Source organism: Dipodomys merriami, unplaced genomic scaffold (genome assembly GCF_024711535.1).
Source record: "Dipodomys merriami isolate MVZ:Mamm:240054 unplaced genomic scaffold, mDipMer1.0.p SCAF_5, whole genome shotgun sequence".
Lineage (NCBI taxonomy): Eukaryota > Metazoa > Chordata > Mammalia > Rodentia > Heteromyidae > Dipodomys > Dipodomys merriami.
The window spans coordinates 41656509-41728597 of NW_027206068.1; the positions used below are offsets into that span (position 1 = coordinate 41656509).

General features: G+C 36.3%; 1 protein-coding gene across 1 annotated transcript; it reads right to left on the reverse strand.

The window, feature by feature from the left end:
• Positions 1–17012: 17012 nt before the first annotated feature.
• Calcr (calcitonin receptor) lies at positions 17013–51056 on the reverse strand. Its single transcript, XM_069997275.1, has 12 exons — positions 50983–51056; positions 45908–46061; positions 42978–43088; positions 40571–40683; positions 38503–38594; positions 34242–34368; positions 28550–28703; positions 25343–25403; positions 25197–25263; positions 23411–23629; positions 21128–21169; positions 17013–17622 (listed from the first exon to the last, which is right to left on the reverse strand). Exons 1-12 carry the CDS (start codon positions 51031–51033, stop codon positions 17389–17391), a joined length of 1425 nt encoding a protein of 474 aa, XP_069853376.1. The 5' UTR covers positions 51034–51056; the 3' UTR covers positions 17013–17388.
• Between the last annotated feature and the right edge of the window lie 21033 nt (positions 51057–72089).

The window sequence follows — 72089 nt, forward strand, 5'->3', positions numbered from 1 at the left end:
GTGTTGTGAGAGGGGGGTCAGATGGAGCTGTGTTTTGAAGGCAGGGACTATGATTGGCTGAATGGCTTTGTAGAGGAGATGAAGACAACAATTTGGAAATGGGGAAATTTGATACACCTAGGGAAATAACATACCATAGAGGTGTGGAAGAAACAGCTTGTGGACACAATTTGAGAGATATCAGGACTGCTGAGGGAAATATGACATCAGAATATATCCTATAGCCAACCTGCCAGCCCAGAAAGCACCCTTCATCTATGAATATTAATGAATATTCATTATGCAGCCTGGCTACCAGTAGAGTTGCCATCTGCCTGAATAGAGATCAGGAAAAATTTCACCTCATTCAGGAATGGTTCAGGTAAAGGTTTTCTTGGAGAAAGTTAAAAGCCTAGGACAGAAAAAAAGAATAATAAAGTACTGTCTCCATCCCGGCCCCTTGGCTTTGTCACCATGACTGAACCAGAATGAAGGGTTTCCTAAAGGGAATGGGAGAGCAACTCCACCTAGAGGCCTACCTGGAACCTCCTTTCATTAAAAGAAGGAAGCCATCACTCCTTTGGGGCAGTGAGATCCAGAGGCCATGCTGTCCAGAGACCTTCCTGTGTCAGGCACTATTTGCATTACAATGCTCTAGTGGGTCAGGCAAATATTCCAGATGAAATGTCTGGCACAGAGGTCAGAAAGGGCTCCCCAAAGAAAGACACATTTAAGCCAAATGGCTGAGGGAAAAGCATCTTCGAGGATTAGGCAGGTCCATATTGAAGCACAAGCATCTAAAGCAGCAGGTGCCACTAGGTCTTTTAAGAAGTGATCAGTGTGGCCAAGCAGTATCTATAAGCACTTGAATTGTCACTAGACTCTATCAAATGAACTGACTCCTTGTACTAACCCATTAGTTAGGGGAGGTAAGAGTCCATATAGAGCAAAGAAGGGCCGGGAACTTCCATCAAAGTATTCTAGAGGGCATCTTGGATAGCATCTATCACAGAATCTTACTTAGACCTCAGAGATGGATGAAGTATAGTTATGCAGGTCCTGAGCAGCTGATCAGTTCCACTGGGGCTGAATTGTTACCTGTACACATTAACCTCCATGTGGATTACACAGCGATTGCGGTTTGTTTATTGACTTCTCAGTTTGAGGAAAGAGGATTAATTTTTCCCATGGTTGTTGAGGAGAGATGCACTCTGGCATTTGAATTGAAAATATGGTTAAAAAAGAAGAAATGCTTAAGTCATTCCCTTCAATGTATATCCCCTGCAGGCTGTCTGATCTGAGATGAAGCTTGACTTGTTTTAACAGATTGCCTTAGATCAGTGGTTTTGAAAATATTTTCCCTATACAATCTCCTAATTACCTGGCAACTTCTTAGACATGCAAACTTTTAGACTTACCATACCGATAAAACTAGAAACTGTGGTCAGAGCTTATCTGCTGGTGTTTTAACAAGCCCTGGGACAAAGTAAAATTTAAGAATCACTGCCTTGGACTTACCTTTTGCTCCAATTACCTTTCCGTCAATGTGAGGAAATACCCGAGACACATGTACTTTTTGGCTTGTGGTATCTGTACCTGCTGGCCCCATCACTTTTTGGCATCATGGTGGTGACAAAATGTGCTGAAGGAGGCTCACTTCTTAGCAGTCAGGAAGCAGACAGAACAAGGGTGAGTTTTAGAACAAAGTCCTTCCTCCCGAAATCATTACACTAGGAGTCTATCAATGGATTAATCCATTCATAAAGTGAAAGCCTTCAGGATGCAAACATTTCCTTAAAGGCTTGACCTCTCTGAACACTGCAGCCTTCAACACAGGAGTCTTTGGAAGACATTTACTATGTCTTACCTGTTACAGCTACTGGATGGATGACTGTGGCCCAGAGTAGTTCATCTAGAACTTTCTTCCCTCTGACAAAACAACAAAAAACCTACAGTATAATTCTCCCAGACAGACTCCTGAGAAGGCTTTTCTTTCCATTTTTAAACAACATTTCATTTTATTCTAAGAACTGTAACTCTTCCATGAGACAAATCTTAGAATATTGTCTTTCCCACCTGAGCCTCAGTGACCTGTGTTTGGATGGGCCACCATGCAACCTGTGTCTCCACTCTCACTGCAGTTGAATGAGAAAGATGTTTAATTGGTTCATAAGTTAAGTATAATGAGACAGATAGGAAGGCAGGATTAACTAATACATCCTCTCTCACAGGGAATTGGGTTTTGATTCACCCAGCAATTAATTGAATCAAAGACAGAAACCAGTTCACAATTTGGTAAAGGAAGCAAGCCAGCCAGGTGGCTGTTGTCTGTGAATAAACGCTAGCTGCATAAATTCACTTTCCTTATAGTCCAGCAAATATAGGAAGGACTCAAACAGTTGAGAGAACTGGTTTGTGTTCAATTGTCTGTACAAACAAGCTTTTGGGAAGGCAGCTGTTTCCATTACAAAGCCTTGGCCAGACTCTATGGGAGGTGTGTGAGTGCATCTCTTTTAGTGTGTAAAATGGAAAAATGAAGTTATTAGACTATACTTATTCTGATATTTTTATAAAGCTTGGCACAAAAATAAAAGGCTGCCTGAATTCTTTTCTAATAGAATACATCAGGATGACCAGCAGTCAGAGTACTTAGGGAGAGGATAATTGGACATATGACTCTTAAAAATGGACACAGTACATAGTTTCTTTTATTTCTTTTTTTTTGATCTGTTTCTTTTTTGTAACAAATTCTAAGAACTATCCTTTCTGAGAATTTTAAAATATATATCCTTTTCCAAAAATTATGCATGGCTTTTATTTTTTTTGTCCTATTACAGCCTATAAAACTAAAAAAACTGCTGTTCCTTCAGCCTGTACCTTCTGAAGGGACATCCTGTGTATTTCAACCTCAAAATCCCAGACTCTGGCCACCTTTTCAAGGGCCTCTATTTGCCTACACACGTTCATCCACAGGGATTTTTTTTTTCTCAGTGAAACCTTCCTGCCCTCATCATAAATTCAAGACTGTCAAACCTTCCTACAAACTCCCTTGCCAGCATCTAGACCATCTTTGTACATGGTCACCTTAGATGTTCTGTTTTGGTTTGGGATACTGGGGGACAGAGCTGCACATTGCATTTGTGTGTCTCCTACAAAACTCAGCCAAACATCAAACAACTAGTAGTAACCATCTTAGTAGGCGGCACTCACTAAGCATGCTTTACCTCTGTCCAGTTAAGCTCATCAAGTCTGTGGTAACCACCATTGTAGTCATGTCTACACTGCAAAGGAGGACACTGAACAGTCCATACATTTCTGTGTAAGTCAGTGTTACTTAGTAAGTGGACAGTGTGGATTTGACTTACAGCTCTATGAATCCATTGTGAGTCAATTTGCCAAACCTTTCTTTATTATCGCATACATTAGACAATTTGTGGTTTGATTAAATTAGAAAGATAAATCTTATTCAGTGTAAAGCTAATACAGATTCTCCTCTCCCATTTGTTTCTGTTAAACTTCCCCTAGACCTGGGTATATATTGATGGCTGTGGCTTAATTGATATTACATTTCTGGATCTTTGTATCATTTCTGGCCACTTTTCTATGACATAAGAAAAGACAAAAACAATTTTAGGTGTAGAGATAAGTAGATATTAGTTATTAACTTTATTTTATGAAGAAGGTGACTGAAGATGAATCTTTTTTTTTGGGGGGGGGGTTGGGTCCGGTCATGGGGCCTGAACTCTCTCCCTCAGCTCTTCAGTTCAAGGCTAGCACTCTACCACTTGAGCCACAGTGCCACTTCCAGCTTTTTTTTCTGCTTATGTGGTGCTGAGGAACCGAACTCAGGGCCTCATGCATGCAAGGCAAGCGCTCTACCACTGAGCCACCTTCCCAGCTCTGAAGATGAATCTTAAATCAATTTTCCCAGCATTCTTTTCTCTACCCAACTTTGTGGTATTTGGGGAAAGAGTATGAATAGTCTACAAGTGAGAATATTCAGTTTATATTTGGATCAGAAATGTCATAGAGTCATTATTTCAGCTTGTTTGAGGGTTAAAGGAGAAACATTGGGGTTTGAATGATAGTAAGAAGCAAAGAAGTTGGAAATGTCAAAAAAAAAACCCAACACTGATCAATGTCTTAACATTGTAGGAGAGTCCTCCCATGGCTTTTAGTAGCATCCTTCATAATTTATAACTTGAAAACTATGAAGACCCAATAATTTACTTTCCAGCCTCATATATGTACACACACACACACACACACACACACACACACACACACACACACACACACACACACACACACACACACACACACACACACACACACACACACACACACACACACACACACACACACACACACACACACACCTGTCTGCCACCACCTTCATTGGTGAAACAAGCAAATGCACTGCATGCTATCTGTTTGTTCAGATAATGGAATAATTCTTTCAAAATTTGTCTAGACTGAGGTCCATTGGATACCTCTTCTGAGTCATTAATCTTTGAGACAAGGCTTGTTGTGAGTAAACTAACTGTAGTTTTGTCCCTGAGAGTTAAGTATGTGCCAATAAAAAAAATTCTAAATGAGATTATAATTAGCATCTATCCAGGGACAGAGGTTTGGCAATACCTGATAGAATTAGTCAGTACTTTGTCTTTATCTTTAAAAGCTCATTTGGTAGAAGCTCATTTAAATACTTTCCAAGACACCTTAGAAAGCAAAGCTGAGATGATTTTTAGGATTGAAATTCCATTGATCATTTTGGACATATTAGAGGACTTTTCAACATACTGGCAATGTGAAGAATTTGGCTGGTATTTAATGATAATGATGGGAACTTGGCACTTGTGGTTTAAAATCATTAAACTATCTTGATAGTTTCATTTTGGAAATTGTAAGCCAAAATAGATTTTGTCATATCTTTTCCTCTTTGGCTTCTTTCCCCATGTATCCTTTAGATTTCATCTTCAGGAGACAATAAAGAGGAATTTTGGAGAGATAACACTTTTATCAAAATGACAGTGGCACAAAAAACTTTGTGTGGGAGGTGAGGTGGGAAGGTTTGGACCAGTTGATAATCCTGTTCTGCAGAACAATCTGTTATAAATGATATAATTTTGATATTTGAAATAGAAAGACCTAGTAGTAAAAAATATTTCAGTAAAAGCAATACCCTCAACATTTGAACAAAAAACCACATTTGAACAAAAGATGTCTTTTATATGATACTACATTGTATTCATTAATATTTTAAAGAATTTTTGTCTATATCCATGAGAAATATTAGTCTGTATTTTTCTGTTTTGAACTCTTTAGGTAGGGTTTTGGTATCAGAGGAATAATAATTTCATAAAATGAATTGGGATGTGTTCTCTGTTTATTTTTTCTAGAAGAGATGACTTAGAATTTGTGTTACTTGTTTTACCATTTTATAATCTTTTCAGTGAAATAATCTAGGCCTAGAGACTTCTTTTGGAGATTTTTAACTCCCTTAATAGACCTAGAACTATTCAAATGAATGATTTATACTATTCTTTGATTATATTTTTGTTGACTTCAAGATCTGTGGTGATACCTGTTTCATTACTAATATTGCTAATTTATAGTTTTTCTCTTTTTGATGTAAGTCTTGCTAGAGGTTTATCAGTCTTTTTTTTTTGGTCAGTCATGGGGCCTGAACTCTGGGCCTGGGCGCTGTCTCTCAGCACTTCAGCTCTAGGCTAGCGCTCTACCACTTGAGCCACACTGCCACTTCCGGCCTTTTCTGCTTATGTGGTGCTGAGGAATCGAACCCAGGGCCTCATGCATGCAAAACAAGCACTCTACCACTGAGCCACCTTCCCAGCCCCTTATCAGTCTATTTGACCCTTGAGAAGAACCAAATTTTCTTACGTTCATTGACTTTATTTTTTTTGTTGTTCTATAATTTTGGTGATTTCTGATCTTATTTTATTATTTCTTGCTGTTTATTTCTATTTCTTCCTACATAAGTCAGGTAATGAGTACATTTCTTTTTCAAATTTAATTTTATTGGAAAGGTCATGTGCAGATGGGTTACAATCAAGTAGGGCAATGAGTACATTTATTGTTGAAAAGTGTTACCCCCACCCTCCCTCTCCCACTTCTCATCCCTGCTTCCCTTCCTGTCCCCCAAGTTGTAAAGTTCATTTCTCTCATAGTCTGAGTATCACTGTTACATTGTTCACCCTTTGTCCTTTGTATTCCCATTGTATTCTCCTTCCCTTCCCCAAATCAGATGAATGTACATAGAAGACAGGGTACCAAAATCAAAACAGTGATAACAGGTAATAAACCAAAGGAAAAAAAATCAAAGAAAGTCTAGATGAATGGGATCACATTAAACTGCAGAGCTTCTGCATGGCAAAGGACATAGATAGCAAGATAAATAGAAAGTCCACAGATTGGGAAAAGATTTTCACTAGTCATACAACACATAAGGGCCTCATGTTGAAAATATCTAGAGTTCAAAGCAATTAATCCCCCCCAAACAAATCCTCAAAGAAACAACCACCCCATTAATTAGTGGGCTCAAGAATTGAAAAGGGACTTCTTAGGAGAGGAAATAAGAACACCTAGTAGACATATGAAGACATGTTCAACATCTCTGGTCATAAAATAAATGCAAATCAAAGCTACATTAAGATTCCACCTCACCCCAATTAGAATAGCCATTATATATAAAAAAAAAAAATAACAGATGCTGATGGAGATGTGGCCAAAGAGGAATGCTACTATACTGTTGGTGAGAATATAATCTTGTTCAACAATTCTGGAAAGCAGTAGGGAGTTTTGTCAAAAGACAACATAGATCTCCCTTATGACCCAGCAATCCCACTTTTGGGCATTTACCCAAACGATCACAAACAAGGACACACTAAATCTACCAGCACAACTATGTTCATCGCAGCGTTATTTACCATAGCTAAGATATGGAAGCAACTCAAATGCCCTTCAATGGATGAATGGATCAATAAAATGTGTCTTTCTGACTCCATCAGGAAGAATGACATTGCCCCATTCATAAGGAAATGGAAAGAGTTGGAAAACATCATATTAAGGGAAGTAATTGAGACCCAAAGAAACTAGGCTCCAAGGAACTCTTAAGAGGTTAGAGGACCTTTTTTTAAGTATTGCAATTTGTCTTACTATACTTTTCTTTCAAGGAATATTAGGATAAAAAAAAGCATGTGTAAATATTAATGGCTCAAGTAAAGTATGGTTTTGAGGGAATCAGTTCACTGAATAACCAGCAACCTCTCCATTTGGGAAATGGAATTTTCTGAGGTAAAATTGCTCCTACAGTTGATGCAAAGAATTGCAGTTCTGGCCAAGTTTATTGGCTAAATCTCTTAGTAATATTTTTTAATATGTAATAGATCCTCAATAAGGTGGCCTTTTAAACAGTATTTGGATCACTCTTAACTCTAAGGATAAAGAAATATGTGGTTTGTTGAGATTTTGTAAGGATGGTTGAAGAAAGAAGTAACTTATCTCTATGGATAAGCTTGCAGACATCAACTGGGAACTGAGCATATCAAAGGAAAGATACTGCACACTCACATGTAGAAGTGGTGCTTGAGTTTCTGAGATGAGTACTTGTTTCTATGGTTCTTGAATCTTAAAGGAGGAGCACATAGTTCTTTGTGTACAGTGTACTTCCTGCTGGCATTTCTGGAGCCCAAATTACCTAGGGTTTGGACCTTTGGTGGCTGATATTGCTGAGTGAGTCAAACTCAATGCAGCTGGTGCTAGCAGTGATGAGATATCTGGACAGTGAAGTTGTAGTTGATGTTGAATTCTTGTGAGCACTGAGAGTATTCAGAAACCCTCCAATCACCAGCCAGTGGCTCCTATTGACAGAAATTAACTGAAATTGAGTTGGCAAGGTGACTTATAATATGTAGTTCACAGAATACTAGGTAAGAATACAGAAAAGAGGATTAACACTAAAGGACAATTATTCAATAACCAGTAGATTAGCCCCACTCCATCTTGTGGAATGTTCTCCAAGTTGCCTCAAGTCACATGTAGGAAGTAGAAGGATTGGTTTTTTGGAGGTAGAAATATTAGATGAAAACACTCATTTTCTTACCATTATATCAAATGAAGTAAGTGTTCAACTTTTAACTTGTTCCATTCAAAAGGTGGCTCAAATGATTATTAATTGTAAATTTATTTTATTGCACGGATCAAATGGAAATAAAAATTTCATGGGTATTATATAATATATTCTACTGAAAAGAATTCTGTTTTCCCCTTTTCTCTTAAATTTGAAGTGAATGTAGGAGAAATATGTGCACAAAAATAGAAGCATTTAGAGAGGAAAATAAGAATTCCCAAATAGTTTAGTCCACAATCCTGACATAGCTTCTGTTAATTGTTGGTAACTGAAGTACAGAATGCCAGACTAACATACTCATATGATAAAAAGAATCACTGTGCTGGATACCAATGACTCAGGCCTGCAATTCCAATCCCCGTTACTCAGGAGGCTGAGATCTGAGGATTGAGGTTCAAAGCCAGCTCACACAAGAAAGTCTATGGGACCCATATAGAATTAACAATAAGTGGAACTATGGCTCAAGTAGTAGAGTGCTAGCCTGGAGCACAAAAGCTCAGGAATAACACCCAGGCCCTTAGTTTAAACCCCAGGACTGGCACACACAGAAAAGAACAACAACAATAACAACAACAACAACAACATTCATTGTATTTATAATTTTGGGAGTTTGATCACTGAGAAGGTAATACTTCAGATGATGGGTCTTAGAACTGCAAATCCATTGGATAAATGCTTAGAAGTTGGATTGCTGGGTCATAGGGGAAGTTCTATGTTTAGTCTTTTGAGGAAGCTCCATAGTGGTTGAACAAGTTGACATTCCCACCAACAGTGTAGTAGCCTTCCCTTTTGGCCACATTCTTGTCAACAATCTGTTATTGTTAGTTTTCTTGATAATAGCCATTCTAACTAGTGTGATATGGAATCTCAATCTGATCATGTACAATAATATTTATCAAAATGAACTCCAGGAAATGGAAACAAGAGGTTATTTTTTTCTTTGCTGCTGTTCTTGTTTTCTTTTCCTTTTGTTTGTTTGTTTGCCTTTCTTTGGGAGGATAAAGAAGAGCAGAGAAATGGAAGAACAAAGGATGAACAAATGCAGCAGTGATACTCATTACACACTACGTTGAAAATGAGCTATACAACTTGTGGGTGCGGACGGGAGGGAAAAACTGGGAGAGAAAGCAAGGGAAGGGGTGACAATGTTCAAAAAGAAACGTACTCATGACCTGACTTAAGTAAATGTAGCCCTTCTGCACATCACCTTTACAATAACAATAAGGTATTTAAAAAAAAAAGAACTACAAATCGAGAAAGAAACCAAGAAGTGACATGTGACATACTAAAATGACAATGTTGATATTTGTATTCAAACTCACAGCCTTACAGTAGGCTGTACATTATCCCTGGTTTAGGTGGTTATATTTTTCTCAAAAGAAATTCTTGGTTTTCAAGAAATTGAAGTGTATTTGTAAGTTATATATTTAAAGACAATAGACACTAAATTTCATTCTTCTTGATTGTCCAAGGTGATTCAGTTTCTTGAAGACAATAAGAAAGTTAAGTTGATTAGCTCAGACTCTATATTATGCATGCAAGACAGTAATTTTCTTTAACTGTAAATCAGATGGAACTTCATGGTGCAATACCATTTTTAAGCCAGTAGCAGGTACTCAAATATTAGCCAGTTTGAATAAGAGTTGTTATAATTACCTACCAGACTGAAATTACCATCTGAAAAATGTTTTTCTGTTAGAGCACATTACAAAGTTCAATGAAGTCCATAGAATTCTGTCAACTAGTAATTAATGCAAATGAAGTAGATTCTTTTTTGTTGTTGAATTGGAAATTGCTTTTAGTTGTCCTGTTGTTTGAGAAGAGCAATTTTAAAACATCTGGCATCTTTTTTTTGGTTCATAGTCCTAGTCTGTTATGCTGCTTCTTTTTCTCTTACAGGTGAATAATGATTTAAGTGGCATAAAATATAAATGCAATTCTCCTTTCCTTTTAGGTCCTTACTCATAGCAAAGGGAAACAGTACTAGAGTTGTTTTGTTTTTCCTTTCGTGCTGGTTCCAGCCCTTGAACTCAGGGCCTGAGCTTTTTTGCTCTCTATCACTTGAGCCACAGCTCTACTTACAGCTTTTTTTTTCATGATTAATTGGAGATGGGAGTCTCAGAAACTTTCGTACCTGGGATGGCTTCAAACTATAATCTTCAGATCTCAGCCTCCCAAGTATCTAGGATTTACAGGCATTACCCACTCATGCCTGGTTTAAGATTTTTAAAATAGCTTCTTTTACCAATTATTCCAGGGATAAGATGTTTGGATGGACTAGTCTAAGGAAGATCAAATAGACAAATGATGAGAGTCGAGCTCAACAGTGATCTTCCAGAGAGGCAAATAGAAACCATTTTTGTGGGAATGGAGCATTGGTGAAACAACAAAAATTGTAACTATATGTTGTTTTCATAAAGTACTGCATTCTGCCCAGAGAACTCTGAATATCATGCTAATGTCTTCAGATGTTCTTTTCTCTGTCCTTCATCAGGTCTGCCTCTACATTTATTTATTTATTTATTTATTTAATTTGGGGTCTGGTCGTGGGGCCTCAACTCTGGGCCTGGGTGCTGTCCCTCAGCTCTTCAGCTCAAGGCTAGCGCTCTACCACTTGAGCCACAGTGCCACTTCCAGCTTTTTTTTTCTTATGTGGTGCTGAAAAATTGAGCAAGGCAAGTGCTCTACCACTCAGCCACCTTCCCAGTCCCTACTTTTATTTTTTAATATATATATTTTATTTTATTTTTTTTAATATATATATTTTATTGTAAAGATACTGTACAGAGGGGTTACAGTTACACAAGCAAGGTAATGTTCCATTTCTTATGGAGCATTGTTACCCCCTCCTTTATTTTTCCCCTACCATCCCTTTCCTCTCCACCTCTAGACTCCTCCCTCCTTCCCCCCCCCAAAGTTGTAAAGTTCATTTTCAACATAGTGTCTTGTGCATCTATCTTGTTGTTATAATGGGTCATCCTGTATCCTTGTTTCAGCATTTTGTTATTTCCCTTCTCCTCTCCAAATTAGAAAAATGGATATATAATATGCAAGACACTGGAATCAAATATAGAGACAACAGGGATTATACTATGGAGAAGAACATACAAAGAAACAAAACAAAACAAAACACATAGTACATTATAAGTACATTAAAAAGTACAGCATGAAAGATAAAACCTGTCCCTATCTTGGGGTTCATTTCACTTAGCAGCAGCTTATGTGGTCATATGTACATAGTTTTGACCTTTTCTGCTTGTCCTAGATATATACTAGTTATTACAGATAAAGGAAACCATGTTTCTTTGGGTCTCTGCTTCTACTTTTAGTTGTATAGGCAAATCAGTTCTCAAGGTTCTATTATGCTGGTCATCCATCCCTTTAGTAGTTTAGGGTTTTATTTTATTTTTTAAAAACATTATGTTTTTCTATTGGTGAGGTCTCCCTAACTCTCTGTAATATCCACATTATAGTACTTTCCTATTTGCTTTTAAATTTTCAATTCATTCTGATCCTCTCACACTGTGCATCATCCTATAATGTCTATAGGATATAAGAATGATTTATGACTCTTTAGCAGATAATTTCCCGTGAAATCTATCCAATTGCTCTTTTATCTGTCATGCTGCGTTTCTTCAGAGAAAATTTTAGATTGACATCTGGGGACTCTCATCCTCCTCGCTCATGTTCAGTCAAAGATGTCTTGACTGCATCCTTAGATATCCTACCAAGCAGAAGAAGGGCCGTACTGTTAGACGTCTACTCAGAAAACAGAATTCTATTTCTCACTAATATCCAGACATGAAACTCTTCTCATTTCACTCTACCTTTCTGACAAAGCTACTATCTTCATTTTGAAGAAGATAAAAGGAACTATTTGTCAATAATCTTTCATTTTTACTGAAAATCTGCTGTGACAGGGACCATGTCTTTTGTGTTTTGTTTTTTCTTGGTTGCTTGATTGATTTCTCTTAAATGAGACTAAAATTTGAATTTCTAGGAATTGCTTTAGGCATGCCCCATGAATTTGGAATTGTAATACTTTAAGAATATTAATAATTAATGTTTCTGTGACACTAATAGATAAAAGTGCATTCTGTATTTTTTAATATCCATTTAAAAGTGAGAATTACGGGGCTGGGAAGGTGACTCAGTGGTAGAGCGCTTGCCTTGCATGCGTGAGGCCCTGGGTTCAATTCCTCAGCACCACATAAGCAGAAAAAGCCGGAAGTGGCACTGTGGCTCTAAATGGTAAGAGTGCTAGCCTTGAGCTGAAGAGCTAAGGGAGAGAGGCCAGGCCCAGAGTTCAAGCCTCCCCCCAAAAAGTGAGAATTACTTAGAAATATTTGTTTCTAGCATCAATTTTTCTATTGATTTTATTTATTTATTTTGCATTATGGGCAGAGATCTTCTGTGTAGTTTCAATTTTTCTGTTGTAAATATATACTTTGTTCTTAAATACACGTAAATACATCAACATTCTGGGCATACTTAAAGAGAATGCATGTTTTCTATAATTTTTTGCTCTACAATTTGAGCCACCATCTGTCTCTTGGTGGTGCTCATCTCAGTGTTGTTTGATGCATTTTGAAGGTGCATCTTAAGGTATGCATGAATTTAGGTGGCTAAGTGTTCTGTTGAATTATAACTTCTATTGAGATATCATTTTTGTTTTTGTCTGTTTTAATCGTAACGCCCAAGTCCTCTCAAATGTCTTATATTAAAACTGAATCTCCAAAGTAACAGACTTAGAAGAACAAGAAATGATAAACTTACAAGGAGTTTTTACTTCCTGAGTGTGACTATTCCCCTAATGGCAGAGGCCTGAAAGAGTTCCCTGGCTCCCTTTTTATCATTTATCACAGCATCATCTATGAGGTGTGGGCCTTCATCAGACATTGAATTGAGCAAACATCTTGATCTCAAACTCCGAGCCTCTAGAGCTGTGCACATCAATTTCTGCTTATAGATCACCCAGTCTGAAGATATTTTGTTATAACACCCCAAAGGACCAAGACATCTTTTATGTTTTGTTTAATATTAAGATAGCTCCCACTGGTTTCTTTTGGTTCATATTTCCCCAGCATAATGTTCCTCTCCCTGTTTACTTTTACTGGGGGTAGGGGTGGGTTTTAACAAAGCAGTTTAGAAATAAAATGCATCTTGATCAATGCCACTCCTTTCAGCATTCCCACCCATCTCTCCCAATCCAACTTACCTCAATTTTCTGACTTTTGTAGGATATACATTGAATTTGTGACTGTATTCTCTTTCTCATTTCCACTTCATTTATCTGTCCATCTCCTCTTAGGAACTCCCACCCCTTTCAAGTACCCATTTTCTGGTGTTTATTTTGTTGAACTTTTTAAGAGTTCATGTTGTGTGTGTCTCTTGTTGCCTGTGTGACTTTGTTGTTCTGATCCAAGATTGGTTGTCATAGTAAGATATATTTTACATATCTTATTAGTCTTTTATTTATTGATTTTTTTCTTCAATATTCAGGTTTCCCCTTCAATATTCATCTTTCTCCTGTGAGATACAAGTTTCAACCTTCTGTCATGCCATGTTGATCTTTCCCTAAAAATTTTAGTTTGGTGAATTATTTGGAACTCTTTGAAATATTTCTATTTTGAAGTCTTTTATTTTCAACTGTGGAAGAATATTAACCATATTTCTGCAAATATATCCCATTTCCCATTGCAGACTTTTTGTGTCTTTCTGTGACTATTGTCTAGTTATTGTCTTTCCATCTGTATCTCTCATTGTTTTTATGTTCTTCTTTTTACCTCTTCACCCATTCCTTTCGGAGAGACATACTTTGCCCTTAAGTTATAGAGAATATCTCTAAATAAAAGTAATTAAAGAAGCAGCAAATAAACACCAATTACTGGAATGTTGTACTCAAAATAAATAAGTCAATGATGATTAGCTCATCTACTCCATAAAACAAACCTTTCTTATCTTTATTTCAATATTAGTATCATCGATGATTAGCTTATCTATTCTATACAACAATCCTTTCTTATCTTTATTTCAATATTAGTATCAGATGAAGTTTCTGACTTCCCCTTGTGTTTTTTTCTCAGCTTGCTTTCTGATTTCCACTTATTCTAAGTAATCTCATTATAAACATTGAAGTGTTAACTCTCATGGCAGGCAGCAAGCTGCAGTATAACTGATGGATGGACCAGTGTTTCAGACTTTTTGTATGTGAAGAAGATAGTATCAAAACTTTGTATGAAGATCTTGCTTTCAGAGTGCATCTGATAACTGGAGTTCTTTGGTCTAGTGTTCATGAGGAGGGACACTGGCACCTCCAACCACATGTGTCATTCTGTGTTCCCACCCCAAAGTTATGAGTGGTTATACTTTTCACTTAGTAGATTTTGATTTTGACCACTAACTCAGAAAAGAGGTGGTCATCTCTGCAAGGAAACTTTGTCATGATAATTACTATTAATAAACATTACTATGGGAAGATGGAAGGTGTATGAAATATCTGCAGAACCAATGAGTGCTCAATGAATGTATGAAAACTCTTGTAGCCCCATTATTAACATTTTCATGTCTCTTCCACTAGCTTTTCTTCCTCTAAGAATCATATTATCCATTTGTACTTTGCCTATTTTGAATCACTTTGTAGTTAGGAATCAAAGCAGGTGGGCAGATGACTGTTTGAATGTAAGTCATTCTGTTGAAGGATTAGGTTTTAGGCTATAATGGAACATGGCTTTTGTTCTTCAAGATCACAGGGAAAATAGTATCTATTTGTATCACTCTGGAACATTTAGGAAACAATTCAGCCCTTATTTATCATTTCTGAAAAAGTTCCCCAGATTTCATGAGGCAACAATTTTGGATCCTATCACATAGTGTGAAGTACTTACAAATTGCTCCTGTTTACCTTTATTAGCTCATCTTAGTTCTCACTTAATCCTCAGTTTTCCATTTCTGGCTCTCCAAATCAACAGTAACCTTTGTGCATTCTAGTGATACTTAGTTACTTTTTACCCATCCTTAGTGTCTCTCCCCCCCACATTAAAAAGTGGCAATTGTAACAATTCTAATGATCTGATATAATGCTAGACAGATCAAGAATGGTCCCACAACAATCTCAAAACAATGCACAGTGAGAGGATTTGATACTTCCTCACTGGATTTCTTTGTTGTCTACTCTAAACATACACAATAACAGATTGACGGTTGGGAGTGGTTTTTGCATTATCAAAGATATGAGAGCTGTGGCACGAAGTTCATTGTCAAATTGAAGACTAAAGGTGGCTACATTAATAAAGGTAAAGTCCTTGATAGTTTTTTCACATATGTTTTCTAACCTAACCTTTGGGTTCTCTTTCTTCCTTCTATGGAACAAGCAAGGTGGGTGTCAGCAGCTCATGGTGGAAATGGAAGCAGGGAATGAATGAGTAGCAGACACAACGAATGGATGAATGAAAGATGAACCATGTATTTTTTTTAGAAAAATAAGCAAATATACATCATTTTGCTTTTAATATGCTCTGTATTGATTTAAACATGTACACAGCAGAAGCAGTTCACACAATGTTGGCACTATTTACAATCCTATGATGAACTAGGGGAGTCTGGTCAGTCACTACTACATTAGCACAACAACATTTAAAATACTTCAGCAATAGATTATCACATTTGTACGAGAGCTGCCTGGAATACTCTGTTTTCCAAGTTTGTAAACAAAAATAGGAACATCACTACGTAACACTGTGATTGGGAAAAAAAAAATGCCTTCTTTGCTCTTCCTCCCTTGCACTCAGTAAAGAAGACTTAAACTGCAGTAGTATCCAAAATACATCTTACTGGAGAAATCTAATTTTCTCTGGGTGCACTAAATACATAACCAGCAGGAATCAGCATAGTTTTCTTTAGTTGTCTTTCCACAACTAAATCTCTTCTGAAAGTCAGTAGCATAGAGATGATATGGATAAGACAATGAGATTTAGAGGGTTTCAACATAGCCAGATATGATACTGGTCTTTTTCTGTGTTTTTTTGCTTTTGGTTTTTAGATCTTACGCTGGGAAGTAAAGAGAGGTGTAGAAATGTAACACTGAGTTTTAATGAGAAACTCTATTTTTATTTTAACATGAAGTAATATGCAGGCAATCTTTTTTCTCTTGTTTTGATAATACAAGAGATCAACTATAAACCAATTTCTAATTATTCATACTGAATATTCCTACGATCTTGTTAAGCTTTGAAGCTGGGTGGAAAGCAGTTAATGGACTTCTATGGAATCTTTTAATTACCAGTCTTAAACAAATGTATCTTCTACTGCTAGATAGCACCCAAGGGCACAAGAGGTAATCTGCTTTATAAACCTCAGCTTGTTTTACTTTTAAAAACCCTAGCATTTAGGAAAGTGGAAAAGTCTTTAAAGAGCATTTGCTTCCACTAAAAATTACATTTTTGGCAGTTTTGTGAAAATTTGGTGATGGATTCTTTGTGACCTCCCAATTCATAAATGTAAACAACCAAAGCGCATTCAACTTTATGACCGACTCCTGACAACTATTAGAACCTGTCCAGTGGATAGGATTTTCCAAGACCAAGGTGGGCATGGAATAGTTCCAGCAACCCAACTTTACATTTCTTTTCATTCAAAGCATTACATCTCTCTGCCAAATGCAGTTCTTTTCTTCACATTCTTACCCATCTTATCTTTGAGAACTATGTCTTCCAGAGGCCGTATAATTTGTGCGGATGACATTGTATGGATGGTAAAACAAGTGAAAATCATCAGAACTGATTTAAAGTAAAAGATTAAAAATCAGATTCGTAGCCAAATACAGAAATAGTCTGATTCAAAATCCAGAGTTTAAAAAGAAAAACAAATATTGACAGTGGTTTGAATTTTTTCAAAGATAGAAATGGCTCAAGATTAACAAGGAGCACCCTGTATCTGAACTAGATCAACTTAATTGCGTTTTTATTTTTCTCGGATACTTTGCTAGCATTACTAAGACACGTGTTTCTCAGTCCAGGGTAGATGATGGGGTTCACAAGTTGCAGTGGGAGACTCCATTCCTAGACTGTCTCCCAAAGCAAATAGTACCAAGAATAACTTTCTTCAGATTTACTATGGACAAATTCACTTAATAATTCTTCACAAATGATATGCTCAGCTCCTGGGAGGATGGGAATCACTGTAAATGCACGGTCTATCTTCTGTTTCCCCCAGGATATGAAGGCTCAGTGCTCACAACGCTGCGTCCTGCTTCACATTCAAGCGGATGACTCTTGCTCGATGATGTTCAATGCAATGATCTCAGCACCCTCCTGGTCATGGTTGTTGGCCCCCAACTCCCTCAGCTCCTGATGGCAGATGTAAACAGGGAGGTCGCCAGCCTCAGCCGAGGCTGCAGCACGAGAAGCCGAGCGGTTGGCGGGGCGTCTTCCCCAACGCTGGCTCCATTGGATTTTGAACTGGTTCCATTGGCGCTTCACGGTGGTTTGGACCTGGAAGAGAAAAAGGTCAGGAACGTGACCCTTGGAGTTTATCAGAGATTAAAACTCGAGTTTTGATCTCAAAGGCAGAGTTGTATATGCTGTGGCCTTGAAGTGTACCATCCTGGGAGGGAAAAGAGTGGCCAAGTGGGAGAAGGGAGTTGCTTGTCTAAGTTAATACTGACAAGGCTGTTTGCTATTTTGGGCAAAACTTTTCCTCAGCTCTCAAATCCAGTGAGTGAAAGCTGATGTGGTTTCATAATATGGAGTACATGCCACAGCACTGGGGAAAGTTAGGAAATATTTATCTGATATTTATCTATGACAATGCAAATTTTTAAATACAATTCTTTTTAGAAAATATGTGCTCCAACCATGTAGCTCTACATTTTATGATAATATCACCATAAAGTGTGTTTCTTCTTATTCACATGGCTTGAGATGAGGTATGCCAGGTAAAACTTAAGGTGATGGAAACCATTTGTGCGCACGTGTGCGTGTGTGTGTGTGTGTGTGTGTGTGTAAATATTTAGAGCTAGCCAAGACAGAGAATTGTAAGTTTAATACGAGTTTTCAAAAGGGCCCAGTAGAAACAAAACATTTGTTTTGTCTCATCACTTAAAAAAATAATCCTTAATTAGAGTATCCATGTATACTGAAGTACTCAGCACAGAATGAGGGCAAAGCACTTGATGTCTATTTTAATTTTTAAAGTTATTATTACAGAAAGTTCACAACCTTCTCTAATTGCATTCTAAAATTATAACCCATCCTTTTGTGTGGAGAGGGCAATCTGCTTCAATTTATAAACCACACATATAAAAGAGACCCTGAGCAGCAAGCAAATGACATCTCAATAATTACAATTTAATAAGGGCAATTATCTCCACAGGTTGAACCTGATGCTGCTTTGGTGATAAGAATAAGAACATTGAATCAGTGCTCTTCAAAACAAAACAAAACAAAACAACAAAACCCACCAGGGAGACTCTCATTGCTTCTTAAAATCAACAGAAATATTAAGAGATACTAGTGTATAACATTAAAAAGTTTTGAATTTATAAATAAATTTATCTCTGACATAAAAAAGAGCAAAGAACACAAATTGCTTTGCAATTTGGATTTTATCAAGTGATTTATTGCTGTTTGAAAAATGAAGGGCTGGTTTGGTGGTGTAAGATGTAACTGTTACAACTGGCTTCAATCTGTAACTCATCAGCAACATCACCAAGCAGGAAAAAGGGCCCTTAGATACCTAATAATTTATTTATATGTATGGAAAGTCCATGTCAAAATGTTAGAAGAACTGTAGAAAATATCTGATACTTAAGTGTGTTCTCATGGACATTTTCTGATTCCTGTTTTGATATGTCTCCCAGTTCCTTCCCTGCTTCTAGTCTAACCCACAAACCCTCCATTTCCTAAAATAGTCACCACCAGTAAGAATGAAAATGAAAAATTCAATCTCACCATTGTAAAACTCACATATTTGCCTCTAGGTCTCTGCTAAAACAATATTCAGTGAGAGAATTCCCATCACAGCTTCATCTCATGCACCTGGAAATAACTTCCTTCAACTGTGAGACTTCTGCCTGTGCTGAGTGTTGTAAGGGTGATACATAGATTTGTACACAGAATGCCCAGCTGAGGCCCAGATGTTTGACATCCAGAGGCTGTGATATTATATTTGGCATAGTGTATACTATCTATATTATTAGAAATGTCACATTGACCCATTCTTCCAGTAGCAGAATCTTACTGAAAATGGAAATGGTTTCTTTATTTTTAAAAACCCTCAACAACACAGAGACAATACATCAAATGAACTCAAGCCATTTCAATTATTAGGAGTGCCTCGGGGTTTGCTTTCAGTTTGACATTCCCAATGACAGCATCATAGGTAAAGTACAATACATTTCTGTGGTATTTTTACAAATGCACTAAATCCTCTTGTGCTTTTCAAGGCATGCCCATCCAGATTTGATTTTTATATTAGCTTTGTTTTGTTATTATGGCAGATGAAAAAAATTCATTTTATGTGCTGCCTGAAAGAACTCAAAGAGCAAGAGCATTCACTGGTGATACTCTACTTAACATAATTTAAACCCTTTTCATTGATTAGATTTTACTCTCAAAAAAGGAGGGATTTCTGTAGCAGCTAGCAATATAATAATGTTTCTTATCTATCCTAAGCCTCTAATCTAGCCACTGGCCATAAAAAATGTACAATATATCTTTGTTGAGTGAAGGAATGAGCATTGGATGAGGGGAGGAAAGAATAAAATTTACCAAAGAGAGGAAAAAATTAAAACTTCCACAATAGGTTGAACAGGCCACAGAGCAGGAAACTATTTTAGGTGTTCACTGAGTATTATTTAACTAAAGAAATAAAGAATAGAAAATATATTAAGCATCAATTGATAATGGTTAGAAAATATATCTAATAGGAAAATAACATATTGGTATCTTAATGAAGTCTCATAGAATGATCAATAGGAATTAATTTTAAATACATTTTCACTAGAATTATGCAAACCTAGAGAAAGTACAGTTCATTCTCTCCAAGGTCTTAGAGTGGAAAACTAGACATTGTTAGTTTAGTTAATTTAATTGGGAATCAGAAAATCTCCAGTCTTGGCTATCACAACTAGGTTGGGGTGATAGCAGCTCTACTTTCATGTTTTAATAATTGAATTCCCAGGTAAGACTTTCTTAGAAGAAAGGGTACTGTCACCTCCAAGAATATTTGCCATGTAAATCTCTAGATTTTACCCATCTGAATATTCAGATAACATATATATATATATTTAAATTTGAGGATCATTTTTGACTTAACATCAGGATTATTTTCAAAATGTGAAGCAGTATTTTGACACTAGAATCAAGCAATTTTCAAATAGGATGGTAGCAGGGCGCTAGTGGCTCATGCCTATAATCCTAACTACTAAGGAGGCTGAGATCTGAGATCTGAGGATTTCGGTTCAGGCAGGAAAGTTCGTGAGACTCTTATCTCCAATAAACCACAAGAAAACAGGAAATGGCACTGTGGCTCAAGTGATAGAGCAGTTGCCTTGAGCAGAAGAGCTGTGGGACAGACCCCAGGCCCAGACCCAGAGTTCAAGCCCCATGACTGACCAAAAAAAAGGTGTGTGTGAGGGGGAGATGGTGAATAAGTGAAAACTAATAATATATTGGCTCTGTCCCAACTAGGGAATGGATCTTCTTTAAGAATAGGGAAATAGTGTCTTTTTCTATGGGAACTCTCAGAAGAGTTTTAACTATGCTTCAAGAAGGATACAACAAAATGGTAAGAATATAGTTGCCTATTTGGTTCCTACCTGCATTTCTACCACATATCCACAGGAAAGTTTCATCTGAAGTAGTGGAAAAACATAATCCTACTTAGTCATAAAACTCTATGAGATCAACTGTGGATATGAACTCCAAGAAAATATGTACAAAGCCCTGGGTTAACTATAAAATACCTTCCTTTATAAATGGTGATAGTATTGCCTACCTCGTTGTTGCAGAAGCAGTAGATAGTCGCGACAAAGAATCCCTAAAAAGAGAAGGAAAAATAGAATTGAAGTTGTTTTGGTGTATATGTGTTGTTTCACAATTGATTATCAAGTTTGCCTGGAGTCATTTCATGACTGCAATAGCACATATGGCATGAGAATTATACCTTCTATTCAGTGCTACACTTCAAAATTATTCAATTAGAAATGTATTTTCTTGTTGGAATGCCGATATTCAGAAACCAGGACAATTCTAGCAAATTTGGTTAATATATCTTATAGCATCCAGTGAATCTTTGAAAAGCACACATGTCATAGTGTATAACTGTGGGCCTGTGTTCTGTTTTGTCAGAGTGAATTAGACTGGTACCTTTGCTACCTCTATGTTCATCTTTTTTTTTTTTTTGTCGGTCGTGGGGCTTGAACTCTGGGCCTGGGTGCTGTCCCTCAGCTCTTCAGCTCAAGGCGAGCACTCTACCACTTGAGCTACAGCGCCACTTCCTCTATGTTCATCTTTTAAATAAGCAACAAGGATATGTACAGTTAACTTCTGAGGTCCTAGCTACTGTTTTAAAGATTCTTTGTGCCCAAATTTTAATTATGACCAAAATAACAGCTTAAACAACACCTAAACTTTCTTTTAAGCCCAATTAATGCTGGTATCCTCCTCAAATTAATAATTTTGGTAGTAAAAAAAGTGAAATTTAATTTGAAATTTATAATTGAGATAGGAAAACTTTGTCTAAGAGCCTGTAGAGGAATCTTTCCCAAATGATAATGGAGCCTTGCCCCTCAGACCCTATCCTGCTCTCAAAAATCCTAGCTGTGAGATCTGATCTCTGACAAAGCTTTTAGGTGAACGGACAAGGGCAGACATCCTCTTCTCCAATGTGATGGAGTCTGCGTAGCTCAGGACAGCCCCTGAAACGATTCTCTCCTATATGGGGAGAGATTCAGGAACAACTATTCTTTATATTCACTGAACTGTTGTAGATCCTGACATCTGGCTGACAGATGAAGGAGGACAGAGCAGGAAGTATGGGAGGTTCTGTACAAATGCATTGCTTCTTGTTTCTCCAGAGTCACAATAATTTATGACAGGAAGATCTGACCATTCTTCTGTTGTGGTATCTCTGCCTGGGTGGAGCCAATGAGGGTCCTGAGATAAAGGAACAGCACAAGTAAGTGCCTTGAAGAACCCAGTTTCCTTCAGAATTTTGGTTGGGTCTGTCGGGTTGAAGACTGTGTCATGACATTTAAGATCACAGGCTTTAAATCCTACTTCTACGCATCTAACCAAATGATCACAAACAAGGCCATACTAAAGCTACCAGCACAACTATGTTTATGGCAGCATTATTCACCATAGCTAAGATATGGAACCAACCCAGATGCCCCTCAGTAAATGAATGAATTAAGAAAATGTGGTGTGTATATATATATATATATATATATATATATATATATATATATATATATATATGTGTGTGTGTGTGTGTGTGTGTGTGTATGTGTGTATACATACGCGTGCACACACACACACACACACACACACACACACACACACACACACACACACACACACAATGGAATTCTATGCCTCCATCAGAAAGAATGACACTGCCCATTTGTTAGGAAATGAAAAGACTTGGAAAAAAATATATTAAGTGAAGTAAGCCAGGTCCAAAGAAACATAGGTCCCATGGCTTCTCTTATTTGCAATAACTATTATACATCTAAGATAATTTCACCAGACAAGCAAAAAAGGTCAAAGCTATGTACATATGACCATAAAAGATGATGCTAAGCAAAATGAACTCCAATATAGGGACACAAGAGGTTCTTTTGTTGCTGTTGTTTTTAATGTACTATGTGATTTTTAAAATTTCTTTTGTATGTTCTTCCCCCATGGTATAACCCCTGTTGTCACTGTTTTTGATTCTGGTGCCCTGCATCTTGTACATAAATTTTTCTGATTTGGAGAGGGGAAGGGAAATAACAAAATGCTGAAACAAGGATACAGGTTGACCCATTGTAACAATGAGATGTACAAGACACTATGTTGAAAATGAACTTTACAACTTGGGTGGGGGGAGTTGTGGAGGTGGGAGGGAAAGGATAGTAGGGGAAAATAAAGGAGGGGTAACAATGCTTGATAGGAAATGTACTCATTACCTTACTCATGTAACTGTAATCCCTCTGTACAGTATCTTTACAATTAAAAATAAAAAAGAAAAAAAGATCACAGGCTTTAGAATTAGATAGATCAACTAGGTGAATACCTGGAAATGAATCAGAGAGTGCATGAGGTAATCATATATCTTCCCAAGCAGCTTGTTGGAGGGCCTCCAGGGAAAGACAACGAACTGGATTCCCAGCAGGGGCACCAGGATCATGGTGGCCTTCACAGCCTTCAGGTACATGTAAGACTCTGCCTCATGGGTTTGCCTCATCTTGGTCACAAGCACCCGGACAATGTTCAGCAGAAAGAAGAAATTGACCTGTAACAATATGATATTATGAGCAAATTATTTTGACAAGTGGTAATTAAGGATACCTATGGTCTTCGATTCCTGTTTGACAAACAGGAGAGTAGATGTCACCCATACACAATGTAAAAGATTGTCTGATGGGAAGCACCAGACAGGATCTGGAGGCTTCCGTATAACTGAAGACCCTTTTCAGGTTTGGTTTCAATGTTGCCCTTCTTTTCCTAAAAGGGAAACTGTTTCCTCTACATGTAACTAGAGTAGGTTCAACTCGAATTTATTCTTTATTTAGATGTTTATAATTTTTATGAAGGAGAGTTACAACAACACTTGCCAGCTCGTACCAGTTTGTGTTTTTGTTATTAAGACTTGCCCTTAGCCAGGACTATTTACCTGAAAGTGAAATAAGGAATGAGAATTTTATCTTGAAAATTCCTATGTAGTAGAGACAGCAGCTAGCCCAGCTTTCTTATAAATAATATTTTTAAAAGTAACTTCATTGAAATATAATTTACATGAAATGAAATGCAGATTTCAATCATAAATTTGAGAAGTTTAGTTTACAAATATATCTCTCTGTATAGCAACCACTCCAAAGAGGATATAAGGTACACTATGACCCTGTCTCCATCTAGTATAGTATAAATACCTAGGCACAGACTCGCCAATTCCTACAGTAACAGCGGGTTTATCTTGGTAAGGACTGGCAAGATGGCTCTATTTCATATTCCCTCCAGTAGTACACAGGAGTTACAGTTGCTCTGCACCATTGCTAATTCTTGGCCATCACTTTTAGTGTTATCTATGCTGGTTGGGGTGTGGTGTCAACTCATTGCTATTTAGTCTGCATTGCTTTGATGGCTAAGGAGGTTGAACCCTTTTTAAATAAATTTATTGTTTTTCTAGGAATATTGAAAATCCTCTTTAAACAGTCATAATTTTTCTATAGGCAATTTATGAACCCTTTCTTAAGTATTCTTTGTAGACTGCTTTAGAAATCTTTTCATACCTCAAGCTCATGAAGATATTTACCTAATGGTCAGCTATTATTCATACAATTTTGAGTGGGATTACTCTATTTTGGGTTCATTTCCATGTATCTACTTTAGAGGGTAGCTGTTAGAAACAGTATGTCAATATTTATGTAATGCCTGAAATACTTTATGTGTGTGATCAGTAGTTATTATGGCAATGGCTCATGTATCAATTATGAAGTAAAAATGTTTTTGCTTCGTATAGTATAGACAGGAGTTAATATACACAATGGCATTTCACTTTCTTTTTCAGCAATAAAGAAAGTGTTTTTCACATTTACCTAGGAGAGTCTAGCTGTAGAAAAGTTTCATAATATGTTATACTGCTGTCATGGTATGTATGCAAATAAACTGATATAACCTCTCCCTCCATAAAGAAAGCAAAAGATACTTGTTGAAAAATATGGATTTTCTTATTCTAGAGTATTATCAAATTGGTTTCACTCTGAAGTTTTCACATATGTACTACATATATATAGTATATTTACAACATTCCCAACAAAGAAATAATATTGTTACTAAGGGACTGAAACACCAGTTCTTACCACCAATGCTGCCATGACAGGGCCATGGATGATGTACAGCAGATGGGTATCCACACTCAGCCAGCAGCTGAAAACGACGGAGGCGACACTCAATACAAATGCATTTCATTTATGAATAAAAGGAATAAAATGATCATAGTACTTACTTGTCATTGAAGTACAGAGCTCTAGTAATGGCATGGATAATGGTAGGCACCAGTGGAAACCCTAAAAAAGAGAAACATAAATTACACTTGGGGATTGGGTCATAACTTCTAGTTATCCTTGCTTGGAAGAAGCTAGCATCCTTGCCCAAAACTGTGGCAAGTTATCTTCTATGAGGACTATGTAAAAGTTGACTTTAGTCAAGCCAGAACTTTGGTTAGACAACCAGATACTTCAGAGAATTTGGTTAAGAGTATTCAGATAATTAAGAGCCTTTCACTAGTTACCTAGTGTAGTAGTTACATGATAACTTCCTTTATGACCGTCATTACCATTGTTATGTTTATGATCTCGATTTTCATGAAGACTATTAACTGAAACCAGAAATTTCTTCATTGGGAGCAAACTAGACTCTTATGGAGAGACAGTGGGACACTCTGAAACTATGGTGATATCATTAATCTTATACCTTCCTTCTATATATTTCATTTTTCTGTATGCTTATAGCATGGGCATTAATCCTGTATAGTTTTACACATATACTTTAAGGAAGCCAGTGTATTTTCTACTCTGTTTTCTGTCTGCAGATCATTCTTGGAAGTAGTGTTGTATTCATTTTCCCAGCTAAACACAGAGTACTAGTGAAACCATCGTTGAATTTACCAGTGGAACAACAGAGGTCATTCTGACAACATTTTGCCAAATCACCTTTTTAAAATAAATTTTATTCTGTAAATATAAAGTTGGAATCTTCCTTAAAAGCATCTTTTTGGGGGAACTCATATGTATCTAGTTACAGTAAGATACTTTTTGGTTTGATTGAAACACCTGGAGAGGTATTTTTTTTTATTATCATCAGATTTTAAAAAATGTGTCTCAGGTGAGAATTAAGCCTATCGACTTTTACCTTCTGTGATCTATATGCATAAAGCCTCACTTTTGAAACCTATGAAAGATATGATGCTATAGGACTATTAAACTTTGACCTGAAATAATTTTTAGTTGAACTATTTACTCAAAAGGATTGTGTTATTCACAGCAGTTTTAATATGCAATTTCTTCATCTGAGCAAAAACTCACCCTGGATTTATTCTGAACCACACATTTCAGAATTAGCAAAAGAGGCATATGGAAATCTGAATCCTACCTGCTCATTCTGTAGAGAGGTAATGTATGCTCTCTAGTGAATATAGAGAGGGTACAGCCCCCCACATCTAACTCCTGGAGTTCTTTGTCTATGTTTTGTTTTTTCTTCCTTCTTGCTTTCTTTCTCCAGATCCTGAGATTTGTAACAACCTATCCAAGCCCCCAAAGATAATGACAAGAAAAACAAGATTCTTATAAAAGGGAAAATAATGCTGTTTGTTCAATGTTAAAGTCCATGAAAGGACTTTTCCCAATGGAAAATTTTCTGAGTGTGGCAGATAGATGATTTTGAATAGTCAAAACTGGTTTAAGAAATAGGTTATAAATTTTTTCTTAGTGGTAATAAACTAGATTTGACAGAAGGTTTGTGTGTGTGTGTGTGAGTGTGAGTGTGTGTGTGTGTGTGTGTGTGTGTGTGTGTGTTGAGTCTGAGGTAAATGTCATTTTTCAGATTCTGTTACTGGCAACTAAAATGTGATAGCATCATCATTTCAATTATGAAGACTTTCACACACCTGTAGCTCTGCTCCACTATTATAGGGACAGCCTACTGTGTTTTAGCAATATCTTTGATTAAAATGGGCATAACAGAAAAAGACAGTCTTACATAGGGGCAGCACAGATATACAGATCATGAAAATGTCTATTGTATAGACTTCCCAAGGCACGTTTCTGGAAAGTTGGTAACAGTGCTTGTTGTTTAGATTTTCAATGAAATATCTGATTTTTTTTTTAAAAAAAGCCCTGCATCCTTTTCCTTCCTAACCAAATATTCCTTCCTCACTGTATCCGTTTGTAAGAAAATGGAAAGACTTGGAAAAAAATTATATTAAGTGAAATAAGCTAGTCCCAAAGAAACATAGGTTGCATGGTTTTAGTTATTAGAATGTGCCTATAAGTCTTCAAATTAACACAATGAGGGTAAAAGACAAAAAATTACACTTGAACATGACAAATTAAACAGGACTGTAAATATTCACACAGTGAGACCAAAGGAGGATATTCTTAGGAGAGGATCACAAAGGTTTAATAGCTATGTGCACATGATCATATAAAATGATATTTATTGAAAGGAAGTCCAAGAAATGGAAAGAAGAGGTTTTTCAGTTATTTTACTTTTTGTTTAAGTTTTGTTTTTATCCCTTTCCCTTTGTCCCTGTTTCTGATTCTGTACTTTTGGTCTTGTATATAAGTTTATCTGTTTTGTTGAGAGTAAGGGGGAACACACATGGTAGGACAAAGGGTGAACTAATGCAGCAGTGATACTCACTAGACACTATGTTGAAGGTGAACTATATAACTTGTGGGGGAAGGGCATCAGGAGGAAAAAAACTGAGAGAAAATGAGGGAAGAGGTGACACTGTTCAAAAAGAAATGGGTAGACCAAGCTGAAGGTCATTGTAGCCTCTGCTCTGAGATCTACAGCCATTCTTCAGAGCAGTTTGTAAGGAAAGCCTTCAGCTCTATGATCAGTGACGGAGGCCCATGAGATTCTCCTTCTGGGATGTAATTTAGGAACGAATAACTTCTTTTGGGTTGGGGGGCATAAAGTAGTGTGTGTTTCTGTCCTAATTATGTTTCCTTCTTAGTGTCTCATCTTTCCTCTTTCCAAAGAGAATGGATTTTTCAGATCCTTGGAGGAGGGGAGAAATTCTAGAGAGTTCTGAAAGACATTTACTGTCCTTTAGTTAGGACAGACCTAACTGGTGTTATGCTTTTGACAGTCATAGTCTATACTATGACATTGGGCATCAGCTACTTGAAGACCTTTGTGATTCTTCTTGCTTCTCAGTTGGACTCCGTTTTCTGATTTTTCACTGGAGGAGTCCTGTTGATGACGGACAGAAAGAGACTGAGGAAGCGCTCTGCAAATGTGTGATAAAGTAACAGGGGGTCTAGTCAGCACTCTGCTCCATCAGGACATGCTTTCCATCCATCCATGACTTAGTTTATTTCCTCAGGACACTCGTCCACTCTGTTCTTTGAGACCAAGACTACAAGACAATATAAATACGTAAACACAAATGAAGAGGGCTCCAAACTCAGTTGGAGGAAATACATACCCCAGCCAAGGAGGTAATACCAGAGCATGCGCTGACTGTTAGCAAACACAGCCACCACGATGAGAGTATGGAGATAGATCCCTTCACACAGCATCCAAAAGTAGTTGCAGGCCATCATATATTGGTGGAAGAAGTGCAAAATCTTGCAAGTCACCTATCGGAAAGAATGAAGACATCAATAGAGGTCCATTAGTGACCTAAGGATAACTATAAACAGGAGACAAAATATCTTCATTGAGCAGTTTCTCTAAGACTCTGTCAACATTGGCACCCTCTGTACCCACAAATCAGTGGTTGAGTACAGATTTATGCCAATAGAAGCCAAGCCCACAAAAGTGTTCTTTCTCTGTTATATCCTGGGTACTTATCCAAGACATCTTTCTTTCTTTGGCAGCCCTTGGGTTTGAACCTAGGACCTTGCCACTTGCTAGGTAGGTTCTCTACCATTTGAATCACACCTATGGCCCCCTTTTGTGGCTCAGTTTTCTTTCAGATAGGATCTCATGATTTTTCCTGTGACCCTCTTAGTTATAACTCTAACACAACTGGTCTAGACACACATATTACTCCTAGCTTGGTTGAGATGGAGATATCACCTGGATGGCTCTAGACCATCATCCTTCAAAGTAGCATACTAGAAAAGATGCCTTTCAAGTAGCATACTTCATTACTTAAGATATTTTGGGATTTCACATTGGAGCCTAAATTTCATATGGAAATTTTACTTGTTTATGGTGTTTAATCCTAGGATATATTTAAGTACTGCAAAGTTAAAATACAATGCAGACATAGGGATCTTTTGATGGGGAGACAGATACAGAAACAAGAAAGTGTCACCATGCATGGCTTCTACAGAAGGAAAATGTCTAGCCAACTTTACGGTAGATACCAAAACCTAACACTTAAGTCAGAGGAAAAACAACTGAACCAACTAGTATGGGCTATGCTCTTAATATTAAATAAACTACTTAATTTATGAACAAACAAAAGAAGAGTAGATGAGCATATTCAACCAAAGTTGAACACATTAATGAGCTCTGCCAAGCATTCTTCTTCAAACTTTTGCATCTGGGGATGCAATACAGACCAATGCACAGCAATACAAATGCCTCATTATTATTGGCTTTAAATTTTTTATGACAGTATTGGATTAAAATAAAGAGACTTCAGTGAGTATCTCTCTTGTCTCTTTAGTTACTGGAGATATATATGCTTGGAAAGTTAAAATTTAAGAGATATTTCCTTGTAAAAAATGAGAAATATTTTGCCAGCTTCCTTTAGATGAAGAAAGAAAAATGCTTTTAATTCTGCCTCTCAGCTCTACATGGAGATAATCAAATGAACAGATAAAATAAGAAATGGAATTGTAGATATTAATGGAAATGAAGTCTTCAAATGACACAATGACAAGGGGAAATTTTCACATCACTCAATAAGCTGAGATCTGTTTAATCCTTCTTTATGCCCTTTTTGTTGTTGTTGGTAGTGGATATGGGGCTTGAACTCTGGGCCTGGGCACTGTCCTTGCGCTCTTCAGCTCAAGGCGAGCGCTCTACCACTTGAGCCACAGTGCCACTTCAGTTTTCTAGTGGTTTATTGGAGATAAGAGTCTCACAGACTTTCCTGCCCTGGCTGGCTTTGAACCACTATCTTCAGATCTCACACTCCTGAGTAGCTAGGATTGATTACAGGTGTGAGCCACTGGCGCCCGGCTCCCATGAGTTATTTTGAATTTAGCTTACAAAAAGAACAAAATAGAAAAATGTGAAAGAATATAATTCCTATAAGAGAACATGCATAATCAAACATTTCGGAGGGAAGAAACTACTTTGGTGACGTGACTACAAATCCAGAGATTCATCACTGAGCAAGAACATTCCATTTTCTCTCTGTCTCTGTCTCTCTCTCCACAGTAAAATTAAAACCTTCTAAGAGTAGTGTACTAATATTTTGGATTACTCAGCATCTCTCCAAAACATAACTTTCTGAAAATTATTCCATTTAGTGTTGTATAGACAATCTTTGTGTGTCTTCTTTACTGATTCAGTGATTGGGTCAAAATTTAAAAACAATACTCATTGCTTTACATATGTACATCATCTAGACAATAAAATTAAATTAAAAAATTAAAAACAAAACAAAATAAAACCCTACATCTTTGCCTTTAGTTTTCTTAAGAGGGTAAACATCTTTCAAATTAGTAATTCTATTTTTCTTTTCAAAAAGCCATATACTTGAATCATCAAAAATAGACTGAGTGCTTCTATGTATGGCTTCCAGAATTATTTGAAAGCAATGTTTCAAATTATTCATTTGAAGTAACCTTAAGTACATAATTCTGCATAAGATTTAACAATGCTGATCACACGAATCTCAACTTTTGGATACTGTTATGTCTGTCTCTTAAAAAGAAGAAAAGTACTCCTAAGAAAGATAGAGCTTGAGACGAGCAGTTAAACCTGAGTTCTTGTTCATTCCCAATATATTCAAATATACGACAATAAAGAAAATGTCTTCTTTCTTGATACCTATTATTGTTCCAACTGCAATCCACTTAAGTTAACACTTGACTGGGAAAAAGATAGTTAAGAAATTGGGCTTCTATGAATGCATTTACGAAAGATCCATTTTCACAGTAAGAATACAAAATTTTCATTGTGTATCTCTTAGAGACAGTAAACAACTTCAAGGATGAGCAATGTATAAAACATGTCTACTTGAGAGCTCATTGTTGCTTTTCTTGAACTAATTTTGCTTTCCTAGAGAGACAACTCACATGTTTACTTTTAAATATAGAAAGTTAAGCAATTTAATAAAACTATCATTGGAAAATGGGTTCAGAGAAAGTACTAAAAGACAAATGTCCTAGTTTCTATATGCTTCACAGTTCACAAGAATGAATTCGCTTTTTTTCACTGCACTGAGTTTTGGCCTATACTACTTACATGTGCTGTGTGACAGACACGTGCTCCCATGTTTTGTCTTATGGAGAAAACAGACAATTGGGCCTGTGAGAGCACACACAGTGGGTTCTGACACTGTGATGTGGCTCCATTTAGACAGAAGTGGGTTGCTAGTGAAGGCCCATTCTCATTGTATAGAGCCTGGGAGGAAAGGAGGTTTTGTTTTTAGATATACAGAGGGAGAAAAAAAATATCCAATTACTTTTTCCTTTTTCATGAAAAAAAATCACAATTCAAAATAGATTAAAACATGAATGAATCCCACATTTATGGTTGTGAGACAAGGAAAGTTTTATGGGAGGCTCAGCTCATTCTGAAAGATGATGGAGGAGATGTGATGAATAGATATTTTCAGATGAGATCAAGAGTATTCACGGTGGTATGACCAAAGACAGACTACTTAGAGATAATAAAAAATTAAAATAGTTATTTTCCTCAAATAATAGCCATTCACATCAGCCTAATGACTGTTTTGTTACTCTGATGGCCAGATGAGGTGAAGCAGTTTCTGTAATTTAGTAGTGAACTCAGAAAAAAGAGCCAGACTTCGTAATTATTTCATGAAGATAAAGATTAGCACAATCTCACAATAGGGAAAAATGCCCATTTCCAGTTACACTTGAGGAGAGGCTGGAAACATGACATAAAGGGATGAGACTCCCAAAAGACAGAGAGGAAAAGTTTAATTGTGAAAAAATTTAATTTGTAATTTGAATATAGCTCTCATGTTGACATGGTTGGTTATTCCATAACAGAAGTGTCATTCACTAGCTTATCTCCTACCTCAGCTTTCTCAGCGTTTCCACTCTCCCTCCATGGGAAATGAAAAGTCAGAAATTGTGACTATTCTATTTTGGGAGATGCCTAGTGAATTGCTTCTGTCTCTTTTAATCTGAATGGACAGCTCAGCTTCATCAAAACTGTACTTGTATGTCCAATTATGGGACAATCACTGCTTTGCAATGGCTGATCCCATTTCTTGAAGGACATATGTTTATATATTTATTATATATTTAATGCTTATTATAATATATTTATTATATTAAATACTAATAATTTATATATACATATATATTATATATACACCCAAGGAAATAAATAAAGTCAAGAATACCATGTACTATAGAAAAGAGAGATGACTTGTATAAGATAGGTCTGTGCTTGAACTCTGTATCTATATATTCAGTGGGGGGAAATCTTGCCTTCACTAAGACTACTTTCTAGCTTCATAATGTGATAATACCTATTTCCAAGTGGGGTTTTGTGAGGATTAAATTAAGTGAGATGCATTTTTATTTAAATTTGATGGCACTAAAAAAGAAAACTCATCAAGGTAAATCCATTTGGTCACATTTTTTTTCAGCTAACACAGGACTTTGTCTCCAGTAGCAGATGCCATGGTTTAAAAAGATGGATCATAATGCCTTTCTGGATATATTCATACTACAAAAAATGATTAACACTCTGGATTCATTAGAAGCCTAATTAAGCTGCTTTCCCATGCTATGCCACTGTCAAGCAGGATGCATGCTCTGGGCAGATTTCATACATTTTTGTCACTGGGTTGGCAGAACTGTCAAATGTCAGTTTTGAAAGATGAGGCTATCTACAGATGCTTGCATTTAAGCAGAGAAATGAAAATGAAAATATCCCCTGGCATTCCCCATGTGCTAGCAGCTTCTGTTTGTGCCACCAGACGCCTTCTCCATCCTGTTTCTCACCACCCTGGGCCCAGAGGAATACATGTGTATGTCTCCATCAGGGGCTTCTTTGCCCTCTAGTTTCTGGGTGAGCTCAGCTAATGGAGAGCTGAAAGTAAGCAAAGGAAGGGTATTTATTCCCGATCTATGCCATGGGGTTACCACAGGTTGGTTGCATCTGGAGACAGCAGTCCTGAGTTTCTGAATGTCAGCCTACCCCATACCACTTCTCTGTCTTTGGGTTCCTTCATCTTTCCCTCCTCTTGTCTCTTCAGGCCTACAGTGGAGGAACTTGTGAGTGGATTGTTCGTGCATTTGCATTAGGATGAAAATATAGATTTGGGGGGCTGGGAAGGTGGCTCAGTGGTAGAGCACTTGCCTTGCATGCCTGAGGCCCTGGGTTCACTTCCTCAGCACCACATAAGCAAAAAGAAAAAAGCTGGAAGTGGCGCTGTGGCTCAAGTGGTAGAGTGCTAGCCTTGAGCAGAAGAGCTGAGGGACAGCGCCCAGGCCCAGAGTTCAGGCCCCACGACTGGACCAAAAAAAAAAAAAAAAAAGAAAAAAGAAAATATAGATTTGTTGATGTTTCAGAACAAAAATTGATCAAATGTTGGTCATTTCTAATGAAATATCATAAATAGTTATATACTTAAACTGTTTTTGAATCAACCAATTGAAGTACAGGCCAGTTATATAGAAAAATGATTTGTTATTAAGAATAAGAAAGGTAGACTTATTAAAGAGATGGAAAGAAAATATGTGTGGATTTTTTGAGATAAAGATATTTGGGACGATAAATATGATTGAAGGACATTGTATAGATTTAAGAAAATAGCCTATTAAAGTTATTGAGATGGAGTAGGGATAAGAGAGAAATAGAGAGGGGACATGCAAATGTGATCAATATATATATGGAAATGTCATAGTGAAACCCCTTTGTACAAATAGTATGTGTAAATAAAAAGGAAATATGTACTGAAGTATGATGCTCTCAAAAATAAAATTAAACACAAAATCATGCAAGCTAACCGGATCCCTTCGCACCAGCTCTCCATTGGGTACGACTTCAACCAGGTGGATGATGATAATTATCGAATTCAGAATGTAGGTAAGAAACATGTTCTTGTGCAGTGTAACCCTCTGGCATGCAAGGCTCCTGGAAGACAAAGTAACATAAAACATTACATGGCACCACAATGTTGACATTTCTAGGAAGAAATTATTTAGTGGCATTTTTTGTGTTTTCCTTAGCAACAGATAAAGAAAATATACATATACATCCACATATACATATACATCCATATACATGCAAGATGTAACATGGGTCTCATCTTTAAGACTTACTACATTTCTTCTTGAGTCATCTCTCTGCCTATCTGTCTGTCTGTCTGTCATCTATCATATAATTTATTTATTTTTTGTTGGTTGTGAGGCTTGAACTCAGGGCCTGGGCTCCTGAGTTCTTTTTGCTCAAGGTTAGTGCTCTACCATTTTGAGCCACAGCACCACTTCTGGTTTCCTGGTGCTTATGGAGGTAAGAATCTTACACATTTTCCTGCCCATGCTGGCTTTGAACTTCAGTCCTCTGATCTCATCCTCTTGAGTAGCCAGGATTCCAAGAGTGAGCCACCAGTGCCCGGCCTGACTTTTAAACAGAACATTAAAAACCTTTTTTTTTTCAGTCATAGAGGCGTATAGAATTCAGTGTTCAAGATGGCTTCATAAAAAAAGTGAAAGTAGGTGCTAAAATCCCTTTAAGTTATACAAATGTAGAATTAATTAAGGGAAGGGTTCTTTGAAGAGACACTGTTAGGTTTTGCAGTGTGCTTCACGTGGAAAGTCTACTGAGCTTGATAAGAGAAAAAACACGTAGCACATCACGCAGGAGATGGCAGAAAGAATAGCTTAGGTCATTAGTATTGACTTTGCTATTATTTAAATTACACACCTATTTTGCTCAAGTTGCAGAAGGTATAGAAATTCAATTTTTGTTTTATTATCTTGTTAGTTGTACATACAAGTTGCCATTTAACAATTTATGAATACAATGGCATTTTGATCAATATCACTCCCCCAACTCAATTTTTAAATTTAAGATAACAAAGATTTTATATATTACTTCAATATATCAACTATCCAGTGGTACAGGGAGCACGATTCTTATTTGTGTTAGGGTTACCTAGTCTTGCCAAAGTATAAGCACATTTAAATTGGGGGGTAATCTGTAATGATTTCACTTTAACACATATTTCAGATTTTTAGTGAATTACTGGGCTATTCTATAGCATCCTGTGTATTCAGTAACGTCAAATTCCTCTGTGTCTGCTTAGTCAACTGGCTTGCGGGTGTCTGAAGGGTTGCTCCTTCTAATTGACCCTGTGAGGCACATGTGGAGAGCTCTGCAGGCTTCAGAGTGAGATTTCAATGGCATAATTATGAATGAGGCAGAAGCTCTCAAGTGGAGCAAGCTAACATCTCATTTTGAGTTCATGAAACTTTTATGAAACTGACTATTTGTATATTGCAAAAATAACCCTGAAAATACAGAGTTAAGCAATAGATGGATTTTTTTGGCTCAAGTTTCACATAAATGATGCCATTTAAGTGCACAAATGATAAAAACTTTTTACTGTGAAATGCAGCAGAGATATTAAAAGTGATGTTGACTGAAAAAAAATTTAAGACAAGTTTGACTAAGAGGTAAAATTTAAGGATAGGTCACAATTTCTTTCTATTTTCAGAATCATTGAATCATTTTTAATATATATACACATATACAAAAAAGTTGAAGAGTCAGCAATGTAATTTAATGTTAAGAAAAGAGACTTTTCACATTTTTAAATAAAATGATTAAGCAGAAGTATACAATTTATGAATAACATCTTTTGTTAAGTGAACCATTGTGACCTGTGTATTTCATTCACATCTTGAGCTAGTGGCTGCCTTGCTGTACCAGCTTCTCATGATTAGATACAGATGATAAATCAATAAGACTTGTCTCTTCCTCCAACATCTGGGGCTTAAGTTGCTGTCTTGGTATATCCTTGAAATTGAGAGATAACTAGTTCAAACTCAGTGCTGACAGTCACCATGACACTCCCTCTAGCTTCACCAGAATCACTTTTGTTTTGGGTCTAACTTGAGTTGAAAGCTATTTTACTTGGCTTATATGGTATACCTTTATCCATTTTCAGTGACTTGATACAGAAAACATGGGTAAAAGGACCTTCTTTTCTTTGCCAATGCTCTTGTAATGTTTACCTTTGAAGTCCTGACTATACCTATAACTTGTATGATTACAAATATGGAGGACTTTCTTTTACTTTTCTTATGGTTATATATATGTATAGTAGGTATACTATATATACAAATATATGCTATATATTATATAAACAACTTAAAAAGAAAACTCTTAGTAGCAGACTCTTTAATCAAAGCTGTGAGAGTCATGATGATGCATTTATTCACCATAATGAAGAACAATTGAGAAAATGAGACATCACAAAATGAATCATGTTATGTGATTACTCTGCCATGTTCTGATCAGTATAATTGAAAATACTCTTCCACTTCTAGTGATTAATTCATCATGCCTTGCTCTTTCTCAGGGTTTCTTCTGTTAAAGCCCTTATGGAAACAGATATTGACTGTTTGCTTATGTTATTATTCACTATTCAGTTAAAATTACTATTTAATTTCATTGCTACAAGAATCTTGAAAATGATGTAGACAAAGATTTTAAATAATTGAGATAAAAATAGTTGTTGTATCCAGGCTCTGGTGGCTCATGCTTGTAATCCTAGCTACTCAGGAGGCTGAGATCTGAGGATCACAGTTCAAAGCTAGCCCAGGAAGGAAAGTCTATGAGACTCTCATCTTTAATTAATCACCCAAAGAAACCTCCTGGAAGTGGCTGTGACTCAAGTGGTAGAGCCAATAAGCTCAAGGACATCATCCAGACCTTGGGTTCAAATCCTAGAACTGGCAAAAATAAAAATTAGGAGTTGTGCTCAAGCTGTGTCAATAAGTGACTATCCATCTCCTGGTTTAATTTTATTTAGCACTATTAAAGTTTGCCTATTCATTCATTCATTCATTGAGGATTGAACTCAGGGTGTTATGCTGACTAATCCAAAGACTCTAACATTTGAGCCAGGTCTCCAGTCATTTTTTCTTTAGTTATTTTTTTCAGATAGGATCTTCTACTTTTTCCCAGGGCAGGTGTGGGAGCATGATACACTCTGTCTCTTACATAGCTGTAATTAATAGACAAGAACCACATTGCCTTCTTTCTATTTGAAATAAGATTTTGTTAAGTTTTGCCCAAGCTAGACTCAAATTGTGATCCTCTTATCTCAAGTAGCTGAGATTATATGCATGAGCCACTAAGTGTGGCATTCAAGATGGTATTTTAATAAATATCAACTTAAGATTATATTATTCTACACTATTCTTTTCTTTTCTGGCTAACCACTGCCATGGATTAACTAATCTCCTGGCTTAGAAAGGTAGGATGAATTTGAATTAGTGGCCATGGCCTTCAGATATTGAAGTGGGGATAAGAGAAGGTTGAGGATCCTCTCTTCAATACTTGATGGAACCTTAACCATGGCAAGCAGAACCTTTACCACAATACCACCATGTATTTTTAGATCACATGATTGTCTTATTTTGGAAAGGAGGTATATTGCTATTGACAATAATTATGGATTCATCCTGACTGCCGCAAAGTAAGGCATATTTTAACTTATTTCATTTTCTTGCTACTTTATTACTCTTAATTGTTTGTATCTCTTAGGATTTGTGAAAGAGCCTTGCCACACATCACACACTTGCAGAATATGCCATTTACCTAAGTGACTTACAACAGAAAATAAAAATCAGAGCCGGGAGCTGGTGGCTCATGCTAATTGTTTGTATCTCTTAGGATTTGTGAAAGAGCCTTGCCACACATCACACACTTGCAGAATATGCCATTTACCTAAGTGACTTACAACAGAAAATAAAAATCAGAGCCGGGAGCTGGTGGCTCATGCCTGTAATCCTAGCTACTCAAGAGGCTGGGATCTGAGACTGAGCCAGCCCAGGTAAGAAAGTCCATGAGACCCTTACCTCCAAGTAACAACCAGAAAACTGAAAGTGGAGCTGTCAATCAAAGTGGTAGAATGTTATCCTGGAACAAAAACGCTCAGGGACAGCATCCAAGCCCTGGTTTCAAAGCCCTTAGACAGACAGACAAATAAGTATGGAAGTAAATAAATAAATAATCAGATGCTGTAAATGTGCTTACCTGAAAAGCATAAAAATCCCCAGGGAAATTACCAATGTGAAGATTGACATAGAGTGACCTACCAAAGCCAGGTAATACAGAACATATGCATTCTGGAAGAGAAATGTTAAAAGAAAAAAAAATAGATGAATGAATGACTAGAAAAAGAGGAAATAGTTTGATGTATAGAGACTAGTGCAAATCAACAAAGGTTTTCCTTCTTTAAAGTATCTACTAATTAGAAAAATACTTTAGAGGATGAATTTTTTGTTTATTCATATTATTTTCCAGAAATAAATCAATTTACTTTTTAAGAATAAATTCCTTGAGATGAAGAAAATCTTGTTTAAAATATACTACAGAAATAGTTTTAGATATAATAAAACTTGTTACCTGCTATGCCCAGTAAATAATGCAGGCAGTTCTAGGGTCTTATTTTAGACTGGGCTCTATCTGATACTGAATGGTAGAATAGATTCTATTTTCCAAATTCTTCTGACTCTCAGCATTGGGAATATTAGGAATATACTGAGAGGCAGCACAGTTAGGGTGGCAGATTTTTTATGCCTTTTTAAACCTAGGATGCAAATAGACACAACTTTGCATAGCAATTAATATACCTTTGAAAAAAAGTAGTATTCTCAGTAATTATTTGATTGAAGAAGTCAAGTTTTTCTCTTTTCTAGCCATTGGTCAAAGAGAAAGATGTTATATATTTTGGTAGACCTATTGAAATATTTTGTATAACTGTGTAAAGATATTAAAAATTAATATCTTGGTTGATTTGTTTTTGGAAATTTTTGTGAGAAGGATTTGTGGAAAACATTTTAATCTCACACTAGATGCTTTGAGGGGAACATTTCTATGTCTTAAAGTTATTTCTTTCTCAGATGTGGCCAGGGTGTCTGAGATCGTTAAACCTGGCAGCCTTGATTATCATTTATTTGAATTTGCATTATTTATAACAATTCAGTTAACATAGTTAATTTTTTTTCTATCAGATTCTAATCAGCATTCACAAAGGAAATTCCTTACTCGGTGACATGTCACTTCAATCCGACTTTATTAAGTAAAGAGCTTTCCATTAGGGTGCCTTTGAGCTTGATGAGCTGACTAATTTGTAAAGAGGTCACTGTCTTTGCTGCCTTTATCTTGAGCCTGTCACAAGATGTCCTATTAGTCAACTGGTCTCTATTCTATTTATTCATCTTAGTTGTGCTGCTATTATTGTGTTCTTAAACTATATTTAGTTGTACAAAGAAATTCCCATTTAAAAACCAGTTTGTTCACTTTCATTTTCTATGCAGTTTATATGAATAGGATATATTATTTTGTTTTTACTAAAGAAATTATATACTCTTCAAACTTCTTACCAGCAAACAAATGCATGCAGCACTTTTGTTTTTTTGCAATTTATGTAGTAATTAATTAGTACTCAGGTTGATCTTTGAGGGAAATATCAAATCAGATTGCAACCTGAAGAGTAGTTCAGATAAAAATCTGTACAATGTAGATAAACATCAACATTATCTCCTTTCAGGGTGAAGAGGATTTCTGGTACATTTCTCCCTTACATTGGCTCAAAATAATCTTTTCTAAGCTGAGATGTTATTCAAAACATTAGTAGCTAAGAAGATGTAAGTATTAGCAAATAAGAATAGGAATAGGTTGCTTCTGAAAATAATCTCAACTGCTCTATGTGTATCAACAGGCTAATGAGAAGGCCCTCAATAAGGATTTCCTCAATGGTTGATAATGAAATTGAAGAGAGGGCAGGGTAGCCTTTAGCCTGTAACTTGTGGGGAAAACCACACTCTTCCAGGATGAGAGAGATGTTAGGGAGAGTCTCAAAATGTCCAACTTCTGGCTTCAGAGGGATTGCCATTATATAGTCCAATGGCTTGATTCCATTGCTCACAGAAGTCCCTGCAACACTGAGTGGCAATCAAAAAGAGACATACTATTTCCTCTAATGGCAGAGATGCTAGAATTTATAACTCATCATCAATTTGTTTTAACAGCAGATATTTATCCATCCCCATGTACAAGAGCCTTGTTATCCAGTACTGAGATCTGAAATAGAACCAACCTGCAGTTTCTCAGGAGTGAAAGCATTGCACAAAGTGTAGTTGGACCAGGTTCGATTGTTTTCAGGATGCTTAAACCAAACCCCTTTTTCATCGCAGTATTTCGTAACTTTTTCTGTTAATGAAATGTAACAGTTGTGACCTTAATAAGTCAAAAATCTCAAGAAGGGCAAAACATAATTGAAAACTTTAAAGCCATTCCAAAATGTTAATCAGTAGACCATGAATGAGAACATCAGTCAACAGAGGTTACATGGATGGGATGGATATTAAATGTATTTTAATATGCATTGTCTCATTTTATCTTCAGAAGTGGGTATTGCCACTTCTAATTTACAGATTCTCGGGCTATATCCCTAGAGACTCAAATCCTAGTAGTATTATGTGTGAATATACATAATAATATAAAATTTATAAACACTCTATATGTGTTTCCAAAGGGCATCAAGATTGAGAACTCCTGTTCTAAACCATTTTCGTCCATCTTGGCTCTGTGCCATTACTGTTGGTTTATATTGATGCTAGCAAGGTTCTAAATGCTTCCTTGTTACATGGTGCTTTTTACCCTCTGGCATATTCCTGCAGAGTTATCTCTTTTGAATTTCAATATTGTTCTTTATTCTTTCACTGTTTATCTTTTACCAAGCATTTTCCCTAAAATGAAACCTTTCAAACCTTTAAAAGGCCAGATGGTTTGTGCATATCATGAAGATGTAGGTTTTAGTGCGATATTAAAATCTTTAATCATTTAAATTTGTTGAATAAAGATGTTTTAAAAATAGTGTGTGTGTGTGTGTCTGTATGTGTGAAATGGAATGTTTATAAGACTGAGGGTTCCATTAAAAAAACTGGTCTGAAATTATGCACTTATATCTGGAAATGCCTATTTTGCTCATCAAAACCTCACCTTTGAGTCAATATTTTACCACCATTTTGGCATTGGCTCCTTTGGAACTGGTCAGGTAGAATCAATGGCCAAACAGATCTTTGTGCCAATCAAGTTACCTCTAATGCAGCTGTCAAATTAAGATTAATGAAGTATCACTTATTGATAAGAGTCACTAAAGACCTAAAGGATTACCACTAGATAGATTTAGAGTTTATAAGAATGTAGCTAGGAGTTAGGGCACTCTACAAAGCCTTTTTATTATACTCCAAACTTTTCTATCAAAATAGGAATTCCCAGAAGTAACTGATGTGTCCTAGTTTAAAAGGAGGCCGTCTGCAACTACACCTCAATCATCGTTACCTTTGAGGGGTAGAATTTTGGTTTTAGGAACAAATGATATCTTTGAGGGAAATATCCTCCAAACATTGTACCAGGGACAAACTCATTTTTCCAGTCTCATTGGGATTCTAGAGCCAATTAACACCCTTTACTGGATATGTGGTTAATGCTCAGTTCACTCTTGAGGGGTTAAAAAAAAACCCTCAATCTACTGTAGGGACTTATATATTGTATCTGTGGTATATTTCAAATTATAATTAATTATAATCATAAGTAATTATGTTTAAATAATTAAGATATGAAAATGTAACTCATAAATAAATGTATTCACAGAATTTTGGAAAAACTAATTTAATTTAATTTTTTAATTTTTAATTTTTGCTGCTCCTGGGGCTTGAACTCAGGAACTGGGCACTGTTCCTGAGCCTCTTTGTGCTCAAGGCTAACTCTACCACTTAAGGCATAATGCTACTTCCAGGTTTTTCTGAGTAGTTTATTGGAGTGAAGAGCCTCATGGACTTTCCTTCCCGGGCTGGCTTCAAACTTCAATCAGATCTCAGCTTTTTGAATAGCTAGGATTACAGGTGTGAACCACCAGCACCTGGCTAACATTCTTTTTGTAGTATATATAATATCTATTTCTATATGTATATGGAAAATAACATCGTTGTGTGTGTGTGTGTATCTTACAATTCTTGTTTTTCTTCATGCATTCTTTATTGTTATTATTGCCAAAGGTGATGTACAAGAGGGGTTACAATTACGTAAGTCAGATAAATAGTACATTTTTTAACAATGTCACCCCTCCCCTTGCTCTCTCCTAGAAAAACTAATTTTATTTTATTGTTTTTTACTGAGAGTTCTTTCAATTGGCTCAATTGTTTCTTTTTTTTATTGTGAAAATACCATACCTGAGGGGTTACAATTACATGAGCAAGGTAATGAGTACATTTCTTATCAAGCATTAGTGCCTCCTCCTTTGTTTCCCCTTCCCCATCCTTTCTCATCTCCTCCCCCAACCCCCTCCCGTCCCCCCAAAAACTAATTTTATAAACTAGAATTTCATATGCATAATGAACCCATAATATGACTGTAAAAATAAGGACACCTTGTAGTACTTGCACAATGAAACAATATTCCATTTACAGAAACTCTGGGGATATAACATGAAAATACTTTACCCATTGGGTCAAAGTCTGGAAAGTAATCTGGGCAGAACTGATAGGACATGGCTCCAGCAGGCGTGTCATCCCAACACATCCAGCCATCCCAAGTGCGGTTGCAGTACAGACCTGGTTATTAAGGAAAAAAAGAAAGAGAGAGAGACAAAGTAAGAGAGAGAGAGAGAGAGAGAGAGAGAGAGAGAGAGAGAGAGAGAGAGAGAGAGAGAGAGAGAGAGAGAGAGAGAGAGAGAGAGAGAGAGAGAGAGAGAGAGAGAGAGAGAGAGAGAGAGAGAGAAAGCAAGCAAGCGAGAAGCATGGAAGCCATGTGGTTTTAACTAAAAGACATCAATCAGAAGTCAGTCTTACATGTACCTGTCCCCTGAGGCAGTCAGGACAGTTTGTGTTTCAGAGTCAATTATCACCTTTTGAAATAGCCTTAACTATCTTTAGCTTATCTATGACCAGATTTTTCTCATGAGATGACAGTCATGGTTCTAGTTCTACTCTGTAAGAGGTTCCAAGGTAAAATTTATCAAAAAGAGCAAGTAGATTATGTTTTAGTCTTCTCTATAGTTATTTAATTGTGGACTTGAGGTACAGGTTGGTTGTTAATAGAATGGATTTTCATGGGCCCACTGCTGGTATGTGGTAAGTTTTACTTTTAAAAACTTTATTCTTTTGTAAAATATCCAACCAGAAAACTGGATTTGGATTAATAGGTCTTGCCATTCTTGTAAGGTATGCTATGTGTTCTCACCAGTATCAGCATAAGGATTTGAAAGGCATTGACAAAATTCCTACTATCAATTAATTCCTCAAAAATTTAAAATACATTTCAAGGATGAGAATACTCTTAGAGGAGAAATGTTGCAATATTTATCAGCATATTGCATCTAATCAATCTTTTTACATTATGCCTTTATTTATAAACAATAACATTTAGGAATTGGCAAGATATAAAAGAATTTAAACAGGGAATTTGCCCTGAGCAATCTGGTTCTCACAACCAAAAATTTGGTTGAGAGGCAAAGATTAAATTAGACAATTAAGATACAATTAAAATTTCTCAACAAGTGTTGACTCAGTGGGATTTAATTGTGTGTGGACAATTAAGTTTATCTTGTTCTGGAACTTTCCATTGGGATATGGAAATATTTTTTTTAAAAAAGGGAAAGCAGCAGCAACATAATTAAAGAATTAACTTTATGTACTATTTTATAGGGTTTACTCCATTTTTCCTCAAAAGATATGTATTAATAAATTACTAAATTTTTCTTCCAAAAACTCCTTTAAAATACTACTAAAAAAATAAAATACTACTAAAAATGCTATTAGTGCACACACAATTTTATCCCTCAGTGAAGGCTTCCCTTTACATCTATATGGCTTTGGACTGTAAGGATTCTAACAACCATGCATCTGAAAAAGTTTCCTTGTGTAGCTCTATTCTTAATTGCAGGATGATGGAATTCTTCCAAGTTCCTACTGAATGTGCATGTTCAGCATGTAGGTAAAACACACACAAAAGGCTTTATTAGTCTAGAATTATACTTTGTTAGCAACTTAATTAGATCACTTCATGTGTTCATCAACATTGGCACCAAGGATTTTCTTGCCATCTTCAAAAATGAAATCTACCCTACCACATGCTTTAAAGAATTTCAGGCTCTAAGAGCAGTTCTCAAAGTTTATTTTTGTTTGTTTGTTTATTTATTGTTGGTTGTGGGGCTTGAACTCAGGGCCTAGGTGCTGGTCCTAAGCTCTTTTTGCTCAAGACTTTCACTTGACCACTTGGAGCCACAGCTCAACTTCTAGTTTTTTAGTAGTTAATTGGAGATGAGAGTCTCACAGAAACTTTTCTTCCTGAACTGGCTTTGAACTATAATCCTCAGATTTCAGCCTTCTGAGTAGCTAGGATTATAGGCATGAACCACTGGCACTTGGTATTTTTTTTAAACAATGAACATACCATAAAAAACTCAATTTTTCAAGGTGATTTAAAACTCAGCTGAACTCACTTGGTCTCTTAAAATATAAGGCTTGTTGTTATTGTTATGATTGTTGTTTCTGTTGTATCATTTCTACAGGGTTTCTCCTTCAGGCAGAGCTGCAACTAATGCCTTTCTAATTCTTGATAAATAATGAAACTACTGCAGTTACAATAATACTTGTCTTTCAATTGACTTGATCTTAGTTTAAAGGAAAGAGGTAAGTGTAAGAAGTTGAAATAAAAACTATTTTAAATCAAACTACATGTAGTAATAATGTGTTTAATCCTGTTTTCCCTTTGACAAATTAGGGTTATGTTAGAATGTTTGAAGTCCTAGACTATTACAGCTTCTCTTTTATTTTCTTCTGAGACTTCTATAGATTATAGAATATACTTAGCACTGAAAATATTTGGGAAATCAAAAAGATCATTTTAGAGAAGGTGATAGATATACAGTGCTTGTCTAGGATAGATCCTAATTCTCCAGGAAAATGGGTATAGAAAGAGTAAGTAACAGCATGAATTGTCCACCACTTGACAGCAAAAGAAAGGTATGTCTATTTAATGAAGTATATATCTAATTAAATAAAGGTATGTCTAATTAAACGTAACAGGATTTTGACAGGTTCCACCCCAGGCACATTCTCTGCCCACCACTTTCCACTTCTTTTTCCTGTCATTTTCCGTTCCCTTCCTCCCCCACCCAGTCCTGTAATGTTCCTGCTTCTTAGTACTGAGCTATTGCAGTAATGTTATCATGAGGGCAGATGTTAGCTCAAAAGAAGTTAGATGAAGTTGAGAAATGAAGCATATCTGCCACAAGAAATACACAACTATACCATGGAGCAAAAGCTGTTGGAATATTAAGTTTAAATTATTCAATACGTATTTACCCAAGAAAGATAATACATCCTTCATGCTGTTTCAAACACAATTCCATATGTGTCTTTCTCTTTACCTTCTCCCTGGTATGGAGGCAGCTGCTCCATTCGTTCATAGCATTTGTACTGAGCATCAAGCAACTTCTTGCGTCCTAACATGTACAGAAACGGCTCATGATCCATTGGCTGATAGGTGAGATTTGAAGAGGCAGGAAGAATTGGGGTTGGTTGCTGTATTAAAAGGGAAACTCAGTTACTTACTCAGAGTAGGGATTGGTGAATACATGCATAATGGAGATAATAAAAATTTGCAAATACTTTTCCTCTTAGGAAAAAACATAATTTCCATGTAGAACATTTTGTTTTACAATTAAAAAGTATATGTGTCTTTCATATATAAACTTTACTAATTTTAGAATACTTCTAAGATGTATTAAGCATCCACACATGCATATTTTTCTATCATCTAGGATTATTTCACTTTGATTATCATTGTAAAGTTTAGATGGAAACAAAGGAAAGCAACTAGTTTCCAAAAACACTAATAGTAAGTTAATTTTGCCTGCTTTTGAACTCTTACAAATTACAGATCACATTACTAAAAACAAAGAGTGCAATAAACGTGATTCTTTGGTTGAGTTTTTCAGTAAATATTTTTGGGATTGGATCATGCACCCTGCCAGACATATTTTTCTATTTATTCAACAGAACAAACAAAATATGGAATTTGGGGACTCTGATGATTGACTTTGAGATCTTTAAATTGGTTTCACCAACACACAACCTACATGGATTGATTTATATTTGTTATAGAAATGTCAACAATGCGTCTGAATAAAAATGGATTCTTTTTACTGCTAGAACAATGGACACTTATTGTAAATAAAGTTGATATTATCCTTGAATATACAGATTACATATTAATGTGTTCTCATTTTATGATAACATTAAACGTACAATATTTATTAAATTTATTATAGAAAAAAGAGAAATTAATGAACCAAGTAAAATGATTTTGTGCAAACCCTTTACTCATGAAAGTGAACACAATTTTTTTTAACATACAACCTGACACCAATAAATTGTAAAGAATAAAGTTTCATGAGTAACTCTCATTCTATTAGGAATTGGAACAAGGATTGTGAAACTTGAAAAAAAAACCTTGAAGAGTTCTTGTGTTTAATTTTTTGTATTTAATTAATCCAGATTTGGACAAATATGTAAGTGTGTACTTTAAGAATTCAACTTACTGAGCCATCAAAGAAAGAAAAGCTCACGGAGCTTACACAGTAGAGATGTTAATGGCTTATGTATCTATTCTAGATGCTTGTTGTTTTAGAATATAGACATATTTTAAGAAGTATCTAAGAAAGATATTTTTACTCTTAGATTCTTTAGTTGATATGAAAATTGTCATTTGTGCATTATTAACTTCTGGGCTAGTTTTGTCATCAAATCAAATTTTACATGCACTTTAGAAACTATTTCCTTTAAGTTTTTTTTTTCCAGATGAGCATTGTTTTCCTACGACTGAAAACCCATTAAGAAATGTTCCTGGACTAGTTGGAAATTTGTTGGTTCCATGAAGGAATAGTATGTACAAAGTTATCAAGTGAAAAACTTAGCCCATTTTTCAATCACATCTTTGTTTTGTGTAACATAGCCTTAACATCTGATACTATGGAAATAATACCTTAGTGAGAGTAGGTAAACCTCATGTCAATGACAATCTTACTATTCTTGCAATATTGAAACAAACTCCAATGAACTTGGTTTGGAGCTTGGTTCAATAGAGATTGCTTTAACACTGAAGGAATGAGAAATCAGAAGTCTGCTGTCAGGTGGGTCACTGCAATGTGAGTCTGCTCCTGGTCTACCATATTTGAGCATTGATGATGCAAATTTCCTAGTGGTAGATGAATGTGTGATAACTTTATTCTTAAAATAATATACACATTGGGACATACATACATTCTCTGTCTACATATATCCATATATATATAGAAAATGTATGTTATATATGTATGTGTATGTATACATATACAGAAAAAAGGGTATATACTTACAGGTATATAAATATTGTATGCATATATAATTGCAATCATGAAATTTATTATTGCTTAAAAGTAACACTACAAACTTCAAAAATTCATTAAAACTTTTCTGATGTTTAATATAAACTAAAAATTGTGTTGAGGTAGTAATTTTTCAGCAATTATTGTCATCATAGCGGGGCAAAAGAAAAATCTATTACATAAAACAATCAAGCATGCTGGGCACCTGTGCCTCATGCCTGTAAACCTAGCTACTAAGGAGGCTGAGATCTGAGGATCGTTGTTCAAAGCCAGCCCAGGCAGGAAACTCTTATTAACCACCAGAAAGGTGGAAGTGGTGCTGTGGCTCAAGTGGTAGAGCACTCTCCTTGAGCTGAAGAGCTTAGGGGCAGCAACTCAGGCCCAGAGTTCAAGCCCATGACCAACCCCTCTCCCCCCTGCCAAAAAAATCAAACAGTGTGAAAGATGTAAAAATATTGACTTATCACAAGTGTTGTGTTTATACTATGCTTTTGAGGGATTTCAATAAATATATGAATCCATATTTTAGATGATTTCTTCTATTCTATGTATTAAATGGTGATAGAAACGACACACCAAGGGCATATTCTTTCAATAAAGACTAGTGTTCAAGTTTTGCAAATAAATTATGTTACATGATTTGTCAAAAACCAACCCAAAATCTCCAGTGTAGCAGTTTAGCGATCATATATGCGATGTGACTTCCCAAAGTTCAAGCAAAGGGCTCCACACATATGACAGCCAAGCTGCCCACAACAGTAATCAGCTGCTGAGACATCATGGAGTCATTTGAGAAATACTTTTAACCTTCTGCATAGCTCTAGCTTCTGGAAAAGTGAACAAGACTTGCAAGGTTTCTGACCTCGTGGGGCTTGCATTCTGGAATGTTCTATCTATCCTCATCATTGAAAGGAGAGGAAAATATTCTACTATGAAATGATCACACACTACAGCAGTTCCTACTTTGATATGTCAATCAGTGTATTTTGGGTTACAGTTAGCTTTGAGAAGAACAGTTAGAATGGTTTGGTTTGGAGCTTTGAAAAATGCTTTGCCTGTGTAATAGTCCAAGCTCATTGAAGCAGAAAGGAAAGCTGCCTACTGATTGCTTCAGGAAGATTTTTTTTTTAAAAAAAGAATGTGTCATAGAAAAAATGCTCCTTCCTTTGAAGAGTGGAAGAAAGTGTTTGAAGAAAATGTATGTATCAAATTTTGTTTTATGGACAAATCTTCCAAATGAAGTATGTAGTCCAAATATAGAGGATAGAATTTCTTTTTTTCCATAGTAAAGAGAACACAACACCATTTAGATACCCTGTTCAGTTACATTTGCTAATCAAGAGGTGACCACTAACCATAAAGTAATTCTGTATATAATGAATAAAGTCATATGTGAATTTTTCAATTTTTAAGTTGCAAAACTTATTAGGCACAACTTTGTATAAAAATAACATGCTAGGCTGGGAAGGTGGCTCAGTGGTCGAGTGCTTGCCTTGCATGCATGAGGCCCTGGGTTTGATTCTTCAGCACCACATAAGCAGAAAAAGCTGGAAGTGGCGCTGTGGCTCAAGTGATAGAGAGCTAACCTTGGGCTGAAGAGCTGAGGGACAGTGCCCAGGCCCAGAGTTCAGGCCCACAACTGACAAAAAATCAAAAACAAAAACAAAAAATGACATGCTTTATTTTTTTCTAAATACAAAGTTTATCTGTAGTTCAATCTATTTTGTTGGTATTTAGTTTTTCTCCCATGGTATCCAATATAATCATATGTTTTTATTAAACAAAGTTTAGAAATGATTACATATACTATATCACATAGGATTTTATTTGAATTAAAACAAATAACAACATAATATAAGAATCACAGAAGTTCCAGCATTTCTGCATATATCGTAAAAGGCATGAACACTTATAGACTAAATAAAACATTCTGGCAGTCCCTCTTATTGAGGAACTTGTATAGTTTTCCAACAGCATGACATAACCTGCATTTACAAGTACTGGGTAACTTTTAGAAAATTATACTGTAATTTAGCAAAAGAAATATTTATTTGATAAATTGAAGTCATCTAACAGCCTGATAGGATAAATAAACTATCCATATTACCAAAGAGGTATAAAAAATTTCATTAACAATCATTTCTCAAAACCATTTATTTGATAGATAACATTACAAAATAAAACTTCATTTCTTAATTAAATTAACATTTAGGGAACACTCGTATAATAATTTTGTTCTCGACTAATGGAAAGGGAAACAGTTTGGGTTACTTATAACCCTGGAACTACATATTAATAATAATGAAATCCTGAAATCCTACATAAGCCTTGGTTGGGTCAGTTTCATGGGATGAGATATTAAGTACTCCTTACTGGCAGCTGCATCCATTGGTGAATACTATTCTGATGTGGTGAAGAGGATAAAGATCAACGTATTTATGTAAATTTATTCAGCTCCCTTTTATGTCTTACTGAAGCTAAAGTAATGATGGTTTAGCAATGTTGACACAAATAGGCAGGCTTTAATAGTGTCTTCTTACTTGATTACCCTTCTAGCTAGATAAATCTTTTAGACCTTTTGGAAATTAAATAATTTAATCATGATTTTAAAGTCTGGAAAAAGAGTTATGGAATAATAATGCTATATAAAGTCTTAAAAATTCTTAGTTTTGGGGAGAAGTAAATGTAAATTTATTAATAAGACCAATGGAATTCAGATGTTTTAAAAGCATTGAACAGTTCAGAAATTATGACTGAACTTGACATTTTATTTGAGAATATTGTCAATTCTCATTACAAATTTTGAAGATAATAATGGAGATGTTTTAAAATAATACTAAATTTTTGTGAACTAATAAAACAAATTTTTCTGTGAAAATCACAAAACCAATTAGCAAAGGTTAAGAAGGGAGACATGTCAACAAAATATTAACAAAAGAGATTTTTTAAAGGAACTTAGTTTTCACATTAGGAGAACGATGCCTAACCTTGTAAATGTCAAGCCAGTCACACCCAAACATTATTTTCTCATCAGCCATCTCAATTAACATGGCTCAGAAGAGTCTTGCTTTACTTACATTCAGAAGAACAAACAGTGCAAAGCACCGGCAGGTAAAAATGAACTTCATTTTTGGTTGTTGAAGATCTTCCTTTGGCCTAGAAAAATACCAAAGTACAAGGATTTAAATCAGTATAGTGTATGGCATCATCTCATTTTTCCTTTTCTTCTCTTTCTTTTCAGCTTGACGAGCATTCTTGTCCCAAGATGCCCTAAAATAGAACACAGGTAAGTAAGAAGAGTATGACTGAAACATACTTGTAGGTGCATTGTTCAGATTGTTCCTCCTGTCGAACATTTTGCTGTCTCTTAGGCACTATTCAACATTTCTTTGTATATTCGGCTGAATGAAAGAAATTCTGAGAAACTTTGAGCAATCAACATCAATGTCATTAATGGAACTACCAAAAATAATGGAAGCATCCACAAAGACAGCACACACTACACTTAAGGCAACATAAATCTGTGGTTTGTGAAAGTTAAATAGTCATGTTTTGTAGGCCATCTAAGTTCAACTCAAAAGTAGTCTTATTTAGAGCTTTGAATATTTTTCCTGTAACTATTTCTTTTTTTAAATTTTTTTTATTGTCAAGGTGATGTACAGAGGAGTTACAATTATAGAAGTAAGATAATAAGTACATTTCTTGTCAACCATGTTACCCCTTCCCTCATTTTTCTTCTAATTTCTCTCCCTCCAACCCTTCTCCCAAGTTGTACAGCTGATTTACAACATATTTTCTTGTGTATATCACTGTTGCATTGGTTCTGCCCTTGTCCTTTGTCTCACCATTCTGTTGTTCCCCTTCCCTTCCCTAATTTAAATAAATGTACAATACAAGGGTACCAAAATCAAATACATTGACAACAGCACCGTTGGTGGAAATGTAAACTTGTTCAACCACTCTGGAAAGCTGTATGGTGGTTTCTCAAAAGACTACACCGAGCTCCCCTATGACCCAGCAATACCACTTCTGGGCATTTGCCCAAATGACTACAAACAAGGCTATACTAAAGCTACCAACACAACTATGTTTATTACAGCATTATTTACCATAGCTAAGATATGGAACCAACCCAGGTGCCCCTCAGTAGATGAATGGATAAGAAAATGTAGAATATTTATACAATGGAATTCTATGCTTCCATCAGGGACACGGCTTCATTTGTAAGAAAATGGAAAGACTTGGAAAAAGTCATATTAACTGGAGTAAGCCAGACCCAAAGAAACATAGGCCCATGGTTTCCTGTAACTATTTCTTAAGTTTCATATGCTCCTGGATTGTGAAAATGGCAATACTGCCCAAAGCAATGTACAAACTCAATGCAATATCCACCAAAATCCCAACAACACTCTTAAAAGAAATAGAAAAGGAAATCCTGAAACTCATACAGAATAATAAAAGATCCTGAAAAGCAAAAACAATCCTTATCCTGAAGAAAAGTGTTGAAGGAATATCAATGCCAAATTCTAACTCTATTACAAATCCATAGTAATAAAAAAAACCGGCTTGATATGGACAAGTATAGGTCTGAGGATCAATGGAACAGAATAGAAGACCCAGAAATGAACCCACAAACCTATAGCCACTTAATATTTGATAATGGAGCCAAAAACACAGGTTGTAAGTAAGCCTCTTTAACAACTAGTGCTGGAAAAATTGGCCATCCATGTGCAGAAAACTGAAACTAGGTCTTTCTATATCGCCCTACCTTTTTGAATTTCTTTTTTTTTTTTTTATTGTGAAAATACTGTACAGAGGGTTTACAATTACATGGGCAAGGGCCTTTTGGAATTTCTAAAGATCTGCTTCACACAGTAGTCCAGAGATTCATCATCAGAGAGAATCAGGATATGTGTAACTACCAGCAGCAGGTGGACACATTAATTATTGTGACTAGATTAGTACACAGTGCACGCATGGCATGGCATATCTCACTGTGCATCTCGAGATATACAGGTGTTACATAGCCATCAAAATTTTAATGCATAAGGACATGTTCAAAGTAACAGGTGAGCATTTAAGGAGTGCACAGTTGGACATAGGAATATTTTTTAAAGAATGTTAAAAATAGACTCTCAATAGACTCTCTTGACTCTCTCTCTCTCTCTCTCTCTCTCTCTCTCTCTCTCTCTCTCTCTCTCTCTCTCTCTCTCTCTCTCTCTCTCTCTCTCTCGCTGGTCATGAGGCTTTAACTCTGGGTTTGGGCGCTGTCTCGACACTCAAGGCGAGCGCTCTACCGTTTGAGCCACATGGCCACTTCCTGTTTCCTAGTGGTTTATTGATAAGAGTCTCACAGTCTTTCCTGCCTGGGCTAGCTTTGAACCTTGATCCTCAGATCTCAGCCTCCTGGGTAGCTAAGATTAGAGGCATGAACCACCAGCAGCCTGCTAAAAATCACATCTCTTATTTACATCAAAATCTTGCTCAATAAGTTCAAGCAAGAAATCTAATTTTGGTCAGAGGCTGGCTTCTTAATGGAAGTGAGTATGGGATGCTTAGTCAATGAATTGTCTTATACTTATATATTGATGCCACATATTGTCATTTGATATTTTGTAATGTAGAAGTTGCTCAGTTTGACTCAATAGTATCATTATAAGAGCCTGGACCTGCTGAAGACTTGCCATCTTTACAGTATACACACAATTATCTGCCTTTGTTTCAAAGGCATATGTATAGTCATCTGCCTGTGGTTTCAAAGCTCTATACACTATTGTACCATGAACCAAAATGAATTAAAGTAGTATGAGAACAGACATGAGAATGAATATTTGGAAATCACTGAGAGGAATTAGACAAGAAAGTCTTTCTTTTTTGCTTATTAATTGAAGAGGTCTATAACTTTGTAGGACTCTGATTGTAGAACCAAATTTTCAAACAAATCAGAAATTAAACAAACCATTGTTAGAGGTTCAATACTATTGGGACAACAGAATCTGTACTGCTCTGGGCACTGGCCATTAACATCCACTTTGGAAAACTAGACTCCTATATTCCAAAGATGGGTTGATCAGTGGGAACCACTCCTATTGTGAATAAATAGAATCCAGATCACTAATTCAACAATAATGATTGGGTAGAATTATCTTCATTTAAAGGGAATAAATTTCCTTGACAAAGAAAGTTATATTATTTATATTTATTTATATTTTGTGGAAAGTATGAAATATCAGTATCTGAAAGTAATGTATCTGTTCTCAAAGGTCAGTATTTCTACAAGTCTGTCCCATAGAAGAGTTAGGAACCCCATGAGGGAAAGTATAAAATAAAGTTTCCACAGCTTGATAAGTTTAGGAAGTTAAAGCTGAGTTCTATATACTCCTTTTTAAGATTTATGAGAGACATTAGCACTTCCAATAAAGACTAATTTTCCTGTACCAAAATTATACATTGACTTGAAGCTTTCATCCCCTAAATCTGGTTAACTATGAAAGACTTTGTGATTGTTGTTTATGGAAGAACAATTTATAAACACATCTATAGAAGACACTTTGGAAAATGCTATTTCGCTCAATGCAGTTTCTAACCCACATATTAACTAAATTCATAAGTCATGAGAATGAGCTGCCCTTTTGCTTAAAAATATTATTCCTTTCTACCCCATGGAGAAAGAGTAATTTCTGAGGTCTTCGGCATTCCCAAGCTTTGGTATAGAGCCCAAAGTTATTAAAAGACTTCTCAGAGGCAATTGCTCTTCTGCACCATAATTTGTCATGGAGCTCTCCATTACCTCCTGCCTATGAGAAAAAGGAGTGTAAAGTGGATGAGTAGAGTAGAAACCAGAAGGCAGCAGCATTGCTGATCTAAAAGTATTGGTGCAATCAACACCTAGAACTGGTGCAAAATTTAATATTTGTTATTTCATTCTAAGCCAGATCTATTTAGTAGGTTTCTTTAGATATAGTCTGAATAGATCATCTTGTAAAGCCATGGAGTAGGCTAGTTTGTTTTCTAAGCAATGGCTTCTTTTAGATGGCTTCATTTCATTACTTATTTGAAAGTTATTCTTCATTAGTACAGGAAGTAACTTGACAATGAAACAATTTATATTGCCAAATCAAGCAGTATCAATGACTGTCTGCTCCTCATCATGACTTTAAAATGCGCATCAAAATCCAAACTCTAGGTCTAGTAGGCTAAAAACTCTGCTGCTCTTGGTAATTAGCATGCCATACTGAGTTAGAGGAAAAGTTCAGATAGGTGAAACAGGATGAAAATGAGACCATATAGAGAGAAACACGAGTTTTTCTTTGATTTATGCCATTGGCCTGACACAGCTATGCATTTGCCATCAGAACCATCCTAATTTATCAGTACATAGGACTTTCATAGTTCCTTTTTATGCATCATTGAAAGAACAACTATAGATACCATGATTTCAGTACCATGCTAGGCAATTCAATATATGTCCATTGCTTTAGTCATTAAAGCAACATCAGTGTTCAAGGAGATTAGATTAGTTTCTAGTCATGCACTTAACAAGTACAAATGGACATTTGACTGCTAGTTTTAGGGTGCTTTTCCCAGTCCTTAGAGGTGTCTCCTCAACTATCATCCTGATCCTTGAAGTCATGGACTGTTTCTTAACAATGTCCTGACTACCAGCATCCCAAATCCTCTCAGGTCAGATTCTTTTAATAAATGTCTTTTGAATATATGAATGAAAGGGAGATCGAATAGCTATACTCTTCATATCTCTTCAAGGTTTCCTTGGCTAACCAGGGTCTCCAATTATTCCTGATTTCTGCTGTATCTGATTATCAATTCAATGGCTGATATTCTCAAGTCATCTTAAAGCACAACAGCATTTCTATTACTATGTCTAAAAGTTAAGGACTAAATTCCAATCATCTATAATGGAGATTATTCAGTGTGATCAGATATTTTCAGTTATTATGGAGAAAAGGTTAAAAGAGTACCTTAAGATACTAATCTGGTAAAGACAGCAGAAGTGATTTGACAAAGTTAGAAAAATTACTCATACTATTGTTTTAAATCTGTCAGTATTTCTTTGACAATAAAATGTAAAATTAAACAGTGGGGTAAACTTGTTTCACGGAAGCTTCCAAACTAATTAGACTTTCATTCTGGTTGCAGCTGTCCATTAAAGAATGATTAATACAAGGCTCAATACAGAGAACTGACCACAGTAAATACTCAATAAGCATATATTGAGTGAAACAGACACATTACCCCTAAGAAACATTACATACGTGAGATCTTAGAAAAATGTTTCAAAATCATGTGCAAGTCAAAAGTATGCCATTGTTCAAATGGATATTATTATTATTATTATTATTATTATTATTATTATTATTATTATTTTGTTGGTCGTGGGGTGTGAACTCTGGGCCTGGGTGCTGTCCCTCAGCTCTTCAGCTCAACACTAGTGTTCTACCACTAGAGCCACCGCACCACTTCCTGCTTTTTCTGCTTACGTGGTGCTGAGGAATCGAACCCAGGGCCTCATGCATGCCAAGGCAAGCACTCTACCACTGAGACACTTTCCCAGCCCCTCAAATGGATATTGTTAATGGATAATTAGATAAAGTTGGTTAATTAAAACTAATTTGGGGGATGGGGAGAATGATGAAAAGAGAATGAAGACATTGATCAAGATGCATAGATCTTAAAAACTGATTGTCGAATGGTAACTATTTTGTTTAACTACTTAGGGTTAATAAAAATATAACTTAAAGGAAAATAATTTGAGGGCAAGCCTTGTCCACCTCATGTGACCCCATGCATACCTTTAACAGCAGCCATGATAAGGAAAGCAGAAATAGAAACTATTGAATTCAAATAAACTTAATTAAAAATATAGCATGCTCTTATGAGGAGTCTTTCAATGCTATTTCAAGGTAAAGGTGAACTTCAGTAGGTGAAAGTTTGGGTGATGAGAAATAAGAGGTGAATATGAGCAAAGATGAAGATATAGGAATTTTTGAGTATATTGGAGAAACTCTAAGTAGGCTGATCCCAAGTTCCTGTTCTTAGTCAGAGCACATGCACTGCCAAAAGAGGACAGAAAGAAATTCAGTCTGGACTGATTAAGTTTGAATTTTCAGAAAGGTCATTTATTTATAGTACTTTAAATATGCCTGACTGTAAGTGGCAAGTTTTGTTGTGATTTACTGTGGAAAATATGGGAAAGGGGAATCAGCGTGGTTTATAGGGTTAAAAAAAAGTGAGCCAAAGGACTAAGGGATTCCTATTTGAATCCCAGAACAACTGAACTTTTCTGGGTACCTACCTAAATTAGATAATTAGGCTGTAATTAAATGTCCTGTTCTCATCCAACAGGCTATAGTTTCAAAAAATACAAAAGTACATTTGACACACTTGTATATAAAAAAGCTATGGCTAAAATTAGAGTTTATTTAATAAATGGAAATATCATTGTCCATATTATGTTCTCCAAAATAGGATCCCTGTGAACACTCATGTAATAACAAAGAGGTAGTTCACTGGAACAAAGTGTGAAATGTGGAATACTAAGTATTATTTACTCTTCTGTGGAGATTCACTTGTTAGAAGTATAGTAACATTTGGAGCTTCCTAAAAATCTCAGTTAAATTATCTGTTGCTTCTAATTATAATCACTGATACTAATACAGAGTAAACACTCAAGCTATACTAATAGTTATCTTCCACTAATTTCTAAGATTGAAACAGGTTTCTTTTTTATTAGCAGAAAATGCCAAAGTAAAAAACAAATACAGATTAATTAGCATTATCTTTTATTATAACACCATAAGAAGTTTGTAGGTCTTTGCTTTGATGAAGCTCTGATAAATCTATGATTAAGTTAAACAAATGTGTTGGTGCTCTATTTTGAAAATCTATCTTCACAAATACTGATGCATGGAAAAATATGGTCTTTTAAACACAGAGAACTTCCAAGTAGTGCTATATTTACTGATAAAAGTTATAAACACTTCTATTGAACTTGAAAGGATCTATATAGGATTCGATGCTATGCACACAATAAAACATTTCATAAATACCAACAGGTATTTAAAATGGAAAGATTAGTAGTCTTTATAGAGCACACAGGTTGTGTTCTTACACACATACGCCATTTAAAGGTATGCCTGCTTTCATTGCATGGTGGAACTGAAAGGTATACTACTGGTCAAAGATTCCAAATTTCTAGAAGAAGAAAGAAGAAGAAGAAGGAGGAGGAGGAGGAGGAGGAGGAGGAGGAGGAAGAGGAGGAAGAGGAGGAGGAGGAGGAGGAGGAGGAGGAGGAGGAGGAGGAGGAGGAGGAGGAGGACGAGGACGAGGAGGACGAGGAGGACGAGGAGGACGAGGAGGACGAGGAGGAGCAACAACAATAACAATCTGCTGAAACTATTTCCCTCAACCCTGTTAGAAAGTTAGGGGAAGAATTCTGGTTAAACCTCTATCATGATTCCAACTGGACCCATGTTCTAAATTACCACCCATCCTCACATCAAAGAATTTTCCTAGTTTAGTTCAATATTCTTCAGTGAAGCCTCCAAAGCATGATTTGATAGGGATAGCAGTAACCAAGACCACAGTTCTTCCTTTTGTCCAGTCTGTTTTCTCTTAATCAGCTTCTGTTTGATCATGATTTCAAGGATATCTTAAGATAGAAGGTGCTTAGACCTGAATAAATAAAATTAAGTTAAAAAGACACCCTGTTATTTCAATATGAGCTACTGAAAAAAAAATCACCAAGTAAAACTCCTTCTGGTGGTTTACCTCCTTCCCCCCGTCCTTCCTCCTGCAGTCCCTCCCTCTCTTCGTCTCCACATTTCTGATACTTTAATTCAGTTCAATGAGATGTAAGTGGTTGTGCCATCTCATGTCTTGCAAGGCTGGAAGTGTGCCAGTGTGCTTGGCTTCTCTGGCATGAGCACTGGCATGAGAACAGCATGAGCCAGTGCCACTGCATCAGCCTTGGACACAAAGAAAATATCATGTGAGGGATGGTGATCCACCACAGAGGAGTCTGCCTTATGAGTCCCAGACATCTTGAGCACAAATCAAGTATCAGCCCACTGAGACATTTGAGCTATTTGTTAAACAGAAAGATTGAGCTCAAATTTAACGATCCCCTCTAAAACTCAGTTTCTATGGTTCAGAATTATAATACCAGTACATATGCAGGAAAGTTCCTGAAAGGATTAAGGGTGGTAATGAACTAGTAGTGTCTGCTGTATAGACACTCAGAATTAATTTTACTTTATTTTATTCTATTTCGATGCACATTTAAATGTGTATTTATACAAATGATATTATGATGCATGTCCAGTTCATAGTACTTTAAAATTTTCAGTAACACATTATAAACATTCATCTGAATAAGTATTCTAATACATAATTTTAAAATTAAACTTATTTTTCCACTGATACATAAATGCAAACATTTTATATGCAAATGTGATGTTTCAATACATGTACACATGAGATGTTTAAATTCATATATATCTCCTCAAACATATATTAAGATGAACATCTTAAAATATTTTCTTCAAGTTTTTAAATATTGTGAACTCAAGGCCAGCTTAAGCTATAGAGTAAGATTTTATCTAAAAAGAAAAAAATTAATTAAGGAGAAAAATCATTGACAATTTATTTTCTAACTGTCACTATGTAATATGTATCTTACTTAACAGGTTTCTGGAATAAGTGTGAAATAGGGAGAAATTCATAATAGTTCTTACATAAGAACTATTTTTTTCTGTTTCTACCATGTATTGACTATAAAATCTTAGTCAAGATCCATGACTTTTATATACTATATAATAAAATTATATGTAAATACATAAATATATATTAATATAATATATAACACATAACATAATATATGTATATAAACACTTTAGAGAAGAGCTGCATATCCTGTTCAGGTTAACTTTGGTTCTCCTCAGTTATACCATTTCAGTTCACTGACTATAAATTCTAGCTCTTATTTGGGTAGTTTCCTTTAACTCCTATCCTTAGATTCATACCACCACCAGAGATGTCATAGGAATGTGGAGCAAACACTGGGAAAAGATGAATGAGAATTATCTATGGATCTAGGTTATCCAGTTGGACCCAGACACATCCTCTTATACAGAACGGGTTTCTCAGTTTTCTCCTTTGCATCCCTACAGTAAATCTCATTCATTAATATTATGTCTTTGAACTACTAATTGGATTTGTGTTTGGCTAAGCCTTGCTTATTTTTTTTGTTGATAATTTGTTTGTATACTTAGGCTTTTTAAAAGTGAACTAGCAAATGGAGTCACATGCAAGTTCCCCATAAAAACTAATCAAATAAAATATCCACCAGAAAAATTAAATTGTCCTATTGAGGTCAACTTTGACACTATCACTCTAGGTAAAAGTCCCTCAAAGCAGAGCTTTGCAGATTAGTTGCTTGGGTCATGGTAGTAAACAACTGTTATGATGAAAACTAGTTACATCACCATCACTGATGCTTGAGGATCCAACTCAGCCAGCCATCTCTGAGGTCACTCGTCTCACTTAATCTCTCTGTTTTCTAAGGGAATCCAGTTAATTTTCCAAAACCCTTGAGACTGCTTACACAGCCAAACAAAAAAAGGGGGGGGTAATTTCCAAGTGGTTCAATTTTCCAGGAAATGGAGCCTTAAATAATTTAAGAACAAGAAAAGGAAAGTTTGTAATGATTAGATTAAATTTGATGGTGCTATTCTGAATTAATGCTACTGGAATCGGAAGTGCAGAAGCAAGCCAGCCCATTGTAAGGTTCTAGGTGAAATATCTTTGTATGGAATCTCATAACTGGTGAAAGGATTGGGAGATGTGCTTATTAGGAGTATGTATAAAGGGGGCTCCCTTGTGGGCATGGCTCCGCAAGGGATTAAGACTCCATAAGAGCAAGTGCTGCCTCTGACTCAGTAAATATTTGATGAGTGAATTCATAAAGGCAATAAATGCCCTCTGCCTCCTTCCAGCCCATCTCCATTTCTGCTAACACAAATAAAAAAGATAGATATACAAAGCCTAGCAAAGTTATAGGGAAAGGTGGAAAGTGAAGGAAGCAAGAAAGGCTTACAGCTAGCTAATGAGCATTGGTATGACAGGAGGGAAGGAGGTGAAAAAATGAAGGACAGAGACAGGGAGAGAGAGGAGAAGGAAAGAGAGAGAGGGAGAGAGGAAAGGGATGGGGAGAGAGTAAGCAAGAGAGAGAAAGCTATTATAGCAGAGATGGTACTGAAGAGTGAGCAGCTTATTTTTACTTTTGTCTATATTCGCTTGCACTCTGTCTCCCCTTCCTTCCTTCCTTCCTTCCTTCACCTCCTTTCCTCCCTCCCTCCCTTCTTTCTTTCTTTTTCTTTCTTTCTTTCTTTCTTTCTTTCTTTCTTTCTTTCTTTCTTTCTTTCTTTCTTTCTTTCTTTCTTTCTTTCTTTCTTTCTTTCTTTCTTTCTTTCTTTCTTTCTTTCTTTCTTTCTTTCTTTCTTTCTTTCTTTCTTTCTTTCTTTCTTTCTTTTTTTCTTTCTTTCTTTCTTTCTTTCTTTCCAGAAATTGCATTTGAAAAAAAATCAAGGAACAAGAAAAGGATAAAATTCACTCTCTTGCTCTCTCCCTGGGGTCTAGTCTGTATTTCAGAATAAGAAAACTATAGAGGGGAGAAGGGAAAAGTTAGACCTATTTCACCTTAATTACTGAGCTTTACTTTCAATTTGTTTTCAGTTAACTGGAATTATACTTTTATAAAGTTTTATAATAATCTTCAGTTAGGAATAACTCACAAATTTAAAAACAAGACTCTAAAACCAATGGGAATGCCATTTCCGTGAGAACCATTCACTATAATTAAAACTTCATTCATGATACCAGTGGCAAGTCGCAATAAAAGAAGAGTTAGTACTAATTAGCAATGGATTTAAGATGAATGTCTGATGGGTTTTCTAATTACATCTCTTAAAAAGGCCCTGATGGTGATTAGGTGTTAAAATGTAGTTCACAAATGTAATTATAAAACTGTAAAGGGAAATGAATCGCAGTGGTCAATGAAGAATAGTCATAATGCACTCAAGGAAACAACTTCTGACACAATACAAAGACAAAATACATTCAGTGATACAGAAAAGTGCCCAAATTGCCCATTTTAATTCTTATTACTGTTTTGCTTCTTTGGAAATAATCTTTAACAAGGAGTGAAGAACAACAAATTTCATCTTCCACTCACATTTGCTTTCTTTAATATACACTATCTTGTACAATTATTGAAGTACAGCTAAAAATAGTTAAGTTTTGCAACATCTGTGTGTAAAAACAAGGAGACTTCTGACTGCAAAATAATAGGCTGTAAGATGGTTATAAAACCCAACATCAGCAATGTTTGGTACACAAACAATACCAGTAGGAATGCTGCAATCGTGTATTTCGCCTTGGATAAGTAATGTCTTTTTCTTTCTCCCAATGTAGGTAAAAATCTGGGATCTATCATCTTGGACAAAGACTCAAATAGTAATTATAAATAAATAAGTCCCTACATCTACCACAGACCTTGAAGTTTTAAGATATAAGAATGATAAATATGGGCTGGGAAGGTGGCCTAGTGGTAGAATGCTTGCTTTGCATGCATGAGGCTCTGGGTTCGATTCCTCAGCACCACATAAGTAGAAAAAAAAGCCAGAAGTAGTGCTGTGGCTCAAGTGGTAGAGCTCTAGCCTTGAACTGAAGAGCTGAGGGACAGTGCCCAGGCCCAGAGTTCAAGCCCCACGACCAACCAAAAAAAAAAAAAAAAAAGAATGATAAATATTTACCTAAAAAAAAGAATGATAAATATTTAAAATGTGCAGTGTTCTTTACCACTCCTTTTCTTTCTCCTCCATAGGCAAAACTAAATTATTTTCCAATTTAGTATAACAAATAAATTTAAGTTTCCCCTAACTTAGTACCCTAAGAATAAAGAATGTATGTGTAGTTATTCCTCCTTAGGGTCCTCTTAGCAAGATGAAATCAGTATCATCTATCCAGTCCAGTGAAAATTTTAACCAGCATTTCTAAGTTTGAATTTTTCATTAATGATCTCCTTGGAAACAAACATCTGAGATATAAAATGTCTACTATATATGCTTATAAAAATGTTATGATGAATCTTGCTTAAAAAAAACTATTAAGAAGGGATGAGGATAGGGAATTAAGAAGGAATAGTATAGATGATCTGAATTTTGATAAACATTGTATGTATGCATGCATGTAAACATCACAGTGAAGCCTCTTTGCACAAATAATTTATGCTCATAACAATTTTAAATACAAAAACTTTTAGACCTAAAAGATATGCAAACAAATAACTTCTTTAATAGGATGGGTTAAGTAGGTTACAGAACATCTTGCCCCCAAACTATTATGTAAGGCCATTAATAAAAAGAAAGAATGAGAAATCTCTGTATGCTAATTTCAGGATAATCTCCAAGATAGATTAGTAAGGGAGAAAGCAAGATGCAAAGTAATGTGTATTGAATGCTCCTTTTTGTGTAAGAAAATGCAGGGCGTGATAATTGGCATTCCTATGTGCTTAAACATTTGCACAAAGAAGCTGTTGGTGTCTACATGAATTTTTAAACAAGGGAGGGATGGGGGCCAGAACAGGTAGTAGGAGTGGTGCTATGGTTTGAATGTCCTTTCAAAACTCATGCTGGGATTGAACTGGCAGTGGAAGCAGTATAAAATGAAACCTTCAGGTAATAAACCATTGCAATGAGTCCGTGCAGTTCTGGCGTGGACTAGTTGGGAGAGTGGGCTCTTGATAAAAGAATGAGTTCAGCACAATTTCCTATAAAGAAAAATACAAAATACTAGTATGAATAATTTTAAAAAAAGATACTAGAGACAATATGCTAACCACTGACATTGCTTAGAGACCCCAAATGATTCAGAAACATAAAAGAAGTGGTGGAATATGGATATAAAGATCTGGCAACATTGAGCAACATGTGGAGTAAAGATGAGTAAGTTTTGGACTCTAAACTTTAGTAACTATGATTCTATGAAGATGAAAAATGATGAGGAGAGAAATAAATATCAAACACTGTCATACTCAGTATGAAAGGATAGGAAAAAGAGGAAGCAGAAGGGACTTTTCCAGTGTGTGTGTGTGTGTGTGTGTGTGTGTGTGTGTGTGTGTGTGTGTGTGTGTGTGTGTGTGTGTGTGTGTGTGTGTGTGTGTGTGTGAAATGATTGACAGAAGTAATATCATGTTCAAAAAATTAGAGTAAAGGGGCTGGGAAGGTGGCTCAATGGTAGATCACTTGCCTTGCATGCATGAGGCCCTGGGTTCGATTCCTCAGCACCACATGAGCAAAAAGAAAAAAGCCGGAAGTGGCACTGTGGCTCAAGTGGTAGAGTGCTAGCCTTGAGCTGAAGAGCTGAGGGACAGTGCACAGGCCCAGAGTTCAGGCCCCACGACCGGACCTCCCCCCCAAAAAAGAAAATAAGAGTGAAGATCTTAGGACCTACACAAAATACACTTCATATTTTTCTATCTTTTTACTGGGGAAGATTACTTTCTCTGGATGGCAACGTGCCAAAAAACAAAGCTCAATGTATACACATTGCTTCCAGAGGTGCAGATGCCTTATTAAATAGAGAGAGAAATTCTTTAAAAGAATGACGAAGTCATTTGTTCTTAGATATCTCCTAGATATGGCCAAAAAAATAGATGACACTGGATCAGGGCTATTCATTCATTATAACATAACAATTCCTTTTCCCCTCTTCTGCATATTTGTCTGCACAATCCCTTATGCAAGAGGAATGAGAACAAGTGTCTGAAGACTCATCAAATGCAGAGTGCAGTGCTATTAAACTGCTCCAGGAGGATGGCTTTTCTCAGTTAATAAGCATAGCATGGTGAGTGCTGAAATCATCATTAAAAATCAGGAAGGGACATTCTAAAAGATGGAATCATGAACCAATATAAAGAATATTTTCAACAGAAACAAATAGGCAAGGCTTTTAAATGAACTAACAACAATTATTACAGATGTACTGCCCAAGCGGGAGCAAAATAATGGTGAAAAGATTATTATTATGGGATAGATATTAGATTTTAGCCACAGCCAGAGGTTTCTATGCTAAATCTTTGATCTCATGTTCAGAGCTGTGGAAACTACAAAATGGACAGTGTTTTTCTTGTGGTTATTTGTTTGGCTATCTAGTAATGTGTGTGTAAATGGGAGGAATCTACTCATTATTTATTCATCCAAATAAATGAAGAACAACAGTGATTTATTTTCATTTAGAAGTTGGGAGGGAAAAAAAATGCTAAAAAAAGCAAAAAAAAAAAAAAAAAGCACATGGCATCTGCACCAACATAGGTTTTAAAGTGAGGTTGAGGAGAGAGATAATATACAAATTAGAAGACTAGAAGAGAAGCCACAATTACAACCATAAAAGGGAGTTCTGATAGTATAATGGATTATACGTAGCCAGTGTGGGCACAGAAGCTTCACTGAATGGTATGAGTTGAATTATCTGTGATGAAGAAGTTGAAGTTTATTAAGCAGAGAGGGAAAGAGTTCCTGTACTAGAAACAATATATAAAGTCTATGGTGTGATTAAAATCCTATAGACTAATATAAGACATGGGACTGAAAAAGCAAAGTGTGATCAGGCTACATATGCTATGGGCTAAATTGTATTACCCTCAAAAGTCATATGTTACAGTTCTAATACCAAGAGCCTCATAATATGACAGAATTGGAGCTAGGTTATTGAAAAAGGCAATTAAGATTAAATGAGGTCAGTGGACTGGGCCCTAATCCTGTGACTGGTCTTATAAGAAGAGATTTGGATGCACAGAGTAAAAAGCATGAGAAGACCCAAGGAAAGGACCACTGTCCACAGGCCAAAGACAAGTCTTCAGACAGAAATAACCCTGTAGAAGCTTTGGCCCTGGACATTTAGTTTCTGAACTGTGACAAAATGCATTTCTGTGTTTAAGCCACTCAGTGGGTGTAGTATTTTTCTATAGTAGCAAACCATATACATTTCATGAAGACTTCAGTTCTATAACCTAGGATCCTTAGACTGTCTTGAGTGATAAAACTCTGGTATGGTGGAAGGAGTGGTAATTTAAGAGATCAAGTAATTTGGAGGAACATTTGGAATGCAGAAACAAAATGACCTTCCAGAGGTAATTGTAATTGTTCTGGAAAAAAAACACTGGTAATTTGGAAGCCTGTGTTTGTAATATCCTTAAAGCAAACATATTAAAAAAAAACCCAGTGATGTCTCTACTATAGAAAGTAATTGCTAAGTGGTCCTGCAGAAGATAAATAGGACCACACAGTACTAAATACCTATGTCTTAATTGTTTTCTGAGTCAGCAGATTAAACAGTTGCCTATTGTATTTCTTCACAATATCTATAAACCTAGTTTTCTAGGTTATCGTCCTAGGTTATATTCCTATGAAAGATTCCTAAGCATAAACTTTCTCTAGGAAGTGAATAGTAATCAGGAAAAAGGAAATCTCAAAGGGCCAAATTAGGCTTAGCTTAGGGTTAATGAAATAAGTGACCTGAGTATAATAACAGAAGCACCAAACACTTCCTTGTTGAATAAATCAATACACTCCAGGAAGGGGAAAGTTATAAAAAGGGACAATTGAAGCTGTTTTTAAGACAATTGTTACCTGTCTGAGAAAACACTAGTTTAATAAAATTTTTCAAAAAGATGATATACTGGTTGCATAATGACTAACAGGAGGGCAGGTTATCTAAGGCAGGATGAAGGGAACCTCCAGTTTTGTGTTCTAGAAATAGCCTAGATGTTGAATCAGGTCCCAAGAAAGAAAAGGCCAGAAGGAAAAGCAGGAAAAACACTGATGTCTACATCATTGTTTGTGTAAGACTATAGTCAAGGTAATGAAGTCCATGTTTCCATTGTAACTGTCCACATAAGTTAAGATTAAAAAGATAACTTCAATTTCTATCTATGTAAGAATCAATAGTCCTAATTTTATGACAATTAAAATCTGATTAACTTAAAAGTCCATAATTGGTCATTATGTGGCATAAGACACTCAGGAAGTCATAAGAAAATACACATACTGAATATAACTAAAATATATTGCTACTTGATATCTATCCAAAGAAAAAGAATAGCAAAAATGTTGATATAGGAAAAGTTCAATGTACATACTTGATATTTTACTGAAAACAAATGCAGTGTGCTTTGTCAAGAGAAGAGAAGAATCAGTCAGGGCAGAGTTTAATATATATTCCAGTTAACACGACATTCTCAAAAACAGGTGGTAGAGGGCAATGGATTCACAAAGGTATGTGAATCCACTCCAATTAAAGTACTACACTGGGTTGCTTTCTGATGAAATTTCATTGAATTTTAACCTTAATTCTGCTTCTATTGACATTGAACTTTGTATGGCAATAAACTCAAAGTCATGACTGTAAATAAGAGCTGAAAGGTCTAGTGGGTATTGAATTATTTTTAGTTAACTCTGTTGGAAATGAATGCTTAGTTAAAGGCATTACAGGTAGAGAGCTAAGATTCCTGGCCAGTGGCCCTTGTAATGACCTATTTGTTATGATAATGATTATTGCCTAGAGTACTACTGAAGGCTTTTACTTTTCTTGCCTAAATTAATTCTCTCAGTGACCTTAGGAGAAGATGACAGAACTGTGACTCAATACCACATCCTTCGGATCTTAGAGTTCATGTACTCAGTCGTTACACAGGAACATCCCCCTGATTTCTGAGAATTGGGAAATTAGGTTTCTCTTGTCTATTTTGTTGTAAAAAATGAAATAAACTATCAAGTCAGTATAGAATTAATTAAGACATTTTTACTTTTCATTAATCTCATCAACACTTTCACTAAGTTCCTCCTGGATCATCAAGGGGAGTTGTTCCCCCACCCCGATGCCAAGGAGCTCTGAACCCAGCCTCTGACCCCTTCTCTGGCAGTCCCAGTTCGGACTGTTCCTCCTGGCATCAGCGTCACAGGATCCTGGGACCCCCTCCCCTGTCCAGGAAGGGGCAGTGAAGCCCTCTATGGAAATTGTAGCCAACCAACCAGTCAGCTCCTCCTCCCCTCTGTCTAGTCCTCCTCACAGGCCCTGGAGGCCTTGCTGTTATCATCAGACATTTGCTACAACTTATACTTCTCACTGCGTCTCTGGAAGCCTGGCTGCAGCTGAGCTCTGCAGAGCTGGACTTGGCTCTTCATGCTGGAGAAGGACTCAGCCCCAGTAACCCTTTTCCTGCTTTCACTTGTGTCTGTTTTCCTGGTAACCATGGGGGACTAAATCACTGCCCGCTGGGCTGGTAGCTGGGGCTGGTCTACTCCCTCTTGGCCATGTTGAGGTGTCTCCCTGTTTGAGTCAGTTGCCCTGATTTTAAAGTCCTATTTGGTATTGGTCTGGATGTAAGTTCCCTGTGCCTTTCCTCCCTACTAATGGCTCAGCCTTGGATAATTCCACAATGAAGGAATGACAGGACTGGAGTCCACTTCCTATTTCTGCCTCCTGGATCTGCCTTTGCCAAATGGTACTGCCCCAGTGTGTCTTATCCTAGTTCTGTCTTGAATGGCAGAACTTAGAATCTGCATCCATTGAAAAAGGGGCCTCCCCTCCTGGGGAGAGCTGTAGTGTCAGGTAGGGTGAGGGATGAACAGGCTCAGCCCTGTGCCTTGTCTGTGTTCTTGCATGTGCACATCCTTGGCCATGTAGCTGTGTCTGTGTGGGGTCATACTGGTCTCAGCTGTGGCCAGAGGTGACTTAGTGCCTCCGGATCTATGGTGGCTCCCTCCTCCAGCCTGGGAATTCTTAGAGGAGCAGAGGCTCAGAAGACACACCCAAGAGGGTAGAGATTTTTATGCTAGATCAGCCCCTTCAGGGTGTATTCTGGCAACCTCTCCAAGGGAGAACTGGGGCTCCAGGGCCCCATTATCTTTCAGAAAACCTGGACCTCCATACTGATTGATATCCCTCATCTACTTTTCCATGGGCCCTGGGGACCCTCTTCCTGGAGCTTTGTCCCGTGTACCAGGAAAGTACCTACAGTGACCCTGCCGCCATAGCCACCACTAGGCAGAACAACTCCAGTGCCCATGGTATGGGAATCCCCAGTGACTTGCTCCCAGATGGGGCCAAGCCCTCCCTGGGCCTCTCAAGATGTGATGGGGCCTGGAGCTGCTGCTGGTTCTGTCAGTCACTGGGTTTCTCGCTCTGCTTTTGCTCTTCTTTGTACAGTAAAGAGCCAACTGCTCTCAGCCCCAGTCACTTGGGGAGCCTTTTGGGTTTCTTTTGTCTCTCTCCTGTCTTTTGCCCCATTGATCTGTACCAGGGGGCACTTATACTGTGAATGAAGTGTTCACATTCCCATTTAATAATTTCCTTGGCACCAATCATGTATTTCACCATTCACACTTTTTGTATTTCAATAACAAATGAAGAACTAAAAAAAAAAAAGACATTTTTACTTTTCACTACCTATGAAAATGGTGGCAGGGAGATTATGATCAAGTGGCAAAGTATATAGAAGTGGACTTGTTAATGAAATCCTCCGTACAATGAATTAATGTCAATAAAGAAATTGCATGTTACAAACTCATAAAAATGGCCTCTAGCATTGTTATGCTATCAATTGTTCAATACATTATCATCTTTTTCTGACATGTTGAGGCTTCCAGTGCAGGAACTGCAATTTCTCTCATTTTCTAAACACTTTGGAAAACAAAGAAAAAATTATTGTCTATTTGCTCAAGGATCTTACTGATGAAAATTTACATGGCTTAGGGTATAAAGACAGAACTTTAACATCAAATGCTGATATTAAGGATAGTCTTAAGGCAGGGTTGGATTCAGTTTTTTCAGGGATGTCTTCTTGGTAAAGTTGTGCTCTCTTGCTCCATTGAGATGCAAAAGTAAACATGGATTCTCCAGATCAGGCCTGTTTTATGTCACATTTTATTTCTACAAATATGGTGCTTCAGTATACATCATATTCACATGATCCACTTACAGCGTGATTTGAACACTCCTCCATTGGAAGGTGTGTCTGTATTCCCTTCTCTTGAATTTAGACCCAATGGGGTAGCTGACTTAACCAAGGGAGTGGAGCAGACAGGACTCTGAATTTCTACTCTTACTTATAAACATAAGATAGCTTCTACTTAGCTCTCTCTTCTTCCTCACACACTTTTGAATCCCAGTCACCATGTTTCAAGGAAGCCCTATCTGTAATACATGAAGGGCCAAAAGCAGGTATTCTGATTGATAGTATAATCATCAATTACCATAAAAGCATCTTCAGATTATTAATCTAACTTCCTGCCTGTAAGTCTGCCAGATGATGTCTCAGATATCCTGGAACAGGCTGTCTAAATTCTTGATCTACAGAGACTAGGAAAATAAATCACTATTGTTTCAAGCTACCAAATGTTGGGTAATTTATTATATTAGCCATATGTGACTGTAATAAAATAGATTTCAAGAGCTTCAGGTTAAAAATTAAGGGAAAAAGAATTTGGGAATATTTTTAGCTCTGTCATTATTTAATGTATTAGTATAACTAGTCTTGAATGAGCCACAACCCCTTCTGGGCATAATATTTTATCTTCTAATTGGGAAAACTGGACTAGGTCCCTTGTATCTATAGGATAATGCTTCTTTGATGGAACATTCTAAATAAGGCATTCTAAGTAAATAAACATTTACTAAATATACCTTGGGAACTTTAATTACAGGAGAGTGAATGGAGTAGACATGGTAAGTTGATCTTTCTTTCTTTCTTTCTTTTTTTTTTTGTTGGTCATGGGGCTTGAACTCTGGGCCTGGGCGCTGTCCCTCAGCTCTTCAGCTCAAGGCAAGCGCTCTACCACTTGAGCTACAGCGCCACTTCCGGTAAGTTGATCTTTCTAACTATATCTATATCCACATTTACAACTCAAACAGAATTAATGGATACATGGTTCGTGATTTTTCATGATTAAAAAAAAATAAGGCAGCTTATGACTTTGATCAACTCAACCCTTTCAGACTTCTTAAAAACAGTATCACTTGTATTAAGAATCAGACATGTAATATGAACAAGTACAAGACTGATATTCCTAGGCTTCTCAAGTATAGGGCAATCACCTGGAGAACTTTATAAACACATTGATATATCCTGGTCTACACTCTAGATTCTGATTCAGCAAGTGTGATTCAAGTGTGGCTAAGGAAAGATCTCATTAAGTTCCTAGGGAATGGTCTAGTTACAGCATTAACTTTTAGCTTTTCAGGTTAGCCTTTCATTTTCCCTGAGATTGTTACCTGAAGAGAAACAAAAAGGAAGGAAAACATTTACACACTTTCCTGTCTAGAAACAAAATGATCTTTAGTTGAACTTAAGAAGGAGTTACACAAGGTAAGAAAATTATCCAATTCTCATTTTTTTCCTCATAGAAAATCTAACTCCTTTGTTACAAATTCTGTGTGGAAGAAATCAACTATGTTATAACAACTCAAGAGGTTTGTGAACTATAAACCATCTGCACTATGATGAAGATCAATGTCTTGGCTATCATTTTGTCTCTTGGTTATTCTTAAGAGCCCTGGCCCCTTTGTTCCACAAAAATGAAGAAGCTCTTCAGTAAATGAGATGAAATGTTTACTCTTGGGAGATGATCTAGTTCTGGTGAGAGAACCAGAATTTCTGGGGATTGGACTCTATCTTTGAGAGATCTGTGACTGGGCAATATACTGGCTATCATGTTAGTCCCGAAGAAATCAGGGCAAAGAAAGATCCCTTAAGATTCTCACATGAAATGCTTTGCTCCAACTCTCTTAAATCTTTCTCCACAATATTGTTTTAAGGATAAGTAATGATAAAGTCTTACTTTACACATTTCTTAAAATCTAATTTGAGGACTTGTTCTCTCCTAGAGTTGCTTGCAACTTGGAGACTCAGGTATTAGAAACCCATTATTATCTGGGAAGGTGAAGATCCTAATAGGGTATTTAAGAACTAACAGGCTTCCTAACCTCCAATCATATAAATAAGCAGAAGCCTGAAGTCCTTTTGGACCTTTTAGTGCACAAGACAAAATCAAAATAAAATGAAAACACTTTCAAGACAACTCAGCAAAAAAAAAATCCAATTTAGAAT

Bases quoted from the DNA above. Each gene is read 5' to 3' on its own strand.
- Calcr (XM_069997275.1), bottom strand. From the start codon at position 51,033: ATGAAGTTCATTTTTACCTGCCGGTGCTTTGCACTGTTTGTTCTTCTG. The intron at 40,684-42,977 runs GTAAAGTATTTT...TTTCATTAACAG, and splicing joins TCCAGACTTTGACCCAATGG to AAAAAGTTACGAAATACTGC. The intron at 17,623-21,127 runs GTAGGCAATACT...TTTCTCTTCCAG, and splicing joins ACTGCTTCTGCAACAACGAG to GTCCAAACCACCGTGAAGCG.